Here is a 72089-nt window from a genome sequence, read left to right as displayed (position 1 = left end):
TATCTGTGTCTAACAGACCCAAAACAAAAAGAAATTGTACGTGGGGTTTATTTTTTCATTTTATAGAACCGTAACAAAATCTTCATTAGTAAGTGATGTAAAACACAACATAAATTTCAATACACAACAATTTACCTAAAAATTTTTTTAAACATTAACATAGCTTTAGCGAAGCCGATAACTAGTGAGGCTGTAAATGTCATTTCTGTCAGTCTGAATGTCTATCTATCTGTCTATCTGTATGGCTATCCCACAGCCAAGATGGGGTTGAAAACTTTGCAACGAGAAAAATAAGAACAAAACAAATAAATCTGTAAACAAACTGCATCCATCCATTTGTTATTTCAACATAGTTTAGTTCATAGATTAAAAATAAAATAGTGAAAAGTGAACGATGAAATTCTGTTGAAAAGATATATGCGTTCTTTAATTAGCTTGCGGGAAGCCTTATTATTATCACACCGGTATGAATTATTATGCAATACATTAAAAAGGGATGAATTATGTGGGAGGATATATCGAGAAAAAATATAATTTTTAAACTTAAACTGTTCAGGAGACTTCATTTCTACCGACACAAAAATGTTGTTTGTTTTTGTGACTGTACAACCATGGAAGTTAGCTGAGTGTCATTAAAGGCTATGACTCAATTTGCTGACACAATTTCTTTTCCTGTGGGGTTTATGTAAAAAATATTTTATAATTGAGAGTGAAATCTCGAGAATTAAATGAGCATTGCATGTTTGCATGAAACTTCAGATAAAACTGTTATGGGACTCTGAGTGTGGCTTACTCAAAGGTTGTTCATGTAGTAGAAGACATGCAACTTTGTATCGCAGAAAGATAACAAAGTGTGAAATTAAATATATGGAACATAATGATTACAATTTTTAATGGGCTTCGTGTTATACACCTGTTAGCTAATATTCAGTCTTTTTTTAATTAGTTTCGGTAGATTGTGTCTTTGTCGTTTGATGGAGATTACCTGACGGCAGTGTACTGTGGGTTGTAATGGCCTGACCTGGCCAATAGTATGCAAATGGACATTACTGAACATCCAGACATCCCCAGTTAATTCGAGTAAACTGCTGCTTTCGTGTTTTCTCACGAGTAAATGTTAGTGTCATTGTGTTTTAAAACTTCTTCTCTTATAATCGGGAGTTGTATGCTGAATTTAATTGAGTTATTAAAAACAAATCAAAAGAAATCCTAAAACTAAACCATTACAATAGCTCTATATTTCAAACAATAATTTCATCATTTGTTTATGTTGTTAAGTATTGTCGTATAAACTACAATTATACTACTAAACTATACTGAGTTTACTAATGCTGGAAATAGACAGGCATTATGTACATAATGTGTTACCATCCCTTATATACATTACATTAACCTTTTTGAGTTCTAAGACTAAATCATACATATATTGTTTAAAGTTTATTATTGGCAACGGATGATTTGGAAGGACAAAAGAATCTTTTACTTATTAGTAACATTAAAAATAGCACTTGACTTGCGATTCTGGAACTTTTATTTTGGCTTAGCAAACAGTTTATATCGTGATGTTTTGGGGTTAAAAGCCTTAAAACGGATTGAAGTACTATATTGTTGTATAGTTAAATGTACATTGGTATGTAACCAAAAGCAATTTTACCATAATGTACAACATTTGCGTACGTCAAAAAAGCTTCATATCTTCTACAAACATCGATAATACATTGAACGATATAAAATCAAAGGATAAGTGTATCCCTAGGGGTTCCATCGCGGAAGAAATAAAATACTTTCACTCCAGTATGAGGGAAAGTGTGTCCTCTTTAATTTAAATCGTACTAACAATATTTTAATGGTGCTTAGTATAGTATAGATATTCCTGATCACTTATCTGTGTAAATATTTGATCCCGTTAATCAAAATTTAATTATAACACAATTATTTATTAATAAATCTCTTCCGCTTTATAATAAACCATTTCAGATTTAAATAAGTGACGAAAAATATTTCTATTGGAACTGAAACCTGGATGGAAGGGAAAAATGACGAAGCGCTAAAAGGATTGGAAGCTTAGAAGGAGAAGGCTGCTGATAATTGGTTTTCGTTGTGAGTACGTGGATAGATTTATTGTAATTGAACGTTTTGTCGATGTCGATAAAACTCGATTAGCTTTTATTGTTCGGTGTTGTACTTTTCAAGCCTTTCCTCTTACGAGGTTCCTTTTTCACCAGACTCATGTAGCTCATCAATTAAGTATGGAAAGATAGATGAATCATAATTAATGTTATTTTATATTAATATTATAACATGTTTGGACATTCGATCTTTTACTAAGCACTTGCACTTATATTAAGCACTATTTATTCTTGTGTCAAATTAAAAATTTTCTATTAGCCGTTTGAATATAAAAGTAGATTCCAAACTTTCATTAGAACTAAACATTCTTTCAAATTGCAATTTTACACTAATACAACTATTTATCACGACCTGGGCATGGTTCCCGTTTTACTAAATGTATTATCTTTGAAATAGCATACATTTGGGGAAATTTTATAAGATATAGGATTAAATTATCTACTGTAAATTAAATGTGAAAACCCTATATTAATAACCGATTTTAAATATGTATTAAAAAAATCTGAGTTCATTGCATTTAGTAGAACAAATCTAACACTAAACAACTTAATGGCTCCTAATTTTCTTCCTATTTTCCTGTTACCTTACTGAATGTAACAATACTGAAGCAGTTTTGTTCTTTCGCTTCATAGCCATATCTCCCGACTTTAAATGATACAAAAGACTAATTCTTGCATTTGAAATACTTGCATTTTTTTAACACATCCTATAAATTTGAAACTGATAATGTTTCAAATTTATAATACCACCTATTCATTACCTCTTATTACATTGTGAAGATTGGATCATTGTTATTAGTTTTAAAAATAACATGTTTTATCCAAAACGCACGTCATAGATGTCATCTCACACTACGACATTTTTCGTAAACATTTTATTTAATCAATACATTACAAGGGGACTCACGGATAAAATGTTTTAAAATATCTTAAATATTTTGCGACAAACGTTTCATAATATATGAAGCATTTAATGTAGATAATTTAGGAGATTATATACCTTGATCCAAATACATCGTTTGAAATAAAAATTGTACTCTTTCCAATATGTATATGATTTTATAAACTTTATTTGAAATTATTTACGAGTGTAGGCATATTAATTTTTAAAGTTAATACTAGGATATCCGTTAATTAATTTAAAAATAAACGTAAAATGCAAACAAGATAAGTAAATTAATTATTATAAAAAATCAGGCAATGCTATGTTCATTGAGAATAACTGCCTGACATGTGTGTTTTAATTATCAACTGTTGTAAAATAATTTTTTGCCGTAGATAGTTATATACATTATTAACATTTTCTTTGATATTACGATGTGCATCTACATGTTATGAAATTTCCACTGGCACAAAAAATATCCGATACGCGTAAAAATTTGAATATGACACAATTTAAAATATGCATATTTTTACACTCATTGTAAATCTACAATGGAAGTTGAATGACCCAAATTCTAAATTTAGGTGCTATATTTCCACATGTTTTAGGAAATTAAACATTTTATTACATATAAAGGGTATAATACATTTCAGGACTAAAGAGACTCGTTAAAATTAAAAAAAATTGACGTTTTCTCAAATAATTAATTATGAGATGTTTAACTATCCTTCTTATTACTTTATTTCGGTAAAGAAAATAATTGAATAATCACGTTACATTACACAATACTTGCTTCTTGACTAGAGATTACTCAGCAACGTACCAGATACAAATAAGTATCAACAAACTGCAAACAAGTGTAAGTTTGTTACATAGAATTAAACAGATACGCGAAGGTAAACATCAGTGATGATGTGATGTTTGTCACAGAGGGGGGATCAGCGACAATATAAGTGAACCCAAGGGAATCCTCAGCATAAAGGAGCTGAGAGACAGTCAGTCTAAGTGAGGAGACGGATCTCACAGAGCCATGGACGCTGAGGGATAATTACCAATGGAAACAATCTTGCTCTTCTCTCTTTAGTGACACAATTGTGTACCAGCTAATTGAGCAAAGGTTCGAATCATTGTATTGTTTTTTACTTAAATTATTTATTGTACACGCATATGCATTGTGTCTCTTAACTATCTAATAATTTTCTTAAAATCGTAAAGCTTTTGTATTTAGTCAGATATTATAATCAAAGTTTCTTTTGTTTCATTGGAATTTGCTTATGTGACCAATGGAATGAATTACTTTATAACTTTAATCCTCTCACATTTCGTAGGTCCTGAAATAAAAGAGTTTTATTTGTACTTTAGTGCAACTGGTTTATGGCTGTGGTAATAAAACATTGTATAAAGAAGTGTATAAAGAGAGTATAAGTAGTATTTGATGGTGAAAGTACATGCTACTCTTTTATTCCTAGTAGATCTACACCTATACTAGATCAAAAATTAAATTTAAGTATAGGTTTGGCTATCAATTTACAACAAATCTTTCAAAATTATTTTAGATATAACTGTTTGTTTGATATAATTTATTAGTTTAAACACTTAGAGGGATAAATTTAATAAGATTACTAAAACATTTTTACGTACCTTTGAATAGCTTAAAATAAAATTCGAATACGAGTTAATACTATAAAAGCTTTAAAAACTTTTATAAATAAAGTACACTATTCAACAGACAAAGGATGAGGAGATTTAGGTTTTATGATCATTATTGTTTTGTATCTATGCCACATTTTTCGTTCATGCCATCCTATATAAAATATTCTAAATATAAATATGCATACTAAGCATAAAATTTACATTTTTATTTGATTGAAGATATGAAAATGTAGATTGCCTACCAAATTTCTTATTTGATGCCGGAAAGTAATCAAACCAAAAATGTTTAATGAAGATTTCGGAGTAATCATTATGTGAATTTGTTGCATTGTTGAATTAAACAAACGGATTATAATATTCTACAGAAACCATTACATGTCTAAGAAGAATGTAAAAAAAATCCAGCAATCGGTAACCTTTAGACTTTTGTATTGTATTCTATATACCTAAATAAGTTTTTAAAACACAATATAAATAAAGGTTAATATGGTTAAAACGCCAGATATGTTGAAAAAATATAAATTTTAACTATTTACTTTTAAAAAGAAAACAAATAATACGAAAATAAATATATGTGTTTAAAAACAGTACAGAGAGTTTATTTAATTTTTATAGATATGTTATGTTTGAAATATAAGTTTTGATTTCTGTCAATTTAATTTAAATTGTATTAAATATCCTATTAGCAAACAAATACTTTACTCTGCAACGTGAGATGACTTTTCTTATAAAGTCAAACCATGTTTTCTTGATTTATATATATATTATATATATATATATATATATATATATATATATATATATATATATACATGTTTATATATGTTTAACCCAAACTATTTCTCTTAAACTTTCTTCGTATTTTCCTCGTTATTAATAAATTATATCCATACCTGACGTAGAGCATAGAATTTATTCCTCGATACTTTTTCTAAACTTTAACAAAAACAAATATCCGTATTCCAATTATACTTTCTAACTTTCCATTATCATATTAACAAACTTTAAACGAATTGAAAAAACCGTTTCTGTCCCAGAGGTATATGTTATTCTACAGTAAGTATAAATATGGTGATATCGATTCATTACGTGAGACGGAGAGTGATTATACATACATCCATGTGTATTTTATATTATGTTTTATGTGATACATCGGAATCATGGAGGCGTACTCTATTAAATACTTATTAGGAACTTTTAAACTTTTCTGAAAAAAAAAATAGTTTTGAGGCAAAATGTACTATGCTTGAAAATTTGTTTATACGAGCATGTGTTAAATTGATTGCTCCCGTGTTATAACTTATATTAACAACTATAAAATTCGTACTTTACTAATTTTGTAATATTTCAGAAAATGCCCGGCAGTAATTATTACTAGTGTAATAGTCTTATTCGAAAAGTATAAGATTAATTAGTAGTTTAACCTTACTGCTTGATTTGTAGACAACTGTAAAACATACAATAGCAAGCTACGTTGTTCTCCGAACCAATACTGGTAAAACGAACATTGGCTTTTTACACGGGCATCAAACTGTAATTGTTCCTTCCCAGTTCCATTTCGCGTTCTATAAACAAAACAGTGAAATGTAATAGCCATTACAAGTAGAACTTTAACAAAATATAGGTCACCAAATATATAACTAGTATATAAACTGTACTGTCGCTAAGTAAATGCTAACCTTCCTCCTCATATTTTTGTAAATTTACTTTAGAAACATTAATTCTGCAACTTTTAGAAAAATATTAATACTGTATAGAAATGTTCATTATGTACAATATGAAATTTATGGAATAATAAGGTATTGTTAAAACCGTAAGTAAATAATATAATAATAGAAATATAAAATGGTTACAGAAATTTAGCCTGGGACTATAAAATACTACCGTATTTAACTTCTGTTCAAACAATTTTCCTAGCCCCGTCTGAGGGAGAAAGGTAGGAAAGGAGATAGAAAAAGAGATAGAGATGAAATAGATAGGGAAGAGAGTTAATGAGGCAAGATATATATAAAGAAAGGGCCATTGGAAATTTTTTTTTTTTTTATAAAGTAACCTATTTTCCAGTACAGGGTTTTAAAAATCAAGGTTACGTTTGTTATTGGCGAAAAGTATTTATGTACTGTCAAAGTGATAACTAAGGCTTTAAGATCTTCCGTATGTATTTTAAGTAGAATAATTAGTGAAAATTCTTTACCTCCTTGACAAAAAGCCCCTGATAGGTGTTTTAATAACTATTAGTTTACAGCTACATTTAACTAATCCTAATAATATTAATAATACGAAAGTGACTTTGTTTCTCTGTTTAGATTTCAAGCGTAATCGAACGTTTCTTCATTTTAAATTGCCTTCTTTCGCCATATTCTTATTACAAAAATAGCTTTAGGCCACGCCCCACTGGTCTTTAAATAAACGAAAGGTCCCATCTGGGTCTCGAAAGTTGTGAAATAATAACTGAAATAACCTGTTCTGTACAAACGTTATTTAATGACAACAAAACCATATGTTTAATACATATAACCACTTATTAAATTATTTTACATTCATTATGTGTGAAATCTTTATACAGTAACTATTAGTTCTCGTGTATTTCTTGGATTTCAGCTAATAAGCAAGTACTGATCTTATCTCGTAGCCTAATAGGACTAATAGAAAATGTTTTAAAATATAAGATGGTCAGAACTTGACACTGAAGACTCCCTTTGAAGTGGTCAGAAGAAACTATGCTGGATAAAAGTGCAGTACTGTTTTTTTAACAACTCTAAATAGTCTAAAATAAAATAAATATTAGTAAGTTCATTAATAAACACACACTTCAATAATGTCATTACTAATATAATTTTAGCTCTAAATTTTTAGCAAATATGAAGTATTATATGTAAACCACCAAATAACTATCTAAAGTTTATTATAAATTTTAAGATAAAACTCATCTTAGTTGTTATTTTACAGAAATAGACTTCTATAATCTCTGATATACATTTTTTGATCGTGAAAAAACAAAATAAACTATGAGACAAAGTACGTAATCAAATCTATAAATAGCTATAAATATAAATTTTTACGTGTTCCCTTAATAATGGCAACAAAACAAACAACAATGGCGTCGAAAATATAATTCATTCCAACCTAAAGTGCTCACATACGCGTAAAACGTACGAAGTTCCGTGAAAGGCTGCGGGTAACTATTATTATTTATTTATGAATAAATAATAATAGTTATATAATAATAAACTTTAACAGAACCTACAAATACAAAAATCTTTAAAATTCGAAAGCAATTGATGTTAAGCTTTTGTGATTATTTAGAAAAACCATTGTTGGTGAATTTAGGTCGTGACGTCTCACCTCTTTTAATTTTCAAAAAGGCAAAAAAGTTACTGCATGGACATTACTCAGTGTTACTTTTACTAGACATTGTCATAGTATCCAGTTTCCAAACTGAACTTTGCCTTTAAATGTCTCAGTAGCAATCGCTAAAAGCCTAAGTGTTAATGAACCTAAAGTTTTACTGTTACTTCAAAGAAGCACGCTAATTTAAAATTTCGATTTACTTAACCTTTTCTTGGACATTCATTTGTAAAGATAGAGATGGAAATATCTTTGAAGAGCTATAATATTGCCTTATTGATAGCGAAGCCTTTCTTTTACTCATAGGATAAAAGAATTTAATTACTGTCTGTCTATATGTCTATCTGTCCGCACGACATCGCGAAAAAGTAATGACGTACATACTTTAATATTGCATGAAAATCATTTATATATAGGCAAAACTAGGTTAGATCACTAGGTCAGGCAAGTCACTTAAACCTACGAACTTTCCTGAATAATAGCAAATATTTTTACATTAGTCTCATTAGTATCTATGACGAAAACGAGAAAATATGAGAATGGAATCATTTGTAAGCAATCTGTTTACAAGCATATAGGTTTTAAATTATTGTGTCAATTAACACTTGTGGGTTATACATACTGTGAAAGGAAAAAAGCTACTGGTAACCAATAGCTGTCTGTGTGTTTGGGTATTTTCTTAACTTTGCGCTTACATCTTGTTACTGTTTTACATCATTGCTATTACGATTATCTACACATAGACGTTTCATCTTTACAGAATATAGCTTCTGTGTTCTATTAAGTTTTCTGAAGAACGCTTAAAAATTATTTTATGTTACAGGTTAATTTCAAGTTTTATTTATGCCTTACATAACATCCACAATACAAGACTTGATTTCAATTATACATTTTTGAGTGATTATAACGTAGTTTGAATTAAAATTACAGTAAAAAATCCTGATAAATCAGTAAATAAAATATTTTTTTTAATTTTAACATTTTTGCAGGTAAATGAGATGCAGCTTCCAAACTTTAACCTAAAAAAGGGAAGATAAATGTATGATATAATGAAATGTATGGTGAAACATAATTCTAGAAAACAATCCAATTAATATAACTATGAGTAGTATTGAAAAAAGTGGAATGCTTATTAAAAACAATATGCGACGCTTTAGTGAAACGTAATTGTTCCTTATTTATTTAATTTCGTGTATAAAAGCAAAACAGTCGAAATGTAATGACAGCACAGTTGTGAAATTACTCTTGGCAGCGGATCGTTACTTCGAGGGTGAGTTAATGAAAGGGAAACAAACAATAAAACTAACAATTTGTCTGGTTGTACAGTTACATCACTATCAAATTGAGTAGTTTTATTTAAATGTTGTAATTTTTGCTTTTTTGCTATATTTATATGTCAAGTTCAAGTAGATAAAATTGTCTCTTAGAGTAAAAATCAAGCAAATACCTCGAAACTGTCTAATACATTTCCCAAATTAGTTATAACCAATTAATTACAATTCTTTATTCCAAGCACCGCATAAAACACAAGACGGCTCACATAAAATATTTATTGGACATAAGTTCTGGCGAATTTTCCTTAACAATATTTTCATTATTGCCTTCTGAATGACGGACAGAAATGACACTGCCCCACGCCAAGAAAGCGTACTTTGATGTTACCTCAAAGTAGGAAAATATGCAGTCCTGTATGTATCCACGGAGAACACTCGGACAGCCGCGTAAAGGCATACATCGAAGTTCTTAGACGTGTTGTAACAAGGTAAACGTGTGACATCAAACACAACCTTCTATCAATTATTGCACCTACATATTTATTCCGTTCTACCCACTAGATACTAGTTTAATGCTCAGAGGTAACCGCAGGAAGGTATCCATAAGCACGTGAACCAAGATCAATTCTAATGAAAACTAGAAAATTTTGAGACTACCAATTGACTCTTATTAAAGAAACCCTTTAACTTATGGTAAAACCCACTCTTTATTATAATTAGGCGATTAAAAAGACGCCTCTAATTACAAGCTGGACGCTGCAAATGAAAACTGCGCTTTAAGTTGATTTTTGCTAAGTTGTTTATATAAGCAATAAAAAGAAAGGGACCAAGATAAGCTACCCTCGACCATAATTTAAAGGTATAATATCGCGTTTAATATTGTTAGTTAAAACATATTGACATTAAAATATATATTTGGAACCAATATAGATCATGGTTTTTATTCACTATAATATATATATATATATGTTTTTAGATAGGCAATCTACTAAGTCATAAGCCTTAATCAGATCTAAAAACCAGATATTATAACTTGGGTATTTTAAATTACCTTAGATATGTAAATCGAAACGTGTTATGTATATTTTAATCCTGTCGCCGATATTATTACAAAAAAAGCTACGCACTCTGTAGCAAATTTTTTGTCTGTGGCCAAATATTTTTATTATGTTTCTTTATTTCATTTAATTTTATTTCATTATTTCATACAATAAACCAAAAATTTCCATAGACGTTACAGTAACATCTCAACATTGCAATAGCAATAAAACAGAACAAAGCTTCGAATGGATAGCAGTTGTGTATTTTATACCCTGCAAGTTATTGAGCGAAACACTTTGGCTTCAGTCCAGTTCTCGTGGTTTGTAGTTTTCACTTTAAATTCAGCTTATACTTGGCACGGATAATTTATGATGTCCATACGTAAAGGGACAATCAAAATCAAAAGTAACCTTTTGTCTAGTATATAACGTAATTGCCAAACAACTTTAATGTCTTTACTGATTATGGCAATTATATACTCAGTTTCAATACTTCCTTTAACATAACAATCTAATCTTGTAAATAATTATTGTTATACTTTTCAAGTAAGAGCACTTCTTTACAAAACCGCTATAAATATAACTAAATCAGATTTAAATTTGTCTCGATAATATACCAATTAATTTGGTTATATTGTTAGGATTTATTGCAGAATAAAACACTATTTTAAAACTATTATCTAACGTACTAGGATGGGTGTTTTAACGATTGCTCATTAAACAAATTACTAAATTATCTGGACTGAGCAAAGCACATATCACATTAAACCTCCAATATCCTAAACCAATACTTTCAAACCAAGATACAAAATAATTAGCCGATTGCACAGTTTTAAATTACAATTTTAAGAAAACCAAGAATTAAGGGTGTTTACCTATAGAATCCGGTTTAAGTTTTATTATGAAATTCTAGATAAGAAAAATCTACATTTTCTTTCAACAGATTAAAAAAACTAACCAACTGTAGTAGGGTTTTAATCCCCAGGACCAGTTAACTTTTTGATTTTCTAATTATACACCATAATGTCAATAACACCCTAATAGAGCTAATCATTGCCCACTGTACTATTGTGATACACTCCTATTTTTATGTAATATATTATTATTTCTGATTAACTGCTTTACTATGGATACTGTACTGCTACTGCTCCAAACCCAGCGTTTCAACACAATAGCAGACTGCATATACTTCTGTTAGACAGAATATGCTTTAATTAGGCTCAAATACTTTTTACCTGGTTACAGGAGCCATCAATCTTCTCTAGGAAAGATGACACAGTTTAAATGCAGGAATATATGCTAATTTTGTATATATATTAAATCTCTAGATGGTTGTTTCATTGCCATGAATTCATACTAAAGGAGTGACGTTTGTCTGATTGTTAGTAAGAACAAACATCATAACTAATTAGAAATAATATTGAATTTATAATTATGAAAAATAGTGAGATCGGTAAGTAAATGGAAACTTTGGATCACAAAATGTATTTTAATGGATACGACAGTGATAAACATATATTTTGAATGATGGAGCCCAATCAAAGTGAAGAATGATGAATACATTTTCTCATGAATACTTTTTATCAAAAGGTTTTCACTTACTAATACACTAAAGTATTTACACTCGGGCAGATAAAGTTGATGGATAGATTCCAACAAAAAAAGAGTAGTGTGTCACTTTGTACAAATTCTACGACACGTTAAAACTAAGGAATTATTTTAAAACACCATTATATGCTTTATATATCTGAAAAAAATTACAAAATGCATCTATAGCTGGTCAAACATATATTTAATTCCAGTTTAGTAATATGATAACTAATTACCTTTTTATAAAGCTATGTTTTTATTTCAAATGACTGAGATTTTAAAGGTCAGAAGGCACAGAAATGTAATAGATTGTATACGCACGTGTCGGTTGATTTAACACAGTCGGGTGTGCTACCACTGTGGCCAGTGTCCACCGCAGTGTTGTTCGTGCTTCAAACAAACATTTTCATGTAGTTCATATAAAAATTTTCAATGTATTATCCGGAACGAAACTTTAGTTAAAACTAAAACGTTACTACTATTTTGTTACTTTAAATGTAATTGCGTTATTATTGATATAGACAGCAATAAGGACAAAAACTCAAGATGTTCTTTATAACTCAGGGAATTAATGTATTATTTTATACCTCAACGCACACTCATATTTTAGCTAAATTTCAAGCTTTCTAATATAATGATAAACATTTTTTGATAAAATTTATTTTACAATAAAGTTTTACATATTACCTTTATTATTTAATCAAATACTTGTATTATATATTTAAATAATAACATTTTTCGCAAGTAAAGATGGCTTTAGTGTTGTGATAGTTTACCTACATGAGTTACTACGTCACATCATAAGATCTCATGTCTTTGTACTTAGTCTGTTTACAAATGATTTATTCTGCTATTTTTCGTTACCCATATAGATAATGTAAAAATAGTCGCTAACTTAAGTGTCCCAAATCTGATGCAGTGACATGAAAGATTATCCTATTCAATGCTGCCAATATAGAATTTAAGAATCATGCAATGTAACATTTATTATTATTTTTGTACTCGAGATGACTCTATATATGAGTCATAGATACATTTTTTTCAGCGCCTGGAGTAAGAGGTTTCGCTAATGCTCAGCAAATATCTAAAAATCGTAGTTGTAAAATAAAGGTTCTATTTCAAGACAGGAAAATTCTAAGAAAAATTAAACAGGGTAAACTCGAACTATGTTTTACATCAGTGTGAGAAATTTTCCCCATACTTGTCGCGTTTATAATTTTCTCAGTAATTGAACGATTTCCCTATTCAAAATTATCGTCCTTGCCTCATTAAAACATGTCAGATCACTGCATTCCACTGAGTGGAGGTTACTGAACAGATGGTACATATCATTTGTATTCAGGCTTTCATCTTCTAGTCACAGGAATCTATTAAATTAAAATATTCTTTTACCTGTCCTTAATACGTTGCTGTCGACCATATTTAAAGCGATCGGTTCCTATCTTATGAGTTGTATGATACGTTATTTACATATCGTTACATTTTAAAAGGGTAAACATGTTATCCTAATTAAATAAACACACACACATATCATTATCGTTAATGAGATAAATTGCAAGTATCACGTTTACTAATTATTATAATAACAATTATTAAATGCTATGATTACTTTAGTATAAGAACTGTATGGTTAATCTTACTGTAAATTTATATTAACACGTATTTATGGTCTTTTACTATACTACAGTGCTCAATATACGAAACTCGAATAGACGCCATTTCAACATTTGTTATCGAAAGGGTTTGGCTAACCGATCTAGTCAAGGTCTGTTGACTTATTACCTTATAACATGTTTCACTTTAATCAGTAAGGAATTATCTGTGTTAGATTTTATTGCTGTGATAACAATCCAACGTCATTTCTGCATAAATATACAGATATATTCGTTTGGAGCTAGCTTTACTTTTGGATTTTTATTAGAAAATGGCAAAGTTATAAAACTACTTCAACAAAATATCATCATGGACGTGAATGGAATAGACAGATAGCTATTATTTCTACCTATTAGCTGAAAAAGAGGACTAATAATGCAGGATAAAACAAAAAACTAAACAATTTGTATGATACATTTAATTTATAGATACTATTTGCTATGTAAACAGTAACGAATTCTTTTACTTTCCCGGAGCAGAGAAGATCCTTGTCTTTTTTATCAAAATCTTGAAAGGCACAAAGTGTTCCCTCGAGTGAAGGCTCGTCCAGGCTCTGTTTATCGTTTCCATTAGCATATATATATAAGCAGCTTACATCTCCTTCTGGTCCTACCTCACACTGAGAAAAGCTTTACTATGTGTTCACTGAGTTTTCTATTCTTTTTATGTTGCGCAGACTTTTTAAGAAAGATTTGTCTTTTTTTCATAGAAGCTAGACGAATGCTTATGCATTTTTTGCAAATACCTGCGGATTTATACTGCAGTTAAAAATTTATAATATTTGAGCATAACTACACAAAGGTATAAATTTATCGTGAAACAAATCTAAAATATGGATAGAGAAATGTGTCAAAGCTCGTTTAGTGCGAGCTTGCCCGCGTGTGCCTGCCTACCTGTAAGTCTGTTCCGTTGTGCTAGCACTTGTGTCTTTCTGTCTGTTTGTCTATATATCCGGTTACCAGTACCAGTATGTGGTTATTTTTTCCGTTTCTCTCTATCTTTATGTTTGCCTGCCTGTACCTGTCTGTGTACCTTTCCGTCCATCTGCCTAGCTGTGTGTCTGTATGTCTGGTTATCTTTTGCCTGTCTCTCTGTATATCTGTCCCACCGACTGTATAATTTACCGTCTGTCTATAATTTTGTAAATATGAGTGTGTATCACTTGTCTTGTCTCGTAAGCAATGAATTACTGAGGCAGAGTAGTCATTTTATAGCACATTATACTGTTACCAGTATCGAGCTTTGGATCCGTGATGTCAAACTTAACCTAATCTTCTTTCAATTTTGTGTCAATAATGATAATTAAATATTACTTCAAAATTATATACAGAATAGTATTAAACTACATTTTATATAACACTGCCTTTTTATATTTAACATTAAAAGTACCGATGATCAAGTAGTTTTTTAACGTGAACTGGAAGGCAAGTCTTGTACTTTTTAAACGTAACCCTAGCAAGTTGGATGTTGAATTTTCCTTCATCAGAAGGTTGCAAAACTGAAGATGAATAATGGATCTCAGGGGATGCTACATTCAACAAGATAGGAATATTATTATAGGTATTTAAAAATTCAAAAAGAGATTACCACTGCATCAATAGAATGCACTCACCTAATCTTCAAAGTGAATGTCTTGTTCAATAATAATACTTATTACTAATAACGTAGTTTAATTGTCTCGCCCAGTTAGTTAACATCTATTTGTAGGTCTATTTAAGTCTATATTAAATTATGAACAAAATTCTCGTATCCACTCACAATAACAATTTTAATTATTAAGTTTCCTAATTAGGTACGTTTGGAAGATTAAGATAAAGATTATTAAAATAATAGGTCTTATCAGAATCTGTTATACCTGTCCTGTTGACATCAGCCGGGGTGTTCTTCGTGGCTTCTAAACATTAATAACCTTACGCTACCTTCCACTAGGTTAATCACAACTGATAAACTTTTCTTACAAATAGTTTTAATGTTACAAAATAAACACATTTTATATACTCGTCCTTTAAAAAAGGAAACCGTAAATTTCGCTATTAACAATTAAAATACATACTAACTTTTGACAGTTTCTTAAAAATTACTTATTGATTTATGTACAAAATAAAAATAGTTGCTTCATATTAAGATATTATTACATTGGAAAATAATTATTTTAATTGTAGATCGAATTGCCATTATCATTCAATAATAGGGGAGTTCCTAAATATATACAAAATTCTGTAATCTTCATGAATACTTTTACTTTGTAAGACAACTCTTTGAAAAAGAATCTGTGCATTATAAGGAAATGGTTACTTTACATTTGATGTGACCAGCAGTTGCGCGTAAACATTTTGACCAACACGCACTTGGAGTCCCCCCCCCCGCAAATACGGTTGAGGAAGATACGGAACAAGCTGAGTGCTTCGCTCTGAACTACGCTGCCTCTATTTGTAGTAATAAAACACTGTGAACCACCAAATCGAAGGCCTTTTTTAAGTCTTTGAAGTAATCGCACATGTTTGACTTACATTTAAAATAAAACAAACAACACATGTAATATTAATAAGAGCAACATTTGTACATCTCAGATAAGATCACTTCGCTATCCATTTCCTCTCTGTCAGCAGATTTCTGAGAACTGGACCCACTTAAGTTATTTACGATTATCCACAATAGATATCAATCTCCCTTCGCTTTATTAAGTTTATTGGAGAAAAGTGTTTTGTTTCGTTAATATCCATTCTTAAATTACTACAGAGTATATTGTTATAAAGAGAAACATTCCTATCATAATATCCAATTTTATAAATGTTTTATAACTTGGATTCTTACCTTTTTTCATCTTATAATAATTCCAAGAGCTAATTCATCGAGCTGTAATAATTATATTATGTCTTAGAATTTCATGCTACTATCCATATTATTAGTTAATATTTTTTAAAGCAATCGATATGTTCACTAACGCTTTCTGAGGCTAAGCAAACAACCAGTCCAGTCCAGTATATTACTCATTTCCCACAAACCCTTTTCAAATGTTGCTGTAACTGTAATATTATTTGTATTCCTTACAATACAAGATTTATTTAGAAAATTTAGAATATATTTAAGCATAACATACAATGGCTAAAAAGGTCTGTGAAATTCTAAGTCAAATATTACAGCCAATGATGGAAATACTACCACGCCTAATAAAAATGTGGTTACAAACAATTTACGTTTATAAATTGACAGCGACTTTAGTAGGATGAACTGTGCAAGGCCAATACAATATTTAACATACTTAAACAACTATCCACGTAATCGTACTATTATGTATGTTTAGATACGCGTCTTAGAAAAAGGTTTTACTATTGCAAATTTAATTTAATGTATTGCTTAATTCCACAACAAAATCGTTTAAAGAATAACTGTGTATTCTTTAAATGTAACACATATAAACAATAAATAAAATGTCAAAATTTTACTATCACAAACAATTTGTCAGCCGTTATACGTACGATTCGAATGTAAAATATTAGCGGTTATATTTTTTTTAATATATCTAAAGATTTTACTGCAGTGAAATATACTACACCCAGAAATGTTGTAAAGTTTAACCGCGTTACTGCTAATCTAAATTTTACTATATTTCACAGATTTCAAAAGTTTGCTTACTTCAGCCTTAAAGGATTACATCTCAATAAAAACGTCACTTTTTGATCCTCCTATTATCTTGATAAAGAACTCCTTCGTCAGTGGCTAAAAACAAGACTAGTTTGATTTCACACACCCTTGTGTTAAAGATCTACTCCTACATAAGTTACAATTCCAGTCTTTGGTAGACAGCTTAATATTTTCTTCATTGTTAATTTTAGCGCATTTAAGAGTGTTTATAGATACAGATAGTTTGCGATACTCTGCTAGTATTTTAATACATTAAACATAATACTTACTGTAATTATGATAGGCTATCACTTTAATCTGTAAACATTAAAAAAATTCAAAAAGATTACCTGCTAACAAAAGATGAGTTGTAATCCGAATTCAATTATAAGCAGATAAAACTAATTCTACAGTTACAGACTTGAAACAATATTTAGAAATTGTGTAAATTACAAGGTAGTGACCATAGCGAACTATCTTTATGTCATACAAGATGCGCTAGAAGTACAATCAAAGTATTTCAGTGCCTTATAAATGTAAAATGAATAAGTAAATTAGTTGGCCTATACACTGCTGACCTAATGTGAATAGGAAGGAAGCTTTTGAATTGAAAAATATGCTACTAGTGTAAAATTAATTCAAAATTCCCAGTGAGGAAAAGAATGAATGCATTAGGTTTGTTAAAACCTAGATTATGTTATTGAAGGCATGATTGGAGTAGGCTATGACTCACAGATACTAAAAGCGGCTCCAAGTAAATTTAATGAAAGTACTAAAGAAGAAGGATTAATGCGAGATATTTTTTATTTAAAATTTAAAAGAGCGCAATAGTAGTGCAGTAGCTTCTTCATGTATTTATTACTACACAAAATAGGTAGGGGAGGAGCCCCAATGTAATCTAAATTTGTAATTTAAGTTGCGAAACGTAGTAGAAAACTATTTAACTAAAATCGTCAAGTGTAGTGGTTTAGGTTACACTAAACTTGTAATTGTTTTAGCTTTGTACGAATAAAAAAGGGAAAACTAATTTAAACTATCCAAAAAGTTATTTAACTGTCGGTACTATTACCATTAAGAAAATAATTTAGATAAATAAGTGTCATTGTTTAAGTACATGCCTAGTGTTATGTGGTTCCATAATTTCTATGAAGGAGAATAACCTTACATACAAGGATGATAAATTTCCTACTAACCTACAAAGAAGAAAGGCAGTATTCTACAGTAAAAATGAAGAAGTAACTCTGGTTTTAAGGGAAATAAGTACAAACAATGCAGAACAGCTAAGATATTTGTTATTGTGAAAGGGTAGGCTTAATGAAAAGGATTTACTTATAAAGACAAAATATTTCAGGAAAACCAAAAGATAGCCAGTAAAATAAATTATAGTGACAATTTTTTAAATATAAACAAGGTTAGTGTGTCAAAACTATATACTGTAACGGTAAACTTAACTAATGGCTTTGTATTATGTTTTAACACAGGTTCTAGTTTATATTGTATCAAAAAGTTATGCTAAATACGGTGATACAAAATGCATTGGTTACAAAATATTAAGGAGTCTACAAATGAATTGTTTTGGAGCTAGAGTTAGGAAAATAAAATTAAGTGTTCCCTTTATTACATTTTAAAATATATCCACTTAGTTAGTTTGTTAAGTTTAATGTAATGCCAGCTTCACAGTCGAATTTGTTATTGGGTAGTTGTATTTAAAAAAAGAATACAACAGATTTTTACAACTAAGTAACATAAACTTGTGGGCAAGTCAGGAAATAAAAGTGTATAGGTCTTGTGAACATTTATAATTACTATATTACATCAACAATAAGGAGGAAATTAAATTTACATGTAGCGGTATGGAAACTTAAGTAAAAAGATTTGTTAAAGATATATCCTAGTTTACAAGTTGATATAGCCATACATATTTTGGAAAAATATTTAATAAAAGGTTGATAAAGTTAATTATCACTAAAACAATCCTTGATACGCACTGAATGTTATGTATTGGAGTTAAAAAGCCAAATTCAAATATAGAAAGAGTGATTAAATATGCCTAAATAAACTGTACAATTGAAACAGTGTATCATTCTCTAGGTAAAATATGTTATATGCTTACTAGCTTAATGAAGATATAGTTTTAGAAATCATTTCTAAAAATACATGTAACAAAAACATGCAACGTAGGCCTACTCAAAACTACGTATAAATTGAAAACAGGACCGCATAAAGTACGAAATAAAGAAAACAACTTATAATATGTCATACAATATGCTCAAAATGGAATACCATACAGAAACAATTTAGAAAAACTTACTGAGTTATAGAAAATAGGACAGAGCAATCCCCTAATTAATACTGAAATAAAGTTTAAAATATTTATAATATATTTAATTAATTTCCGATAACAATAAAAAAAATCTTTGATAACTGTATATTTACTATTTTATAAATTTAAATCGATAACTAATTATTAATATATTTATTTCAATGAGAAATTGATGGTTGTCAGTACCTATTTAAACTTATTTAATTTATGTTTTGTAGATTTTAGTTATGTTTCTGGTTGATTTAAGTGTAAAAATTTAATACTTTCATTAATCTTAAGTCAAAGTTATAGTATGCATTTGAGAGAAATCAGTTTCTTTGTTTTGTTTGTTTGTAACCAGATATATAGGTAAGCAGGTGGGTACAAATATAAGCACTAAGCACAGGCAGTTAAAAAGACAGACAGACAGGAACAAGCAGAGAATTACAGGCATGGAAGTAGACAATATGGGCACTCATACACGCACGGCTACTTGCGTGTCGGACGAAGGTGCAAAGGTCATTGTAGACCAGGAGGCTGTTAATATAGAATAGTAGGACTATAAATTACATATACATATAGTGCTGGTTTACTTAATAAAGACATTTATGCCATTAATGCTGGAAATTTTTATTTTACTTAAGTGTCAGGCTCTCGGTGCTAAGACTTCATCAGCGTTACCCATACGCTGCGAAAAATTTACGATAAGTACGTTGGCAACGTTTTGTCCAGAAATCTGATAGTACAGGATTGAATTTTTCTTTAATTTTACATCATTGGCCTACTTATTGATAACAAAGATTTTTCATCCAAATTAGGTCATTTATCTGTGTAAGTTAATAAATACACCTATTATATGCAATATTGTAAGTATTATAGTATGAATATCCTTATAATTTTAATAAAACAAATACTACCAATTTACCACTCTTGAGATCCGTATTAAATTTTAGTATACTCAAATCACATAGTACTTGAGAAGGTTAGGATTGGTCTGGATCTTCAAACAGTGGCCTAAATTAATCCATTAAGTACTCTTGACTTGGCTAGACCAGACCAGACCACTGTGTATACTGTCTACTGTGTGCTTTTACCAGACAAACACTTACCGCATAATATAAAGTCTCTTGTCTCACTTAGCTAAGTGTTCCTTTCAGCTAACAACTTATATAACATAACAATCCATTGTATTCCTACGAATGCATTGCGTAAATGTGTCTTCTTATCATATAAGCCATTCCTTTAGAATTTGAACAATGATATACTATTTTTTCTTTTTGGAAAGTATAACTTTTCGTTGTAATAATTATAATACTTAGCAGTATATTAGCAGTGTATATTAGTATATTAGCAGTATTATATTGGAGTGCCCAGAAGAAAACTCCAGACACCTAAATTCTCTTTAAAGTAATATTTATTCTAAAGGTTTTACCACTTGGTGTTATTCGGCCTTCACTACAATTATCAATGATTTTTTTTCTGTGAATTGAAAATTTTTAACACTTAAATAAAGCTTATTAAACTAACTATCCGTTTTCACATATACGTATTTTATTAGATATTTCACTAAACACACATATATTTGGCCAACTACAAGAGATAACCAATTTAATTATCTAAGCTGCAGACCATAATAAAGAAACGCTTTCACTACACTGTGAGAAGTAATTAGGTCGGGTAGTAAATATTGGAACGAAACCAATCTAAGTTACGTGATGCCTGACCTCGGAATTAAATAGAATACTATCCCAGGTCCTAGTATAATTCGTCTATATGGTTAATCGGTACCATATATAACTAATACAATATAAGCTCATATGTAGCCAACTAAATAGTTAAAATTATATCAATCTTCAGAAACGTAATTTTTCACTTTAAATAAACAATATTATTTTATACATTATAATATTTTATTAGGACTTTTGAAGCGCTTTCACTACATTTTGATTATATTTTAACAAACTTACTTAATGTACATTTATTTGGACCAATGCAAATGTTTTTGCATGAACTAACTACCTGATAATCGATGTATCTGGGTAAAGATTTACGTCAGTACGTGTTCCAGTGATGGTTCAAATAGTGTTATATTCCCCCTCCCAGAAAAAAAACAGCCAATAAAATCAGACTCTTGTAAGCAAATTATTTACGTGACTTAAACGTATAATTAAAATAATGTATTTCTTAGTTGACCTACTTGTTAAATCAATTACCTCGTGTACCGGAAGGGACTCTAACAATCTGAAGGCTATCACTTTAAAACTGTTCACTTTAACACTTCCGAGACAATATATTAAGTGATATGAGCTCTCCCAGTTGTGCAAGGCCAGCGAGTCTCAGAAGGGTCCTTACAACCCAAGTACTCTCTGCGTCGTTGAAAGGGGCGACTTAATCATCCATCTTTAACTGACGGCATTACTTAATGCTGTTCTTTAATGCATCACACCTATATTACAAAAATTATTTGTTTAAACTCGATTGTACGTTAAGTAGTATCTGCAATGGTGGTATATTATGCGAGAAACGTTCACGTTACATATTACTTGCAACATAAGTCACGTTTAGCATACATTTTTGTATGTACTAATGTTACTTTATACTAGGCAACTGCAATTAAATTAAAATTGAGGATATAACATTTAATACACTTTCAAATATATTTATTGGTTGCACTGCATTAGCCAGTACTTAGTTATCTGTCCAAAGAAAAAATGTGTGGCTTTTAATATAGCAAAAATAGATTACAGTTATTTAAGTAAGTTTGTTATTATTGGTAACAACAATCTGATATCTTGACATAATGATAATGAGGATATCTAAACCCCCAAGCCTAAATTAATACGTATTAATCTTGAGAGTATTTTGACTAAATTATACTTACCAGTCGACCTATATTGCAATAAAAATACAATTTAATTGCGAAAGATATTACATAAAATAAATAATTATGATGGTTAGGTATGTTGCTAAAACCTGCACATATCAACTTTTGTTTGGAATATGTACGGTCTTAAAAATAAGTAAAAATTATGTACACTAATCAGCTCGTTATTTCTTAATTTTTTACATTGAAATATCACGACGCCTATGGAAGTGTCACTTTGACCAATTTATTCAGTGTAAAACTTCTAGACCTGTTGGAGCGAAACTTTATGGGACGTGAGGATAAGTTATTTACCTCAATTAGTATTCACCTAATACATTCTTTTCATTTATTCCAATACAGATAATGGTAATAAAATCCACAGGCTTTCTAACATCCAGGCCCCAGCAATGGCTGAGGTTTCGGAGTAATAAGACGTAAATTAATCTAGATTTGATTTTTACTGTATTTCTAGAAAGAGCTTTGATTTACCTTCTCAGAGTAGAAAAAGATCGTTACAGTTTCTAGGTAAAAAAGAAAAAGATGTATAAAACTCTCTCTTGAAGTTCCAAACCATAATTTACACATACAGGCATTTAAATTCAATAATTATAATGCGCTTGTAGTCATATCGTACTTTAATGTTATAGTATCATGCTGCCATTTTAGCAACAATGCTCGTCAACGTTTTACCAATGATGAGATGGTAAGAATGGCATCACTAATTTCTACAATATCAGATAGCAGCTTTGACTGATATATATCCCTGTAATTTTATTTTGTATTTCAAAAGGCTAGCAGAAATGTTAGTAATATTTTCATTTATAACAAAGAACATTAACAGAGTGTACGTAGCTACAACCTTAGTTTCACTAACGTGCAATAGATCTTACAGATTTGAGGTCACAGTAAAGAAATTAAATCAAAACTATGTACACTCTGTTAAGTTTATTTGCAAATAAATGAAATATTGCGAACAACCAATACCATTAGCTAAATATTATTTTAATATAATATGGATTAAATTACAATACAAGATGTGTAAAGAACACACTAACTCATCTACTTACAACTGTTCACAAATATTAGTATTAGGTCAGCACAAACAGTATGCACAGTATGAATGCACAGTATGGCGAAGAAAATACATACCGAAGAAAATACATATATTTAATAAAAGTTAAGAAATGCATTCAAATTGCACATACATGTAGAAATATATTAAATAAATTCTTTACTATCATATATATACATTGAATAATGTCTATTGGTGCTTTGTGCGTGATTATCTCGGAAAAAACTACTAATGGAATTTTACCTGGAATTTTTCTTAGAGTCCCTGCCTAACTTACAAACCCAATCCTATTTCAAAACTCCATCCGTGCAACACTTCACTGGTCACTAAATCTGTAAGAAATCCCATAGAAAATGCATTACAGCAAACGAATGTTATTCAAAGAGCAGGCTAAAAATTGCAATTAAAGGTTTTGTTTAACCATAATTGTGTGAGAGTACAACCGCATGTTAAATAAATTCTACTGTTATTATAAATGCTTTTACATTTATCAAATATGTAGTATGGTTGGTCAATACTGTAATGCAGATATCAAAAACTAAGTTACTATCTAACTTTTATCAAGCATTTAAATACTGTTATAAAAAAAATCTTAGTTGTCATTTTACAAAAGTACGCTCTAAGACCTGTGTATTTATAGGTGTTTATACACGAGAAGTGTTCATACACGTGCAAGGTTCAAAATAACAGCAATATTAACAGTTTCGCTGAACATCTGAACCTGTTAACAATGAACACTGAAAAATACGTACCTAAAATCTTCCTACCTGCGTTTCTAATTCACATAGAGCTCATAACTTATTACATCATGTGTTCGTTAATTGAAAACCTCTTCGACTTAAGATTAAGCCACACAGGCCTATAATAATGCAATTATTGCCAAGATCTCTGGAGCTGATCAATAAAATATTATGGAGTGTTTGAGAGAAATTTTAGTTCTTTCACATTTGCTTATATAAACTGTTTCACTCTACAGTTTGAGGGTTCCAAAACACTGCACCATGAAGACTTTAACGTGAAATTGATGAGGAGATTACAGTATATTTCAGTTAATATCATATAAGTATGCATGAAGTGTTTAAAATGTTACAATAAATATGCCTATGGTTTCCCCGTTTTATACACAAAGTTTCGGTGGATAAATGCTACTGTTTTAATCAATCACAGCGTGATTTCAATATACAGGGTGTTTTTTACGTTAGTTTACACAACGTTGTTAAGAGCGAGGGCATTAGATAAGAATTTATATCTTGAATGCACATAATGGGTGAACAGTAACAACTAGAAAGTACAGTCATGTGGAACACTATTTAAGTGGAGAGAAGAGAGGGAAACAGGAAGCTAAATGATCTACAGCTTGTTCTAATACGTTTGCACCACAGTTTTACATTCATGAAAGAAGTGGTAGTGCGTAGAACATCATGAGCAGGAGGCGGAGTTAAAGGAAGGCACGAGTACATATCTAAGGAGCAGTGTGGCGAGGTAGCAGTGCGATGGTACAATGGAACCTAACTGAATTTTATAGTATTGTGTACTAGTTTGATATTCATAGAAAGTGTTGCAGGAAGGAGAGCTGAATGAGAATAGTGGACGTAGGCGAAGGATCTAGAGGACGCATGTATGAATGAGGAGTGGTGTGAGGAGAGACCGGCGCTCCTCAAACCTCCTTTCACTCTTATAAATTGTGCATCCTAGCTTAATATTCTTGGAATATGTTATAGGTAGAATAACAGCATGAGCAAGAGGAGCCGGAGGGTACAGGTACGAGTTAAGGGCGTTGTGGGGATAGACTTGTACGATGCAACTGTGAGGCGCCTTATTCCTATCATAGAACCGTATACTAGTTTAATATTCATGGAACTTGTTGCAGGGAGCAGAGCAGCATGAGCAGGAAGTGCCGGAGGCGGAGAAGCCGTAGGGCACGAGTATGAGTTAGGGGCGGTGTGGGGAGGGAGCGGCGCGATGCTGCCATGAACCGCATCCTACTGGTCTTCCTCACGTTGCCGTTCTGTGCCGCCCTTGCCCTTAAGTACAGCACTCGGGTCGTACGAACCAAGTACGGCCCTCTCCGAGGAGTAATAGTGCAGCAACCGCCGGTTGAAGCGTTCCTAGGTAAGATTTGATTATACATATACAAACATATTAAGCCTCGTATGACTCGTATTAAGCCATAGTATTATCAAGCATTTTCCCGAATACAACATATTAATTATTGAAAACCATTTAATCATACACTTTGCATGTACAAAACTCAGTTCTACTCTTTTGTCATGGATGGGTAGTAAAACTTCTTTATAAATAATTTCAATAACAATGATATTAGTTTTTGTTTTATAAGAAAGGACTCTTTTTTATAATATACTATTACTTGTCTTAAACTGTAGCCCTTTGATTGGTTTGCATATAAAAAATACAAAACATTTACATTTTCCGTTTAATTCATATTCATATTGAAAGTACATCAAGTTAAATATTATTGATTCACTTCTCTATTAAGGACTGAAGGAAATGTAGTGGGAAAATACGAAAAATGTAATCCATTATTATATTATTTGTTTAGACAAATATTTCAGTTTTGTTTTAAATATATAGGGTGCAAATAATTTTCTAATACGACTGATATATTTCGAAGGGTTTGAGATAATAATGTAAAATCTTCATCATATTTAAAACAAATAGCTGTGTGGATTTCTTCGCTATAAAATCTGTTACAAACTTTTTAAAGGAGGGAAAAAACTTTACAAAGTAAATTAAATCCTTTTAATTTCAATTCCTATATTGCGACATGACTTTTCAAGTGTCGATTAAATATAAGCACAATCATCTGAAGAAAACATCTCTACAAAGTTCATAGCAAAGGTTTTGAGCAAACAACGCAAAATATAATAATATATTGTGGCAATATATCGTGCAACATAAAATAGGTCATCAATTTGAGGGCTTATTTCTTGCGCATATCAAAAAACACTACCCCTTCCTTGTTATCAATGAAACGAAACCACTATATTTATGGTTTACCCATCTGTTATCTACGTTCAAGGCTTTCACTTCCATCTTACTCCCCTCGGTTGCATTTAAGCAGTTGATGGCTTAAGTTTCCGACAATTCAATGGAATCAAGCTTACTTGGACATATTATTGTAGGTGTTATTTTATTTCTAGCAAAATCAAATTAACTGAATTTGATTTGTTGAATATTTTCATGATGAGAGGTTATAGCGATTGTTGAGATCATACAATGAGGTTGTGAACCTATTCAATGATGAGTTTCCAGACTGCATCAGTCCTATTACAAATTGCGCAGTGGTAAGGATAGTACAACGCTTCAATGAGACACCAAGGTGTTAAAAACAGGCAAAAGATAGGTAGCCCCCCCCCATAATTGATGAAGTTAAAACATTAGTTGTAATACAATATTTCTTAGAAAATCTCTATTTATATCTGAGAACAGCTGTCTTGCAGCATAACATTGCCCATAGCTCATTGCAAAAATATTCGTCCTGAATAAATACAAACCTTTTAACCCTTTCAGGGCCAGGACCAAATATGAGATGTTGCAAAATTTTTTCACATATCATATCCCCTTGTGACTAGTCAAAAGTGCCAGGCTAAAATTTGGCGATTTTGCAGTCTCTTAGATTAAAATTTATAACTTTTCATAAAAATTAGAGAATTAACTAAAAGTTGCACCAAATTACTCGTATAGATATATACTATCAAAAAAATATATAGATGTAGTTTTAAGTAATTTTAAAAATTTAAAAAAATAATGTTTTAATGGATTACATAAAAAAATTATTTTTTTATTTGTTTTGTAATTAACTAAAAAAGGAAAAATAATTTTACTGTGGGGAGCTATGTTATTATATTGTACATTTAGAAAGGAATAACCATACAAAATTTTGTGTTATTTCTCTCATAATAACATTTTTTATGACACATTTTGTATAAATACTCATAATTGTACTTCGCAACATTTTATAAATGATAAAACAACTGACTCTTACACTGCAAGAAACTTAAAATAAATATTCACATTATGGATGTACCGGTAAACAGATGATTGTAGGATCCATAAACAGTGTTTCAATACAGTTAAGAACACTATTTACCAAGAAATATTTACACAATTTTATTTGAAATTTATTTACACTTTTTTCTATTTACAAAATATGCTACTTACAATTTCACTCCCGTGAGATCGCAAATTGTCAGTCATTGTAACTACTACACACAATAGCTAAGCAGGTAATTACTAACACTACTAATATTTACAACCACAAAATAAAATAATGAAGAAGAATCCAGCATACAATAGTACGATTACACTAAAGCATAAAGAATTAACAACAATAGATCGAGTCAGCTGATAATGTCACATGACAATTACGAAATAAAAATGCATAGACCTCCAAAATAAAAATGATATTGATATTAATTATCTACAAATATACCAGGGAATAAAAAAACATAAAACTTTAATCATTTGACGTCGTATTTATTTAAGAAAACTACGAATATCAAGGCGGCAATATATTGCCGCCTGGCACTTTTCAGACGATCTATGGGGCAACATAACGTTGGCCCGGAAAGGGATTAACGTTGAATGAGCTTTGGCAGACGACTATGATCGTAGGGTTGGATTGTGTGACATTATGATAAGTAAACTAGACACGGAACCTGTGTTACTAAACAGAATACTGGTTTATTGATGAGAAATATTCATGACAACTGGCACCGTAAATAGGCATAACTGCCGGTATTGATCCAACGTAAATCCACATTGATATATTGAAGCATATAACAATTAGAAAAATTTTAATCCAAGAAACAAAGCCAATTTACGTCCACAGCTTACAAGAAACAATTCTAGAAAAGGTTGAATTTACTTCTCAAGAGTCAATTTCTAATAATGCCTCAACATTTTAGACAAGGCTAGCCTACTGCCAATCTGATGAAGGTCATCAATTTGAGGGCTTATTACACTGAAGCAGATAAATAGTGCCTAGCTTATCTCTTTACGTAGTAGGAAATTTTTATGTGCATATTTTAGGGAAACACTCTTGTCATTACAATGTAATGTGTTATTTGCCTATAAGTGTAGATAGTAGTGTCTGAGATATATGTTTTCTTCAGCACATTATGTTTCTATTGAGTAGGCCTTTTGAATTATATGTCACATGATGTAAGTTGCAAAATGACAATTTTAAGCTAACCCCTCCTAGCTCCCTTTTATAAAAAGATGAATGCTTTTTTTACCATCCAAAAAATCTAAAAACAACAATAATAATATTATAAAATTACAACTAATAGAGTCTTATAAATTTATAAACCTTTTAAAAGCTTATCAAAATATAATTATTAGCCATAAAAATTTCATATTGCAAAACACTTTGTATTACTTTATTTTAAAATTTTCTTTGGTTATATAAAATTTATTCGCAAAAAACACAATATTTTGCCATAATATAGGGATCTTTCATTATGATTTTGTTTCCACAAATTATCATATAAGTTTACGGTCCAATACAGACACATAGGGTAGTTAGATTTCTTTAAAAAACAGTAATAATAAAAGGAAACATATTTCCAAACAATTGAGTATTTCTACACTCTTCCAAAGTTCTTTACATAATTCTTTTTATATAAATAAAAATAACGATTAACTGAGAAAGGTTTCCAATGTTTAACCACAGTGTGCATCTATAACTATCTTTATTTTCAAACTTTTATTATAATTATTGAGATGTAATTCAAAGTCGTACTTATGTTGACCTCTCAAGCTAGCTTAAGTATTGGATGATTGCAGGAGTTCCGTACGCGACGCCTCCTCTCGGAGCTCTCCGCTACATGCCCCCTGTGACGCCATCCATGTGGCGCACTCCCCGTCTGGCAGACTCGTACTCTTCGGTCTGTCCCCAGAAAGCTCCGCACATAGGCAACCGCACGGAGGCACTACTGGAATACCCCAGAGGTCGCCTTGCCTACCTTGAGAAGTTACTGCCACTACTGGTTAACCAAAGTGAAGACTGCCTATACCTCAATATATTCGTACCTAGAAGTGGTAAGGCAATTTGAAATTTTAATTTTAATATTTAAATTTACAGAAAAAAATAATATTTATTTCAGGGCTTACATTTTCTTCTCATGAACATGAAGGCCTATCTGGGACATGATTCGGTATATTACGCTGTCGCGGTTGGTATCATGATTATCTTCCAGGATTATTTGTTTCAAATTGCTTTGAAAAGCTGCTAATGCAATTCAAATCATGAAATATTTCAGCCTCACTGTGGAGAGTCAGTTTCATTCTATAAATTTTTTAAATTGTTCTTACGCTGTTTAAAACTGAAAAACATGGATGACAGTCAATCTAGAAATTTCTCATTCTGAAGGGAATTTTTCCAAATCATTATAAGTTTTATTTATCGGAAAAATTTTTTAAATATTTTTCAAATGCACAAAAAGTTACATATAAAGCTAATTTAGAAGGACGATAATAACTGTTGCTAAAGAAGTGGCGTTTACTCATGCACACGTTAACAAAAATGTATATGGGAATCAATAAACTATGATTTGAACGTGTTACACAACGGTGTTATAGTCCTGAAATGGTGATCAAAATGTCAAAAATAAAATGTATTCATTAGGTATTTTTAATAGCAACTGATTAAGAACTAATATTTTACGAAGCTGTATGCATTAAGTTTTTTTTTCTTTTTGGAACCGAAAAAGTTTATTTGATTTGACTACACCAATAAAAATGTAAAAAATTCGTCTTATGCTTAAAATGGATGGGTTTTGACAATAAATAATATTTAAGAAGATTGAACTTTAAATATTCTATTTAAATAGGAACACCTCCATACTTATTATAAATAAGTTCAGCAACTATATTTATTTTGTAAGTAAAATATGATTGTGTTTTTCAGGTTAACTAACACAATTCGCCCTGTTTATTCTGATATGGTTTATTTCATAACAATTATTTTAGATTTTTCGGAGAAAACAAATACATATTCTGTGTTTTGTATAAGAAAAGAAAATTCAATGGCACGCGTTAAAGGAGCCACACACGTGATAACTGATAAGTACAGATTAACAGGACCGAGACTTTCGTAACATTTTATCCCATGTATTTTCCATCATTACTAGATTAGGATGGCATAATTTTCCGACCATTGCGTAAGATCCAGTTGAACGTATAAAATATACATGAAAATCGTTACACATGTTTACCTTGTGCACTAGAGGAACAATAAGGAAAGATTTGATACCAAATTTACGGGTCCGTCCGACTGGCCTCTATAGCTTAACAATTTCCCATAAGAAATGCATTGCAACAAACATGTGTTATTCATAAAAAGCGCCCATTATACGTTTATCAGCTTTTCTTTATAAACATTACAATGTGAAAACAAAATCACATGTTTGTTTATTTTAAATACCACTTACCTTTTTTTACATATATATAGATTGAAAGTGTAAGATTGGCAGTAAAATCACTTTTTATTTCTGAATTTTCAGCAAAATTTGATTAGCACAGAGTTCATCTAGAGAACAAAAGTAACAGTTTCCAAAAATGTATAATTTTAACTGTAAATTTGAGCCAACACTAAGCATGCAGTGTTTGTTCAGTGCCCTAATTCATATGTAAGAGACTACGTTACTATCTGGCTATTACTACAGATCAAAAGACAGAAGGAGACTGCACAGACCTGCGTGTGTATTATATCTTCTAGATCGGGGAAAAAAATTCAAATTAAACTGTGGTTCCAGAAATATCTCATAATAGATGTAAATTACATTTGCCGTATGTAGACGTTATTTGACCGAAGTAAGTTTTTCAGACATTCGTATACATGTATGCTTTCATATTTGGGGCAACAAAGCATAAATAAACTTGTCATGAACAATACGTGATCATGCACGCGCATAACCTTAAATAACAGCCATTAACAATCCTACATGTACCTTATAACTATGAAAACTAAGAAGATACAGTTACCTAAAGAACTCTACTTTTATTTCTAGGCTAAGAAAAACCCCATCAGTTATTATTGAATGTCTAAGAACTTTAGGATACCTTCCCATTAGCCTAAAGTTTAACTGCTACTGAAAACGTTGGAGCTGTTCAATGGAATGTCATCGAATGTTACAGAGATATTCGAGTTATTTCAGGTGCACTTCTAGAAACGGTTTCACACTCCGATACCAGGATCCCAAAACACTGTTTTTCAAACTTAAATCACGCGTATCAGAATATTAAAATGAACACAAGTGACTACATCTTATAACAGGAGTTTTAGAATTCCAAATAGACATAGTTTCCTTTATTTCAACAGGACACTACGCACGAAGCTGCGGATAACTGCTACTTTATTATTTAATTTGCAAATTCCGTAACTTAATTCACTTAGTAAAATGTTTCAGTCATCTATACATTACTAAATGAACAAAATGGCTACCAAAAACCATTTGCATAAAAACATTGTTTTGGGTGTAACAGACAAAACAGAAATGAGGGCGAGAATTATTTATGTGGCCACCCCAACTGGCCTGTAGCGACAAATCAGGGGAGTCCCATCCTTCCACTTGCCTGCTCTCTGGTAAATTGCTGCTAGCCGGTAATATCTCAGCTGCCAGCAGCCCCGAGGCTCGGCCCAACAAATATAAAATAAGAGAAAGCGGCTGAGTGCTATATAAGATGTGTACTTCAGTGAATATGTAACAGTTGCCAGCTACATCTTTTCGATTACTTCCATTACTGGGATTACAAATTCGAATTCGCTCCTAGTTTTTCTTTTATCAAACCAGTTTTATAAATTGCCATAGTTTTAATGCACTACTAAATATTCAAATGTGTGTTTATTTGGTTTTTTAACCTAAAATAAATGCACATAGTGTGTGCTGTACTACTTACAAATAAACATCACCACTTTTATTTTCAGAGTAGCTCAGAATTCAAGACAATGAAAGTTTTTACATTTGTTTAAGGAGTATTTATTACGTATTTTTGAATTTTAGGTTAATATTTAATTCATCTATTGCACTTTTTCATACAAACCAATCTCCCTTATCCTCTTACTATATTTTCACTCACGGGTCTTAATACATTTTCGTGGAGTAGCACTATATCTTGATGACTTTACAATGAATATTATTTAATGGATTTTATCAAAAAATTTGTAAATTTGTATTTATAAGCACAATACTGGATAAATTAAACCTAACATAACTTATCAGTACATACTGAGTATATAATGGTACACAAAATCTATAGTGAATAACTATACTACACTTTGTATAAATGCATGAATATTGTCCATAATAGGTATGTATTATAATGATTTGGAGATTACATTTGGAAATAGTGTATTTATTTAAATATTTTGTGCTAAAAAAATAATGCTATTGAACAATATCGGTGCAGGAAGTATCTGTCTTTCCAGGATAGAAACCCTTTATGAAGCAAATGTTCTATATATGTTATGTGTACATTAATCACAAGTATATTCAAAAAGAACAATATGTGAAAAAGGACATCTAAATAATTCTAGGAGACTGTAATTTTTTTTAAATATTGACACGTCTATAGGCATGGTGTTCTGAATGGTGAAAGAACCAGAGTGTACAACGTATCATTGAACTAATTATTATCGTCGGCCAGGATATCCCAAGACTGAAGCTCCTTCCAAGGACGGAGCAATCCAGTAGCCAGAACCTGCCAGATTACAGAAAAACATTTGGGTGGTACAGACGCAGAGGAGTTAATAGTCATTACCTCCTATGTATCAAAATCATATAGAAGGAAAAGTCCTGTAGGTTTCTGATACTTACAAGGCTGATAGTTCCAGGAAACGTCAGTTCGCAATGTCTTAAATCGCCAGGATGACAGAAGATATTTCTAAATATCTACAACTAGGGAAAAGAAAGTCTACAGGCTGTGTAGAGACGATATATTAGTATTGACGTTCTGTTACTTCCGCCAAAAGTAAATATTATTATATAAAATTCATATTGGGGATCAGCTGATTATATCTTAAGAATATAAACGGATTAATAGGCCGTTTGAACCAGAAGTGATCTTTGGAGATGTATTGAAATAGTAATAAAATAGTTTTTTGGAACAAGTATAAAAGACCCAAAAGTTTCAAAGTCCACGGTGTGAAACGAAAAATCTCCTCCTCGAGTCAAAACTTTCTGTATTCTGCATGTATAATAAGATTTCAACCTAGTTAAAAGTAAAAGTTATCCTAGATCTTTATTGTAATATTCAAATTACTTTCAGAGCCTTACAACTTTTGACCTAAGAAATATCTATAAACAATCTCCTAAACTAGGGAATTATTAAATTTTTATCGTTTTCTGCAACACTATAATATTGAAGATGTATTTTGTATTAGACAGTACAAATTTGTATGGTAATGAACAAAATACCTGAAGTTACAATGTTGGAAAAAGTAACTTTTTCACGCTCAACTTTAAAACTAATATTTAAAGCTGGATGGATAAATGGAGTAGTTTACATCAATTTGTGTTCATGAATTTTGTATTTAAAATCATACTTCTCAAATTTAAAACATGATTCTAATGAAATTTATATCATTAATAAATATACATATTTCCATACATTTAAACTGGTTTCTAAAACATATGTTTAACTTACTACAAATATATTATACATGTGTGTGTAAAATAAAGAATACTCTGTTTTGTTTGAATAATATCACTCTAGTTAGTATTTTATAACTAATAGTTAAAGCAGCAATATAAAAGTTATAAGGAATAAATATTTGTTTTGTAGAGAGCTAGTTCTAGTAAAAATTTAAAACTGTACATACTTAAAATTTTTAATTGTAAAGAAGATTGTTGTATTTTTATGTTTTACTAATTTAATATATACCGTAAACACGACTTTAAAATCCACGTATCGAATTAGCGTTTATGGTGTCTTAGATACTTGACTAACACTTACCCAAATCCCATAAGTGACATGTGTCATCCTCAAACATAGCCTTGTTTTTATATAAATGAAGCTTCTTGTGAAATAAATAGTTCATAGATTTGTTGGGGAGAAACAAGCAAATAGCCAGATTGACAGAGAGATAGGCAGACAGATAGATATTAAGTATTCCAGGCACTCAAGATACTAGCTTCGTAAAAGCTGTGCAAGGAAAAAACCATTATTAATTATCTGGTGAATTATGAATTCAATACAGGCAACTTCATTCAATAAATATCCCTGAAGAAATTTATTCATAAAACATTTTGTCTTTCTTAAACCGCGATAATCTATAATATTCCTACGTTATTGTTGGAGCGTAGTAGGAATTTGGGTACATAATAATAAACTTAAAAATATAAAAATCTTATTTTAAATTTTATTTTCCTTACAGAAGTTTGAATAAAAACACATTTAACCTCGTGGAAAGGGAAAATATCATATATGTGGTGATTAAAGGTTTTAATGACATATAGTCTTAACAGAGGGAAAGTTACCTATGCCTAAATTGCTAATTAATAGTTAGGGAGTGTGATATAATAGAATAAAATCTAACTGTAAATTGAGGTATACATTAGATGGCTGTGATTAAATATTTATTGAAGTGCATGATGATTGGTTTGAAGTATTTAAAACAAAAGTAAAAATAAAAAAAATAACTTTTATTAACCTTGTTCATACCCTCTCAAATCAAGCTACAGAAAAACTGGCGTGAACGACAAACATTTTTATTAGGAGAAGTTCTTTTATACATTTAACAAAAAACATGATTGTAAGTGTACACAAAGGGAAGAAGTTCTCGGCTCCGTAGGGAAGCAGTTATATTAATAACTTAAGTACACCTTTAAAACACAATTGTAAATAATTACATGATTATACACAGATACTTATTGGAGACGAAAGAATCTTATTAGAGACTCCTAAGTCGTCTATAATTAAAAGACCTTTAGTATAACCCCGTTAGATAGAGATTAATCTCAAGCACTTTTACGCCCTAATTATTTCTCGTAGCGTTAGAATAGATGTCTCGTTGTAGGGGTATAATTAATACAATCCAAACCTTTTTATTTGCTTAAGTTCTATTGTTTTAAGCATTTCAACAATAAAGTACAATACATCTTAAGACTTCTTTTAGTACCATTTAATAAAGTCATTTAAGAATTTATAAATGTTTAGACGCGAACTAAATGTACTCTTAAAATGAGGAATTGCTTATAATTCTGCGACTAAAATAAGGTCGTAAATGTACATGAGGCTTAGCATCTTCCTTATAAGGCTTTAACTCAGATGGCCGAGTGTAAAGCTGGATTGGAAGCGATATGAAATCTTTTCTGCATGGTTCAAAATCTTTAAGGACACGATATATAAATTAATGTATAGTATCTAGCATGGATAATATAACAAGAACCAAGCTTTTCCAGTAATAGTTATTGTTAATATTAATTATAAAATATTATACAATCAGACCTGTAAATTTGATACTTAAATATAAATTTGTTGAAGATGTATATATTCTTAGTGCAATACACTGTATTTACTGCCCTTTAAACTTTACGTACATACTGTACGGATATCGTAAATACATCAACTATTAACGTCCAAGTTAGGAAAAATGCGGACGTGTGCCTTTAATTTTCTTTACTGGCAACATATACTTTGAAATTCTTAAGTTGTGTGTACAATGATGCAAATAATTAAAGTAAGTATAATTTGTTGATCATACATCTTTATGTTTGTCATTCTGTAACTGGGCAATTGCAATTAGAGCTGGCTGACTACTCATTATATGTTGCAGTTAACTGTTGTGTATCACTTCTGTCTTATTTAAAATTACCTAGTTTCAAATTAAAATTTCTAAAACTGTATAAAGATGTTACCTAGTGTGTTTATGATTCATCTTCTTTGAGAAATATATACTAATCAATTAAATACAAGTGTTTATGAAAATACCCCAATAAGTGCCTTTGTTTCATAATAGTAAGCAACATTTTGTTTACATTTTATTGTAATTGAGTTTAATTATTGTAGTTAAATGATTTTGCAATTATGGCTTAGGGACATTTTTATTAGTTATTCAAAACTATATCTATTTTTAATTTAATTATTAGTGTTTCAAATGTAAAGTAAGTATTTTATTTTATTGTTTAGTAATTTTTAGATATTTTTGGAAAACTAAAATGTTTGAGTCCAGTCACAATTAGAGCAAAGTTTTACTTTTTGTATATAAAAAATTTACGAACAATAAATTATATCAAACGCATTCATGAAAGTGATTAAGCTAATATTGGTAACAATCACAAACTATCATTCTATCATTAAACTGAACTGCAAAGTGGACTGGAGCACAGTAATGACCCCATACCATACATTCCCCTACCCAAATAAGTTATATTACTGAAAATAGTTTAAAGTGTGATGAAGCAGTGGTGGAATGGTGCAATAGCGCTTTGGCACCGTAATCTCGTGGCTCTGTGCCAATTTTGAACCCCTGACAGCCCCACCCTCGCCGTGCTACACCACCACCCATCACTTTTTACCCAGTGTCAATAAATTACGGTGGAGGACTATTTTCGATAAGATCATTTCGATTTCATCTCCAGTTCTCAATAGATTATTGTGAAAGTTTCCATTTGCTGTATATCAACCCACATAATATCTATGTCCCTAGAGCTTGTGTAAAAATATATTAATTTAGATCTAACAAATGTACGTTTAGTAAGAATACATAGTAGAAAACGTCAATCAAATTAAAAATTCCTGTTTGAATGTTGTAAAACCAGTTTTGAATTAAGTCACGAAGACATGTACTAAGTGTTATGTTCCTTTCTTACCACCTTTTTGTCAATAAATAATGAAAAATGTTTACGTGTGTTGGGAGTATATTTTATGCATTAGTGTTTGTACATTTTAAATAGGTGCTAAAGTTACCGAAACAGGTGTTTTATATATATATATATATATATATATATATATATATTATATATATATATATATATATATATATATATATATATATATATATAACAGTAGTATATATATATATATATATATTATATAAAATCCAGTGTCTTTAATAGTTTCAACACCTAAAAATTGCGTTTATAATTTAAATTACCCGTACAAATGTAAATTAAATATGCATTAATAAATAGACATTTATCACTTACAATTTCCTCATACATTTAGCTTTAGTATCTAGTAAGTAAATTGTTTAACTGAAACTGTATGTCTCTTTTTATGTCAATAAACTGTTTGTAAATTTTTATTGCTACTCTATTTCCATAAAAATATTCATTATTAATAAAGATTTATGAAATAATTCCAATTGTAAACTATCTAAAAAGTATTATAGCTGCAATACTGTTTTTATTTTTTAATATATATTTAATCAATAGTTTTAATTCATTGCATTTATTTGATAGCGTACATTAAGGATACGTCTCAGTATTATCATATTGTAACTTATAAGTATCTAATTTTTATAAAAAAGATAATTCTAGTAAATATTAACACGAGATAATTCCGACTAGATGTGTGGAACTACAAATAACAGGAAGACTGCAACATAAGTCACAGGAGCAGTAAAAGGAAGAAACAAAGCGAACTGAGCGCCAACTGGTGGAGTCTGGGAGCGGAAGAAGGGTTTCCGGTCCTTCGGCTTCAATTCCGTAGTGCATTGCAGTGTTTTGTGTAAGCTGCAAGCAGTGCGGAAGTGAGGCTGAGGGCCCACAGTGCTCCACAACCTGTCCTGGAACATCAATCAAGGCGTCACCGAATGTTCATTTGGCTATGTGATTATCTACATAATTACCGTAATTCGGGTTCCAATATAGTATACCTTATTCGAACATCCGTTTTTGAATAAACGTTTCATAACTCTAATTTTATTCTGCAATTCTAAAACCTGTAATGTCTTATAAGTCTACAGAAGTTGTAATAGCCCGTTGTTAATAAAAATTTTATTTATAAAACAAGATTTTTCTAATATATGTGATATAGTTTATGCTAAGTAACTTCAGTTGCAACCTACGTATATTCAGACATTTCTCATTCATGCGATTCTTAAGATGTCTTGTGATCAAACAGACAAACATTAATTATAAATAAATTATTTTTCCTACCGCCGGCAAACAAACAAAGAATTAGGTGAAACTAAGACAAATTCCCTGGTAAGACCTGCACCATCATATCATGGTTCTGTCTCACCACAGACTCATTTCTTTCTATTTACAAATGTAATTTCATACAAAATTTAAAGCCTACCAATGAATCCATTCTTGAGATACCTTTTACACGATACATTCACTTATACTCAACTTTACTGTGTATGTCTTCGAGTTTTGTTTTCTCTTTTCGTCCCGACCACACTGATATAACTAAAAAAATATCCGGGTTGCCAAATTAAAATATATCAAGCTAATAAGTATGGTATCTACAGAATGACATTAATGTTTTAACCCTTTCAAACCCCCTTCAATTTAGACAGGCCGTAAACCACCGAGGCTAACGATTGTTAAGATAAATTACTCTTTCGATTTTGCATAAAACTAGGTTTTTGTAATTATAGTTAGCAAATAGGATCTCAGCCCATATACCATCATGATAAGATATAGTGTCCTGATTTCAGAACGATAGTTAGTCATAATTTAGATTTTTTTTATTTTTTGGCCTATAACGAAATTTTAAGAGAGTGAAATCACATCTTGGTCAAGTTACGTAACCTATTAAAAATTAAAAATGCTCTATGATGAGAAATGTAATTGTCTGTTACATCTAAATTTAATATACAGATCATTCAGAAAACCCACCTGAGCTAGGTAATTTATTAAAATACATTTTAAAACACCATAACATTCTACAGGTATGTGTGATTAAAAACGTACAGACATATCGGTAAAACACCAGACCATTGTAGTTTTGTGTTATATTTACAGGTTCATAACTCGTAAAAAAGTTGCTTTTGAAGAAAGGTTTATATATAATACAGGAAACAGTAAAAGGTGTACTTAAAATTAGGATAGAAATCAAGTCCCCATAATTTTGCTTTATGTAATAATACAGGCTTCTGACATACAGTTTCCTAACAATAAGCACCATCAAGGCTACATTCTGGTAGTTCAGTTGATGTTCATCTATATCTATATTCACAATACGTTAATAGGCTAAAAGTGCCAGTTTACATTCTTTGTACATAAAATGGGTTAGAGGCTAATTTACTATAAAAAATACTTCTTATTATCGTTATGTTATTTTTTGTTATATTGTGTTTTGTTTTAATCTTTTTTTCTCTATGAAATAATCTTTTCTTGCAAGTGTCCACAGATAGCGATTTTTTTCTAAGTTGACTAGACTCTTGTTTTTTTAAGTGAACTTTGTTTTTAGTAGTTTTTTAGGTTAGAGTTGGCACACATACTTGTAATTGTGGTCAGCTAATATTCCTTTTTGTTAATTTTTCTCATTATACTGTACTGTATGTTGTGAATTTAAAGGAAATAAATTTCATTTTTATTTCATTATTTCAGTTTTGGAACGCGTTCAGATGAATTGTATTTATACATTTATCGTTCGATAAAAGCTTTCAAAAGTCTGTATTTGTACCAATGTCAAAAAAAGTAAGTGTGTCTACTGGAATACAACGTGATGCGGTAAAAGACATTATAGTTGTGTTTAACTTTGGATATTGTAATCTCTTCAGATGTACCATATACAATTTACTAACGTAATTGCATGTCACGTTAGCTTAATATATTTAGAGAGATAGCGCCTTCATCAAATTAATAATACATCATAACTACATAACTGTTCTGATAATTTTTTGACGCTTATACTTAGTTTGTCACGTTTACTAGTTGTAAGGTAATAACCGTGTAATTTTGGTTAATAGGGGTTGTGAGTGATCATCATCAAGGGCCTCTACCGGCTCTTCTATACGTTCACGGGGAAAGCTACGAGTGGAATTCTGGGAACCCTTACGATGGAAGTGTCCTAGCCAGCTATGGCCACATAATCGTCGTAACTATCAACTATCGTTTAGGAATATTAGGTGAGTGATGCTAATATTTTTAGTATAATGTACATAACATTTTCACAAGTAATAATTTAGAAATTTAATTTTAACTGAAGTATATTAGTAATAGTAAATTTAAATTGAAACTACTATGAGTTGTGTGATATTATGAAATACACTTTTAATAATCCCCCCGTAAAATTAAGATTGTTTATACAATTTACATAAATGATTTATAAATTAGTTGAAGTATACTCCAGGATTAGGAGCTAAGTGTAAACCATCTTGAGTTTTATTTCATAGGAACAATTTTAATATGCAAACACTTGCATGGCCTTATGTTTATCGCAAATGTATGTCAGATGTACGAAGTTAAACACATGACCAATACTTTATAATGTTTCCCAGAAGTAATGTTTCCTTTCATAACTTTGAGCTTTTACAAATTAAAAAGCAAAGAATTTCATATTTGTTCATAAAAATTTATTCTAATTAATAAAATCTGAAACAAATATGGTTATGTATTAATTCTATTCTCAAAGTAAAATTCTTTTCATAACGTTAATTTAAAAATAAAGCAGTTACATGATTTTAAGTTTAATATTGTTATTACGATGGTCTAAAACCATATTATGACAACCAGTAAAAATTACTCTTCGGAAAGTTCGATGAAAATATAATGGATTACCTATAGTTTAATCACGTAGCACACGTAACAATATGTCTTTTTGTTACTAGTGTGTAGGCAGCAGTGTTTGTATTGAAACTGACGCTACGTGCAAAGACATTATTTTTATATTTATAATTTATTTATGTTTTAAAATTTCAATAATAGTTTTTATTTTTTTATGCATGGATTATGGTTAAAAACATACTGAATGAGCTGGTTACGGTTAAAGAATATACTGAAGTATATTTTTCAGTATGGATAAAATTATACTGGACACTAGATTTTTACAGCAGTAACAATATTATAGTTTATATCCATGATAGATCACTGACATGTCTAATAGAGCAATAATAGGAGGAGACGTCGTACTAGATGTCCTGATAAGGACGGAACATCCAATTAGTAGATGCTGGAAGTAATTGTAGCAATATATTTCTTAATGGAATAAAAGTCAGATTGATGATAAAACTAAAGCTTTATAAGTCTTAAGATAGAGCTTAATTAACAGTGACAAAGCTAAATGATAAAAAAGAAACTTAAATTTTATTTGCGAGGATTAATCAATTATCTTTATTCATTACATAATGTTGCTATGTTTAATTGTTTTTATCTTTACGTATTAATAAAAATTGACTTATAAAAACGCCGATGGTTATGAGTTTATCTTTGGTATTTTTATTAAAATGGAAAAAGTGTTCATAGGCTGCATTCATAATTTATACATAAACACCTAATGTCATCAAAATAAACTGTTCAACTTTGCTACCTCTGAAAAGTTGACGGGGCATATGTTTGAATAATCATATTTACACTCATTACGCTAAACATTCATTTACGCATATTTACCTTTTCAAAATAATTCAACTGTTCAATTCTGGGTAAAAAGCAACTAGAAAACAAGAAGTAGTGAAGCCAATTTTACTGTGGCCTTCCAATGAAAATGCGGATTAATTCATAACTAATTAATAATATTTTTACAGGTTCAGAAAACCATTCATGTAATTTTATAAAATTTTAAAAATATTATAGTTACATGTATTTTTTTTATACAAGTATAATTGGTCTGATGACGTCATAATAGCATAACGGAATAATACTATTACAAAATTACACAATCTTGTAAATATAGTTTTTTTTACAAAATAAATAGCTGCAGTATATAAAATACCTAATTGATATATGTAAACAATATTGTTAAATTTTTTTCCTACAAACCTAACTGTCATATCCATTAATTTAGTTAGTTAGTTGGTAAAAATATAGATAATATAGTTCTAATCAATGGCTTTCTTTTAGGATTTTTGAAGACTGGTGCCAGGGGGAGTGCCCAGGGAAACTTTGGCTTGATGGACCTAGTGGCAGGCCTACACTGGTTGAGGGAAAATCTCCCGTCGTTCGGTGGAGATCCAGAAAGTATCACTGTTATGGGACATGGAACAGGAGCTGCACTGGCTAACTATATTGCCGTCTCACCTGTAGCCAAAGGTTTGCATGTTTTTAGTTTTAATTATGTGAACTCGAACAAAGGTACGTTATAAGTCGTTAGAGGTTACTTTGGTCATGATGATAATGAGCAATTAGTTGCGGTGAACGCTTGATATGAAATATCATGTGATACACAGACAATTTAAAAATTCAACTACACTTTAAAAAATTATTTCTTGGGACATAAGAAACATACAATATTTTACTTGTTTTATAGTAATATGTTTGGTAACTGTCTGTTTGTGTTTTTTTAAACATAATTCATAACTTCGAAACAGCTTTAAAGAATTCAATAAAACTTTACTAATTCTAATTCATTGATTAATACACTATTGAGGAAGAATAGTGTAAAACCTTTTCAGCTGAAATTACTGCTATATGAAAATTACAACCCGTTAAAACGATGAACTTAACAGACAACACCATTAAATATTGTTCTGTGTAGCGCTCTATTACTAATCCTTAACCAATTAACTTTTTCAAATCACGGAAAAAAGTAATAATTTTTTAATAATAAATCACAATATATGTTTTACTATATATCTTTGTAAAAACATATATTATGATTTATTATAAAACAATATTTATTATTATTATAATACATGTATATATCATTTCTTAAGAGCCGGCTGAACGTCTTGTTCAAATATTATTAAAGTGCATCGAAAAACTTTTCGTTTTTAGATTTTTTCTACTTTCATTATAAAATTTCTCTTCATTTATATTTTATTGCTACAGTTATAAAAATGAAAATCATAATATTGATAAAATACCTCAAAACCATAATCATGTGACTTAGCCATAACATGTATAAATAAAATGAGAAACTTTCTATAGTCCTACCACTATAAATGTGGACACAGATGAGTTTAAGAATAGATATTGTTTTAATATTAAGGGGTAAAAGTCTAGTTCATTTTACTAATTGTGGCTTATTAAAAAAATATCACTATCGATCTATGTGATCAACTAAAACATACTGTACAGCATTTGTCAGAAGATTAATATTACAAGTTGTATAATTGGTTTAAAATTCTTGAATATGGCATGAAGCAATAACTTTTAATTTTTGGGGAGAAGATAATCCCTCTTAAACAAAGTTTTTTGATAATATCAGTGTTATAAACTTAAAGGAGTTATTTTTTCATTACAAACTCTACATTGCAGCCTCTTCGCTACGAAACATCAAAACACAGAGTGATAAAGTCGGTATACAACCTTGAAACATCAAGTTCCCATCAGAAGGTGTTAAAGTAACGACTACCACTCACATAACAGTATGTAATACTATAAAATAGACAAAATACCCTGTCAGCTTTCCATTGCAGTTTTCCGGAGCCTGCTTTTCTTAACATATTTCTAGGATAAAGCGCTATCCACATACGTTATGTAATTTACAACTAGTAACTTGTAATATAAATAATTAACGAAAAATTTAAATATTATTTTGGTTTTGAGCTTTGGGGTCGTGTATATGGTATAAATTCATACTTAGGCCTCAAAAAGAGCAATTATTAGGAAACCGCGTTTTTCTTGCTGTAAGTTTCTTTTCAAACCAGTTAGGTACTTAATAAATGTCTAGGCTTATTCGGCCAGAAATAAATCATTGCTAAAAACTTCTTAGTAGAAGCTTAGAACTCAAATATATTTATTATTATATTATATTATATTAATTCTGCATAATAGTAGAAATAACATAACCTTTGGCTAAAATTAATTATTTATGACACTAAATATTCATAAAACCACTTGTCGATAGGGTTAAAAATAACTTTTGGAAAGATAATTTAAAAAGTTTTTTAAGCGGTATCAGGCGTCGGAGACTTTTTACCAAGATCTGAAGTATGAATAAATTATTACAACATTTAATTTGTTAAATGTTTAATTGATTTTAATGTAAGTATGAGCTTAGATATGAAGGATAAATAGTCATATTTAACCTTAAGGCTACTATGCAGTATCCTCCTATTTAGCGTGCTGTACAGTTCGCCGGCATTACTGACTTTTGTGTATTATTCCATAAATTTTTAACACATTTCATTCATTATTTCAGTTACGGAAAAATACAAAAATTTTATAAAACTTTATATTATCTAATAAAACAATGTTGAAGGCTCTATGCTGTTTAAAGTTTCATTTATTATGCCACGTCTCGTTGCAGAGTTGCTGCACAGGGTGGTACTACTGAGTGGGTCGGGGATGAGCCCATGGGCTCTCCAGCGAGAGCCGTTGGCAATCAAGCGGAAGGTTGCCGAGCAGACGGGCTGTCACGGGGACCTGGTGGAGGACGACCTAGCACCGTGTCTGCGGGGCAAGTCTCTCCCAGAGCTGCTGCAAGTGCAGGTGGACCAGCCAAGGTTTCTACCAGGGTTCGCACCCTTCGTGGACGGCGCGGTCCTTGTGAGTGGGGCAGGGGGGAGTGCGGCACTCTCGGACCTGAGTCTAGACAAGCGGGGGCCAGGATACGAACTGGCGGACTTCCCCGACAGGGAGCTACTGTTCGGGCTCACCACCACCGAGTCATACTTGGACCTCAGTGCGCAGGACTTGGAGTTCGGTTTCAACGAGACGCGCCGGGATCGGATTCTAAGAACGTATGTGAGAAACGCTTACTTTTTTCATTTGAATGAGATCTTTTCTACGCTAAAAAACGAATATACGGACTGGGAGAGACCTGTGCAGAACCCTCTGAATGTGAGGGACGCTACTTTGGAAGTGCTGAGTGATGGACACACTGTAGCCCCTCTCATTAGGGTCGGCTATTTGCACACAGTTCGTGGCGGTAAGACCTTCTTTCTGCACTTCTGCCACCAGTCCACCGAGCGAGACTTCCCCCAGGTGATGTACTTCAAATACTTACTTTATTAATCAGTAATCTTTAAATTCTTGATTATGTAGTTCCACTATTGATATATATTTATTTTTCAGCTCTTTTCTTTGAAACAGCGTTGTTTTTACTTATTTTCACTTGAAAAATCCGTAGTATATTACCTAACTACAAAATACTATTCTATTTGTAGTTAAGGATTAAACTGCTAAAAATGAATTACACTTTTCTATAATCGTTAGTGGAATAATTTTTGAGATGTCCACTGATAATTAATGTAATAACTACTCATTTTAGTTATAAAAATAAAATTTGTTGGTCTAGTTGAAGGTCAGGAAGATATCAAGAATCAGAATTCGTTGTAAATCTACATAAGAATGCATTATGTAAAGGCTATAGTAGCTAATTAATGTGTAATAAAACTAGTAAACTCTATAATGAATATCATAATTTACAATCATATAAAGCCAAATTAAAGGCTTTCCGTATAATGCTCAAAGTAACTAAGTGGGTTTTTGAGTGACACCAAAACAATAGCCGGCGATGTAGGAGGATTAGAGGATATTAAGTTTTTGGACAGAGAGAAGACAGGCAAAAATATATTGGCTGATATATTTTTCGCCACTAAACCTATTCTGCTTAGCACATCTAGTGTTAAAAGTTATATTTGGGGAAATTGTAATATATTGTTCCGTGTGTTGTAACAGAGAGCAGGAAGCGTGCGGGGGGAGGATGTGCCTTACGTTCTAGGCCTGCCTCTTGTGGGGGGAGAACCATTCTTCCCTCACAACTATTCCAGTCAAGACAGCGCCGTTTCCAAGAAGCTCATACATTATCTTTCCAATTTTGTTAGGAGAGGGTGAGTAGAAACTTTAATTTCAACTTTTTTATATATAAATACAGTTACAATATTAATAAATAAATGTGCTAATATTTCCTTATGTTTGTCGTAATATAAGTTTTAAAATGTTTTATGAAATGCATACAAAACTATCCTCTTTAATAGTTATAGGATTCCATAATACAAAAATATCTAGAAAACATAGGCTATAAAATGTTTGTTATGGTGAAATATATTGCAATTCTTAGTAAATATGTTAAGAACTAAGTTAATCATAAACTAATCTCCAAATAAGTACTGTTTATTTTATTTCTATAAGACTTGTTTCCACGCTGCTATTTAAATATGCAAAACAAAACAACTAATGTAGTAATGTACAAGTAAATTTTAATAAACTATTATATCTGGAAACAACCAATACATCAATTAAATATTGCTGTAATATAAAAATTGTACTGTTATATTTTCAGCGATCCCAATGGTGCCGAGGGTAACAACAAACATTTAGATGAAGAAACCCCTTTCTGGGACACGTACGACTCAATCAATCAACTGTATTTAGAGTTAGGTAAGTTTTTATACCAAAGGGTTTTGTCGAATTTGGCTATATTAAGGTATTTTTACGTGCAGTTTCTTAATCACTTTCATGATTATTTAATTACCATCGTAAATAAGTTTTTATGGATTATACTGATCTCGCGCTTTAAAATGATGTTTGTGATCCATTTAAAAATATAAAAAATAACGAAACTGTACCATGTATTATACTACCATAACCAAATATAACCCATCGCATGTAACTTGTAATACCCGTATCTTATAACTAACATACACAGGAAAATGTATTGATTTTCACACAAAAATCTAAAACTTACATTGTACCGATTGTGTTTAACATGGTCTTGGAGATATCTGAGGTCGTAGCAATAAATAGTGATATTTCGAACACCTCTTTGAAATAAATATAAAAATATGACTTTACCACGTTTCTGCCGAAATGTATGGAGTGATAATAAACTAAAATTCTTTCTGGCGGAGAGCCTAGTGGATCTAATGTTCTTTGGAATTTTGCCTACGAACCGAATTATGACATGAAACTTTAAAATTAACTTCCCACTTGTGACTTATTATCCACTCACACGCGTGTCAGCATCTTTGTTCGACATTGCAGAAGTAGTCGCAAAACGGAAGTTAGAATCAAAGTAGTAGAAGAGTATTCTAGTAGAACTCAATATTGAACTGGAGTAGCCTATTCGGCATACACAAAATCGTGGCCGGATTAGTATTTTATCTAAACAACTTATAATCACAATATGGTTTCGTCAAGACAACACACAAGTTATATTAATATGTGAAATATACAACATCAAAACAGTTAATTTAATTAACTATTTAAGAATTTACATCTAATACATTTAAGAGAGGTCATGCATGAAAAGGATAATTAATAATACGATAAATTTAAAGTTTACTTACAAACAAAGCTCGCAAGATGGTAACTGTAGAACGGGTACAAAGTTCAAGATAGAATAGAGTACTTCGCGAGCTAATTAGGTTATTATTCCGCCAAGAATTTAGTTCCAAAGAAAGAATGAAATACAAATTAATACTATCTAATAACGTGTAACTGGGTTTCGAAATGATTACATTTAATACTACCAAATGACGGTAAAACATAACCTCTAATATCTGAATGCTTTTTAATGTCAACAACCCTACACGAAAGGAAAATCGACTATCGTACAGACCAAACGCAATGCGGATGTCATCTAACTGACTCGTAGATACAACTACCTGCCAATATATGTTTCCTTCAACATCGACTGACAAATTAAATTACATTAAAAACATAAAACCAATATTTAATACATTTTATTGTTTTGTGAGGCCTTTCGATATCCAAGATATCTTCTTCAGACACATCAAAAAAATTTTTTTTTCTTTTTTTTGTGATGTGTCGGAAGAAGATATCTTGGATATCGAAAGGCCTCACAAAACAATAAAATGTATTACATATTGGTTTTATGTTTTTAATGTAATTTAACAGTGACCAATATAAGCTCCATCTACAGCATATCGACTGACAAGTTTTTATAATTTGTAATATTGAAACATTCGACAAGTAATGTTGTCTGTATAATATATTTTACGTACCTAATGATTTAGAAGCCTTGCATTTAAAATCTAATAATAAATAAAGCATTTAAACGGCGTAATTTTATTCGTAACGTAACATGTAAAAAGCATAGTTTTTTTTGTGCACAGTGATGTCGAATGCGTAATTATTGAAGGAACACGTGCATAGCCCAATAAAAGCATAAAACTATAACAAACTATACGCCGCAAGGAATTGCAGCGTATTGAAATGACACACAATACACGTAGTATTTTGTTCATGGTCACGTAATGCTAGTGATATTTTAAATATTTACACGAACATTACTCTGCGAGAAGAATGCTTAATCTGCGGCAGGCTCTACGGACAATAACCCCCTCCCCCCACCACTGAAAATAAAATGAAGTGATTTAAACGAAAAGTGGTGTAACGTAACGTTAAGCCAGTGTTCAAAGATTTAATTCTGTGGCTTGATTTAATCCATCAACGGTGCTTTCAATAAAATGTCGATACCATGAGAAGTTTTAAAGCTATATTACTTTCCAAATTATCAAAGTGTGAGCGGATATATAACAACAACTTAATGTAATTCGGTAGGAATAATTTAACTTAAACATATATTTAGGGGAGTTTCTCCTGAGTTTCTTTCAGCAAGAAATTCAAACATAAAGTTCCCTGTGTGTACAATGCATTAGAAGATTTTCATAAACTACTTTGAAAGAAATATCAAACATAGTCTTTGAAAAGTTCAAAGAACTGCTCTGTAACAGCTTCATTGTATATAAATACGTTAGGTAATAATCTCTCTGATTAACTTATAGGGTAATGGTACACATTTCACGTTACAGGCTAATCGGAGCTCCAATACAATACTTCACGTCTATAGCTCATGACATTATTGGTAGCTAGAAAAACATAAGTTCGTACGGAAAATAGTTGTTTATATCCCCTGGCATACAAAATACAAATGGTTTCGAGCAATTGAGAGAAAGACTTCAACGGTGCTTAGCCAGATTCCATGATGAACATGGACCATTAAAGTTCTCATTCTTGTGTATGTAAAAATAAGTTTCATGCAACATTGAAAGTCTACAGAAGCAATATTTCTCAATATATACTCTCACATGATATATTCACGTTTTACATTAAGTGTTGTTCCAAATCAGGTTTTATATTATAAACGTTTACATACCAAGTCACACTAAAATAAGTGTTGTATGTTTAGGAATATTTGGGCTACAAGTGCTATTAAATCAAATGTTAAAATTTATTCCGAGTGTACTGAGCTTGTTTCAAATTTATTCGTTCTGTTATCACCTCATTGCCATCATAGTAACCCATAAGACCATTACAAAAATATTCTCTAACACTTAGGCAAATACCATGAAGCGATATACACCATCACTGAAATTCTAATGTCCACATAGAGAATAACTACATGCAAACATTTAATTCTATAGGTATTTAGTTTTTGAAATATCGTGCGGAATGGTACGATGAATTATGTAGTAGACAGTAATGAATTTGTTCAATATCTAGAGTAACAAGCTTAGCTAACGCATAGCCAATAAAAGCCTAAAAGTATATATTATCTAATAAAAATTCACACGAATGTTTACAGGCAATTAAGTAATACCCAAGTCCAAAACCAGGTGTTTAATTTACAACTGCCTTTATAGCACAGTTAAAATTAACTATTAAAATATCTACGAGAATAAATACTAATAATTTTGAACCCTGGTATATTTATACGTTAAACAGTCCTAATAAACAAACTAAAGCTTTCCGTTTGTGATGTAAGGTGGTGTCCAAAGCAGAGGGAGTGTTTTTTGTATACTGGTTTTCCTTAAATGTTTAATAACTATTAAGGTTAACTCCAAAAAACTTATTTATTTAATAATAAACTTAAAATAAATCTCAATTAGTTTTCAATGAACATGTATATGCATTTCAATGCACAAAATGTAGGAATTATATTTTAAGTTTTTGGTTTTTAACCACTACTACACAATGAGTAGGATAAGATACATAGAAAACCTTGCCATGTGACATTGACTAGGCCACAGCATTAAATTAGCTCTGCTCCACCGACTATCCCTTGTATCCTGATCCGAGCTATTTCGCCTCCTTCCGTGTCCTCTCCCAGCCAGTCGCTATTCTAGCTTGGCCATTTACCTAGGTCAGTGGTATTAAAGTACATTAATTTATACATTTTAACATTTTTTTATTTAAAAGTAAATACTGAGGAGTGTTTATACTAACTAAACTTTACAGAATATCTTTAAAAGCTGATTTACTATATACTTGATATTTCTTCTCGTCCTTTGTTCATTCCACCACCCCCCCCCCAAATTGGAGTATATAATTTACCTATTATTATCATCCTTCAAATCACGAATGTACCAGTTTAAAAAACCAGGCTAGTAAAATTAGTTCTAAAATGTAATTAGGTTAACAAATTTTACATTTTGTACAACGTGAGATCATAATAATCACAATTAGTGATTTTACGATTTTAAGGCAGCTATCCTAACATATATCAGGAATAATGTTACAGTAATTCTAAGAAAAATAGGCATAAGTTTATTTTGTACACAGTTCCCTCTATTTTTATACTGACTGATTTTTGTCTTAGCTTTTGGTGGATTTTTTAAATATTTGTGAAAAATTTACCTTTAAACCTCCTCTCCTCTTAGCTCAATACCTACAACAGAGACTTTAATTTATTTGCAAAATGCAAAATTTTCCGATCATTGAACAGAAAATATGGACTCTGTAATATAAACAGACGTTTGAATGACAGGAAGACTTCGATATGTTTGTTTCATATAAATGTAAGACTTCAATAAATGCAGTCAATTACTGAGAGAAAGATAAACAATATAGTCGAAATGACATATTAATATTAAAACGTATGTCTCATGTCGAATTGGCGGCATCACTTTATTTACTAACGTTATATCAATCAGTTTTGATTATTCATAACCTTACAGCCATATTCTATTGATTATATTATATGGATTCTATTGCATTACGGTACAAGTACGGATAAACAGAAATGTACTTACCATTTACAACTTATTATATAACTCAATACGTTATAACCTATAGTATGTATGAAATATCAAGTCAGTAGTACGAAGCCACATTTTGAAATTTAAAGCCATTTACAAGTTTATCCATCAAGGATATAATAAATTGAAGAATATAATTAATACAAGCTATTCAATTTTTAACACGTAAACATTACTTTTACAATTATTTCACCAGCCTGGTCAGCAAATATGTCCAAAATGACAAAAAACTTATTAATAATGAGAGAAATATAGGGTATTCAAATATTATATCGCTTTTATTTTAGTTCAGGCGCCAAGCAGAGGCCGCCCGTCTGACCTCTTGACAAGATTTACTTTGTGTGTTATACTATAATTGTGTCCCAGAGCTGAAAAAATATGTTTATATTGTTAAAAAAATTAGTGTGTGGTAAAAAATATACTTACCATACTTCATTAACACCAAACTATGCATTTTTTACCTATCAATAGAATCAATATACAATGTTGAAATAAACTGTTGGGCTACTATATTTTTAGCTACTTAATTGAGAAGTAAACCTTTACAGTTTTCACGACAACAGAGACACAAACTGTACTAAACACAAATTATTGTACGTACTTCACCTATGTGCACGCTAGTAAGGTTTGTGTTGAAAGTCAATTGTAATAGTCAGCAGTTTTAAATATTTTTCTTTGGTAAGTTTAGTTGTGTAACCATTTTTGCTTGAGAAACCATCAGTGTTCACAAACCATCATCTGCACTTTTAGAAAAGTGTGCCAAAGATATTATTACAATTTGACGTTACGTGCATGATTCCATAAGTTTTGAACCTGACACATTTTTTAGTCTATACTTATTACGTTTTCAATTTTAAAAGTTCATCACTATGTTGTATTTTTCATAACTTTTAAAGGATACTGTAAATGACCTTGAGTGTTATATTATAACAACAATGTCAAATCTTAAAATATCATGCCTTTATTTTGAACATTAAATTAATTGTGATGTTTAGTTAGTTTAAAAAATATAATAGAAGCGCATCTTTTTCTCGTTAAATAAAAACGTTTTTGAATACTACAGGTTATATTCAAAATTTATCTGAATGATTATTCACGATATTGGGAATTTTAAGCTTAGTTTAAAAAATATTATAGAAGTGCATCTTTTTCTCGTTAAATTAAAACGTTTTGAATATTACAGATTATATTCAAAATTTATATGAACGATTATTCACGATATTGGGAATTTTAAGCGCATTACATTTAATATTAATAACATATTTAAATGATTTATCTTGCTAGTTATTCAATCAAAAGTAGCAATGTTGGTTTCATCTCGATGAGACAAAAACTCATATTTTCAGGTAGTAAGACCGAGGTGCGGAGCCACTACCGCGGACATAAGATGTCGTTGTGGCTGAATCTTATACCACAGCTGCACCAGCCCGGGCTCGAGGACCTCAGCATGCGTCACCATCACTTCCAAGAAGAGGGCGCCCAATACTATGATGGTAAATTGCTTTCTGCGATAGTCCTGACTAGTTATAAAGTTTGTTGGTTATGTACTTTGTAAATTACTATGCTGTATAAGCATATATTAGTAATAACCTAATTTTCAATTTATTATTTTCCTTAAAGATTAATATTTGATAAATTACACGAAATAGGTTTGAATAGAACAAAACAACGGATTATCTAAGAACCCAATCACTTGTTACGAACGATGTTGCGCACGAACGGACAAACACACGGGAGTATCTCCCTTTTACATTTTGTCCACAAAATCAATATAATTTTTCCTTGACTCAAGAAGAGCCTACGTACTATGTTTTATTTCGTATATTGTGTAAAACCGCAATTATTGCACAACCTGACAAAGAGAATCCAAGTGCACCGTATATGTATAGACTAACAGGCGGATGAACGACATGATCTAGAAGTCTCTGTCGGCTTATTAACTGCGGTATTCTCAGATCCTAACTATGGTTGTTTTCACTAACTGTTCATGTCTTTTGCCTTCTGCCCTACTAAGCCTTTCATAATGCGGCTGATAACTTTATTTTTCGTCTAAACCTAATGCTTTAGACGAAAAAAGTTTACGTAAGTTTTACAAGTTTACGAGAAATTAAATAGCTGCTATAAATAAACAATGATTTAAGAAGATCAGCAAATAAAACAAATAGTATATTTTCACGAATTAATTCACTATAAAATTATTCATGCAATAAAAATATTGCAAATAATACTTGAAATAAAGTTGTAACTATGTAAGGAAAAACAATTATATTCGTTGTATTTTAAAATATTTATAGTGAATGTTTCTTTTTTATTACATTACAATTAATGTTTTCAATAATTATCCTGGTTTTTTCCTAAATGTTTATAGCCACTTACTTCAAAGCTGCTTCATTTATACGTAATAAATGATTAACCGTTAAGTGATAATATCTCTATTATGAAGGGCAAAAGATCTTAATATTCATTGTGAGCAAATATCTTGGAATTTCTTTTTATGCACTGTTGGAATTTAATCGTCATAATACACTTCACTCTATATTGCAAGGATTTTTATAGTATTTTTCCTGGAATCCGCTCTTCAGAGTTGACGTCAGCACTGTTGAAACACATTTGCTTTTAGCACATTAGGAGTCTGAATCTTATGCGTATTGGCTCAGTAAAATATTGATGTTAATTGTTAATTACGAAATAAATTCTTAAAGGTTTATTTAAATAAAATAAGCCTTTTCTACGTTATTCTTCCAAAGCACAATCAAATGAGTTTCGTTTCATCGAAGGCCTAAAATGAAAGTAAATACTTATTTTATATAGAAATTATTATATTTGTGTTATGTACATTTTGAATAATAAAAATCAAAGAATAATATTGAAAAATGTATATATTTTATATTTTAATTTTAGAATAAGTAATACTTTTATCGAATTACTTTATCGCACTACATACTTGTACTTAGTTAGTTAGTAATCATTGAAGATATTAAGCAACTGATGCTTGTTTAATTTATTGGTGTCTTACACTTTAACACAATTTTTCAATACAAATGTAAATAACCAATGTATAACAAAAGTATTAATTCTATAAACATGAAAAATTTTATAAATGAAGTAAAACGTACTATATATTTATTATTAATGTTTTACTTTTTAGAAATATTCATAGTCCATTTAAAATATTGAACCTAACTCATAGGAAAATTCAGTAAAAACTACCTCTCAATAATATAATTTAGTTTTAGAGTATAACTTTATATAATATTAGATTAATAACAGTTGAATACTTGAACATTTAAAACTATTTAGAATATTTTTAGTGGTAAATTTCTTTATGGATTTTGATAGTTTCAATTATAAATAATAAATTCTTGCGAGTTCAGTCTTGAATTAATTGTCATCAAAACACTTTTAAATTTAAAATTATGATTGTTGAATTAAAGGACTTACCATTTCAGGAAGGGTATTGTTTTAAATTTGTATGTACTCAAAGTTAGCAAAATTGTAATCTCTTTACTGTCGAACTCATTTGACAAAGACTCATATGTATATATACAATAATAAACCACTAAGAAACAAACAACTTGACAATAATCCAAAACTTTTCATTGTAAATAATATCGGAATATTTAGGTCAACTTTGATTTTGTCAGTGAATAAATAACCATCTCATGCAGCTTCGACATTAAACCGAAATAAATGGGGAGTAAACATTATTATTTGAATAAAGCCATTACATTGTAACATGCATTGCTATTAAAACCACCATATTCAAAATAGAAATAATGCTAAAAGATAAAAGTGATTCAAGTAATTGGCTGCAATAATTTTTTTTTTTTCATTTGGTGAACACAAATTTTTCACAATATTAGTGACAGATATTAAATTTGAAATACAGTAAGATAATATATTACTCTGAATACTAAATGTAATTAAATTTCAGGATCTGTTAGACCCCAGTCTCTTCAGAGGCCAAGCATTCCGACGACCACGACAACGACAAGCACGACCCCACCACCACAGGTAACCACGCGCACCCCGGCGACCACCCGTCGGACTGATGTGACCACCACGGAGTGTCCGCCCAACGCCACTTCCACCACCCTCGAGTCGCGGCCCAACAGCAACAACCTGCTCCGGAAACTGGCGTCCAACCATTACCAGAGCTACACTACGGCACTCACTGTGACCATCGCTGTTGGTTGTTTCCTGCTCCTGCTCAACGTCCTTATCTTCGCGGGCATCTACCACCAGCGAGACAGGTCCTCTGGCGAGAAGAAGAAAAAGAAGAAGGAAGAGCTGGCCGAGGTGAACAGTTGTTCCAGCAGCTCGGGGGACGCAGAGGCAAAGCAAGCTCTGGTGGAGTCGATGTCCAGTCACCACATGACTTCTTCCAGTACCATGGTTGACCTCCCTCTGCAAGAGTTCAAGTCGTCTCCTCCGTCCGGGGCGAGACGTGGCTCCAATTGTCCTCCCATATACTGTGATCCTCCGGAGGTGACGAGTCCCTCCATTCCAGAACCGCCCCCACCCCCGAAAGCTCAACCTCCTCAGTGCAATCAGTCCGGCATCTTGAGACAACAAGGCTGCCCACAGACTCCTAGTACAATGAAGAAACGTGTTCAAATACAGGAGATTTCCGTGTGACGCTCACGCGAGTGTATAAGCCATGGGACTATTATTTATGAAATGTTTCTAATTTTTAACTACTGTTTGTTAACAATGAGGTATTTTATTCGTGTTATCATGCAAATTATGCTTCGACGATTTCTAGACATAACTCAGTGCATAGGAATTGAATTATACTAAATCTAGGCATATCGTAAGGAAATCAAACGGAGGCTTCAGGTTTATACAGTAGAGGTTTAGGTGAATTTCGTCAGGTCTGGGATAGAAGGAGAAAACGAGTGAGGCACGACAATGTTATTGTATTTACCTTCACATGTTATTGTTGGTAATCCAATATGTAAATACTTGTAAATTTTTACCATTTTAATTTTAAAAGCTAAGTTGTATCGTGCCTCACGCGTTTTAACATAAAAAATTGTTTACGGACTATTGTTTAAATATTTACAAAGGGTATATTTCAAAGTTAATTTATTGTAATGAAACTAAATAAAACGACTGTAAGTATTATTCATGTTGAAAATATGTCAAAATTGTTGCTGTTACTGTGATCACTTTCAGTTGCCCTCAATTTTACGTTTTAATACGGGAATGTGTTCAAACGACGCAGCATTCCGCTGCCCCTCCATTTCGATGTCTCGGTTATTATCGTTCACACAATATTAATAAATCGTATATTTATGAATGTTGCTTTTTATTTACAATACCATTTTCTTATCAGATGCGTTTTATAAATATTTTGTTCCTGTACATGTCTTATTAAAAGTTTTTATATTTTTATATAATCTATGTACAGCTTTATGTGTTGGTGAATTTCTGATGTTTTGAACCGGACAGCAGACAATTCTATGAGTTTGGATTTTCTAGTTACTAACATTAAAACTTACGATGGCACACAATTAGCGCACCTTGTTGTCCATAAACAAAAAACTTCATAGGCGCTTTCTTATATAAATGTATTTGTGAAGACTAGTAATATTGATATAATATATTGAAAAGAAGTCAAAAAAGTTTAAATGTGTATTTTAAATAGCCAAAAAGTCAAAAATTAAATGAAATACTTGTAACAAATTTTAAATTTTGTTAAAACTGCATAGGAAGTATTGTTTCATAGCAAGTTATAATAAAATTTTAAATCGTTATATTAATACTACCACGAAAAGAAACCTATGTCTGTTTTTTCTCTCAGGAATCCATTTTATAACATCTATTTCACGTTATAATTACAATAATACAAAATTTAACTTACTATACATGTTATCTCTCTTTTCTTATTATGATTACAGTCCATTATTTGAATGATATTGAATTAAGTGTCAAGAGCGTCAATAAAAATTATATAACATATTTCTACTTTAAACATAGCGGCTGATTGATTTTAGTAGGATTAGATACTATGCATTTTTGTAGAACAGGGAGGACACACAAAATATCCAATAATATATCTGTTCATTGGCATCTCTCACCAAATGTAGGCCTATTTTAATAATGCTATCAACTCTAAATTTTTGTTCTAATGGGACAAAAATCTATTTAATATTAGGCATTTCTCATCTGATAGCTTTCAGTAGGGTCAGCAACTCCCACTTTTTTGTAGAGGGAGGGCACACAAAAAATACCCAATAGTATATTTCTTACTTGGCCTTTCTCATTTGATTACTGTGAGTACGGTTAGCGACCCCCCAGTTTTTGGTAGAGGGGAAACATAAAAAATATTTAATGTACCGTTTCTAAATTGGCTTGTCTAATCTGCTGAATAATTCATTCTGGCTTGTTCGATTGATTTAAATCTCCTGATGTTGGGAATCACGATCAAATTTATAACATAAATTACTTTCCTTTATAGTAAACGTTAAAATACCAACACCTTCTAGGTATATTTTTAGAAAATTGGGTACTACCATACATAAAAGAAGCAGTATAATATTTAAACTCTAAGGAAACTTATAAAATAAATTGTAAACATACAAATATCTTTTTATTTCATGTTAAGATGATAACGGCCAAAATGCATTATAATTGTCTAGTTTTATTATGTATTGAATAATGTATAATCGATTAATGAAGATGTAACTACATAGCCGAAAGAATCGTTTGAAAGTAGGAAGGAATATTTATATTTTATCCCTAATTAACTTCAATTAGGTTACATCGTGGAGCGGTGTAACAATGATAGTTAATTCATGATTTAAATATATACTTGTCTATTAAGAAACATGTTTCGTTTAAAAAAGATATATAGGGTAAATTTTGGTAGGAAGCCTGGAAAATGTAACGACTTCGTTTGAGTGATTTCTCAATAAGATATTTAAACTACGATTAAAACGTTTATGTATTGCTTAAACATGATAAGCATTTCCAAAATTATTCTGGTTGTCTTTAATTATTGCATATTAGTTTAGAGTATGATTTCTTTGATTAGAAATTTTTTTAGCAATAAAACATATGTTTGTATATTACCGTCCCACAACATTTGCTGAAGTTTACATTTTGGAATCTTAAGTCTCCATCATCACAGCTTTCTATGATTATTTTTTCCCCAAATATTATTTGCTGCTTCTTCATACTTTTACTATTTTGTGCCCATTATACGTAACATTCTTGACGTTAAATTATAAATTTTTGTCACCGATAGTATCGGAAAATTTATAAGACAAATATTTAGACTGTTTGAACCCTTACAGTATCAAAAGAATATTTTAACAGGCAAAATAAATTTGACCAAATGCGTCATAAAAGTCAAGGAAGTTATTCGGAAAAGTGAAATTGTTGTAAAAAGTTATAAGTGGCTGAAATATCACGTCACAGTTTTAAAAGCTGATATTGAACGTATATTTGTACTCAAATTCAAAAACTGCAAAAATTTGAAAACCATTTATTCATAAATATTGCCTTTATTCTTTTGTAGGTATTCATCGGATTACATAGAACACTTTAAAACTGTTACCTCTTCATTGGTTAAAAATTACTTATGTAAATGAAATTGAAGAAAATACAAGCAATCGTAAACAAATACAATAAGAGTAGGACAAATCAAGCATAAACACACCTAGTAAATTTGCATAGTTTTTTGATTACTTTAATTATTTATTTTTTTTTTTCAATCGAAGTGTTACAAGAGGGTTGCAATATTCCTTTGCATAATTCAAACACATTAAACACTTCCTACACAAGAACATACCTAAAATAAATGTATGCAGGCACAAGAATTGTATGGCCCAAAATCAGTGTCACAAAGATAAGTTAGTTATAAAATACAAATTTTTGGGGGAAAAGTAATGAAAGAGGAAAAAAATCTAAATTATTTTGAAAGAAAATATTACAATCCTTATTAATGTTGTCATTTCAATAAAGTGTAGCACGATTTCAGTATATTTTACATATTATTAAGTTTGTTTCAATATGATTATACACAATAATTGTAACTGTTTAAAATAAAATTAATAATACATTCACTTATTACAAAACGTAATAAACTATAAACTGAAATAACAATTTAATTAATTTTTTATAATTATTATTTTTAATAAAAACATGATATATATTTTAAGATATTTTTCAAGATATTTTATGGAAATAACAAAAACTTTCTTCTATGTAACGTAAAAGATTTCTTACGTATAAAGCATAGTAGAAAACATGCTGATTCAAGTTTGCCAAGATTCACCTGCTTACACAAAAGGCACAAAGTAAGCTCGGCTTTGAACCGGGTTCTTATTGCATTGCACCTTCTGAACTCTTTACAGCTTCCCCAGGCGAGGAGGTATCTATTGGGTATCTTATATTAAGGGATAGTACACTATATCTTTATCTAGAAACTAAAAAATAAAATACTCGTTTACCCTGGTATAAATAATACTTAGTCTTATTTTCTCATGTTTTAGGCTAATGAATAAACAGTTACTAAGTATACTTTTCGTGAAAACTTAAGTAATTATTTAACATTATTCAACTTTGAAACATGTGTATACAATATTAAAATCTCAATCAAGTAATTTTGTAAATATTCATTTCATTATAAAATACCAGCACCTGTTTGCTAAGAGTTAGCGAGGTTTACAGCTTTAAGGGATAGAATAATGTCATTTCTATCGTATTTATTTTTACGACTTTCGGCACAATCGAGAAAGAATTAGTGTATACACTTCAAATTTAGCATGGATATTATAGAAATTTGGTATGGATATTACAAGACAATTAGAGATATCCAATGATCGATGTTACTCGTTGCGGTTTGGCTGAGCCTTAGTAAACATTTCTATATTTGTCATATTGATAACTAAGAGGGCACCGAGAAATCCACAAAAATTATTTTTATAGAAAATTAAGTGCCATTATATGACATTTTAACATGCCAGTAAGACATTTATCCTAATTAGTTGAGTTATATACTTAAAATTAACATATCAACTCAGCAAAGCCTGCTGCGGGACATTTAGTGTAGAGTAGGACTGCTTCAAAATTATATTTAGATAGGTAAATTAAGTGCTGAAAGTTTTGAAACAAATATTTTAAATAACAGTTTGAACAAATTTAAATTGATTTTCTTGCATATTAATGTTTGTGTTTGGATCAAGTTCTTCTTTATTTCATATTTCTAATTCTAAATATTTCCGACATTAAGCAATTTAAAATAATTGAAACGTTAACAAGACGTACAATGAAACTTTGTAGTAAAGAATTTTGTTAGGTTGTTTCCATGTTATCATAACTTAGATAAATGCATTTAATAATAAAAAAGTAACAGAATTAACACATATGACTGACATAAATCTTATCATTTCGATACAATGCTTTTTGGTATTAATTTCCTTCACAAGGCATTGAATGTAACAATTTACACAAATATAAATTTATGTTTGTGTCCAATTGTAAAATGTAAATTATTACAATATACATCTTTTGTAACCTGTTTAAAGGAAAATTTAAGATGTTGTATTTCTAATTTTTTACACAATAATAAATAAATTTTAGTTCTCGTGGATGAAAAACTGCTAACCGAATTGCTCAATTAGCAAAAAAATTACTTAGATGTGTCTATCGATTGTGAGGAATGTAAAACTTACACCATCGTGATATCTGAACATTGATATACAGTAGATAAGATATTTTTTTTATTCCAAAATACGAATTGGCTGAATTCTTTATCCTCAAAAATTATTTAGGATGGTGTTTGAAATTTAAAAAAAAAACGTTAAAAGTCGTTATATTGAAATACCCTATAATATCGATCCGCAAGTTCCCGGAACCTGCTTCGGTACATACGGTAACCTGATAGTTTTTGCTTTTACAAATCATCAACAAAGATTCAAATCATTATTATTTTCTGTTTCTAATGTTCTTCTGATTTAAAAAAAATTCAAATTAAATTTTTTGGCGATTTTAACAATGTTCACGAGGCGGGGCGGGAGTAATTCCAATCAAAATTCAATGAAACCTGTCTTCAATAGGAAATTCCAGCCATATTTACAATTTTCCGGCTCTCGAAAATGTGTCTAAGAAGATTTACATTGAAAGATTGTTAAATTGAGAGATTGATTCAAATACTTTCTCGGCAGCAATATGTGTTCCTATTGCTCTAAAAGTCTTGGATTAGAATTGTAATTTTGTCACCTGATTTTTGCCCTGGTCAGAGAAACTTAAATGTATAAACAAACAGTTAGTAGTCCACAAGAATTAATTAGAGGACTGTTTACAGTGTGGGTGCATTTATCAAAACAAGCTGTTATGAATTCTAGATTAACATTACACATTCAGTACCTAGAAAGATTCCACCACTTGTCTTACTACTGGTTGTTATGGGTATTAATAGTAAACCATTACTAGAGCGACTTGTTAAAAAAAGAAATGGATAATAACCATTAGCTTACAGTTAAACGTCTGGGAATTCGATACTATAATATTTTTGTTTTGTTAGCTGGCTGTTGGGATGAGCAATACATAATACTGTTTGTAACAACAAAAGAGAAATAGTTAGGTTCCAATATGTAGGATGAGATTAGTATCAGAATAGGATCAGATCGTCAAACAGATGATTGACGATTCAAATCGTCAAACATCGAGCACGACAGGTGATAGTGGAGTGGTTGGTGAATTGGAGTATATTATCTACTTACCAACTGAGATGCAATAATCATTATCATATCTAAACTATTGTTTATAAACTGGAATTAAATTACACTGATTATATTTCATTCACGATAAAATATGTATTCATTAATATTGACATACAAAATAATGTTTTACTTTATAAAAGTTGTTATGCAATTCAAATCCTAGCGCTTGCAGTTTTCTAATTAAATTATACAAAATTAGAACTGAAATTATATCAGGAAATATACATGAATATGTTCTGCGAAATATTTGTGTACTATTTAAATTATGGAAGTGCTATGAGAATCACGATTATGATTACTTTACATAATGTTCTTTTTCAGTTAATTTATTTCGTACATTTCAGTGTTTACTGTAAGAATTGAGTATTTGTATGTGAGTCATATATAATTTAAACTACGAAATATAGCTTTGTGGTGATATGAATGTCCTTTTAGCGGTTGTGGGTGTTAACTACCATTTATTTTAACGATCAGCCTTTATCTGATTCTGCTGAATGTTTGACTGAAACTGATTAAAAGCCTATGAAATTTAAAATAGGTGACAGTTATTATTAAAAAGAATGCTTAATTCTTTTATGGGAAAGGAGTACAAAGCATAAAGAGCAAAATAACATTTCTTCATCCTCTTACAGATTAAAAGTATATTATCACCGAGACAAAAACCTTATAGTTTAATAAGTATAAAGCAATTTTAACATAATGCGTTCAGAATCCATTTTTAGTATGCTATTATTGTTTATTTTAAAAACAGAGAATTCATAAATATAGCAATCGAGGAAGTAAAATATTTACAGAGGAACTTTCGCTTGTAGATTTAATTTACGACTCACGGATTTTGGATCACTTGGTTGTTTGTGTGCTTTTTCTAAAGGAATTTCTTATTGGAGTTGTTAATTTTATAAATTGTAGCGTAAACTTTGTAGATAAAATATTACATTTTAATACACACACTACATAATTTATAACGCTACACTGTTATTATGCAATGCTTTTGTAAGATACATTTAGCCTAATGAAGGTACATATAAAGGGCCTTTACAATAGACCTAGAAATATATTTTTATGTAGGTTGTTAGTAAAATGTATTAATTGAAAAGAATTAAGAAAAGTTAAAATAAAATTTTATCCAAGCTAAAACCATATTATTGGGATATATATTCAAATTAATTTTCGGTTTTAGGAATAGCACAATTCCTGGATAAAATAAAAATACTATACTTATAAAACCTGAATGAATTAAAATAATCTATTAAAAAACTTTTTGGTCAATGCCGTAAAGGCATTCTAGTGGAAATAATTGCAATGATATAATACAACACTGTGAAGACCTTCTCATCGATATTGTATTGTCGATGTATAGCTTATAAATAATGCTTAGTTAACGTGTTACAATTACATAAATACATCTAAAGATGGCAAGACCTGTTATGTTAAATCGCAATGCCGTAGCCAACACGAAGCCGCAGCGTAGAACCGCTTAACCGCAGTGTACACGGTCACCTGAGCGTGTAATGCCCTCAGCCTAGTCAGGACGCTGCTCACCACCGTGAAATTTAATATCCACTCCAAATTTATTACAAAAATCCTTAACTGTACCTTTTCAACAATTTCTTTTATTTAAATCTTAATATAATAAAAAAAAACAAGTAAAAAACAAAACAGTTTACTTGCAAATCATTTATACCACACCTTTATGTTGGTGATATACGAATCATATTGGAAACTAAATTAAGAGTTCATTTTAATAAACAAGAACATTACATTTTTATGAAATTACATATATAAGTCATAAATCACTGCAGTACACGTGAATGTGTATATTTCTTGGTCGTATCATTTAATTTTTTTTCACGCTATGATATGTTGCCAAGGGATGATTAAAAAGTTTAGGTAGACGTCCATTTAATATGTTTTAGAAACCCTGAATACATGAGAGTTTTGATATATAGAGTGTACTATTGATATATTTATCAATATCATAAAAATAAATTGAAGTATAAATAAATAGATCAAAATGAAAAACTATTGCACAGTTTAACAGTAGATGTATTGACTGCCCTTTAAATTTATAACAAAAAACCAGTAGAGTTTATCTTTGGACAAACTGAAACCTGTACACCAGATTTAAAGTCTTTAGGATTTTTTTACAAACACTTACCTAACAGACGGGCCTACAGTCAGACAGGTAGTAAGACAGGTTTCTAATATTTTAGTCAAAAATCTAAATAGTTCTTCCTTACATTAAAAGGAACCTATGTATCGAGTTTACGTCCTGGAGGTTTTTATGAAGAGCTGTAATACAAAACGAGTAGACTAATAGATGACGGACGGACAGACAGACGCAATTATAATAATTTATTTATTTTTTTTCAATTTTACATGACAGCTACAGGACATGATATAGCACAAACAAAGTACAAAACCTTTCAATTATTCCCAAAACAGCCATCCTAACTAAAATTAATGTGCTCTAAATATGAACTTTACATAACAAACTAAACTAAACTAAACTGCTGGCAGTTACACAAATTAATATTTAAATTTCTTTACACAACATAAATAAATGAACTCTATACAATTTAAATAAAAATAACAACTTGATACATTGTACACATACACTTCTACAATGAACAATAAAATAAATCAAAATAAAAGGTTGCTGCATATCTTTAAAATATATTCCAAATTATCATTAAAAATATCAAAGTTTAATTGGTTTAAATTAAGAAACCGTAGAGTCTTGTACAAAGTAAAATTATAATGAGAAACTGTTCTACATCTAGGTAAAGCAAATAAATTAAATTCTCTAAATATATGATGTGGTATATGCAAACCTATGTGACTTAACAAATACGAACTATCAACTGAATTATTAAGTAACTTACATAAAAAACTTATTGAGGCTAGTTTCCTTCTTATGGACAATTTTTTAATCTAAAACATTTCCCTTAAATTAGAAGTGGGCATGTCGTAAGGACATACATAATTATGTTGTTTGTAAAATAAAAATTTAAGAAATTTGTTTTGTGTTATCTCTAAATTGCTACACTCTAACACATTTATTGAATTCCAGATAACAGAACAATACTCTAATTTACTTCTTATCATAGTTTTATACAAAGTCATAATTGTCTCAGTATTGTGAAAATATCTTGAATTTCTCTTGACAAAGCCCAGAAGTTTGTATGTAATCGACACCAGCATGTGGCCATGATCATTAAAACAGAATGAAGAACTAAAAATTACACCTAAATTTTTAATTTTAGAAACATTCTTTAAAGCTTTATTATTTATGAAGTAAGTGTTAAAATCAGGAATCCTCCTCCGTGAGTATCACATGGCAAAACACTTGTTTACATTTAATTCCAACTTATTAGTCGAACACCAAACATACAATAATGATCTCTAAGTCCTTATATAAATATTCTACGTTACCTTTGACCGATTTTAAATGAACTTTGTGTCGTTATTATGATTTTCAAGTTAATATTTAAACAATCCTATTTGTGTATATAAATTCATCCAAACGAAGAAATTATGGGAAGCTAAAGAGTTTAATTATTTAGTTTAATTAATGCCAATTATATTGTATGCTAAGATATGGATAATGACATTCAATTTTACTAATATTAAAAATTGTAATATTATATTTATAATATATTGTGTTTTAATCATCATAATTTCAAATAAATGCAATGGAAGTTTGTTTTGTATATAAAACAAGTATTGATACGTTGACTTATGATTTGGAATAGAATGGGATTCATAAATTATTTAGATTTGATTAAAATTCCAATATTTTTATTTTCCTGATATATTTTTTCATATGTAGATAAATATAACTATACGCTCTAATAAAATTTTCTGAATTGGATCTAGTATTAAATAAATGTAATATTAAAATAATTACATTTTTATTACGGTAATTTTAAATTGAGACCTTGGGATTCAGATAGAATATTAGTTTTCCAAATACGGATTATAATACATATATTAAAATGCTAAGAATATTTTGTACATTTTCCATCGTTACAAATGTTACAAAAAAATATAACCCTCAATTTTAAACGCTTAAACATAACCTTTTCGTGAGTGGCTAATCAACTTACCCAAGGATATAAAGCATGTATATAAATGTAAATTACAAATCAACATCGAGTGATAAAGTCAATAAAGGAGGGAAGAGGATAAACAATTTCTAACTCACGATTACGTTCTAGATTTTAATCCATAGCTTGTTCAACAAATTCTCTTTTTGGAGTTTTATCCTTTTCCAATGACTCTCATTGCTTTATAATATTATCTGTACAAACTTTTTAAGTTTATTGAATTTCTATTGAACCAACCCATGTATGTTTATCATATAATTGTTTTGTTTCACTTTTAACTTACTCAAAAAGCCTTCTTTTTAAAAGGGAGTCCGATGGTAAAAATCACAAGATATCAGCATATTTATTTTTAATTAAACTGTCTGATTATAGATACTTTAAAGTATATTTAGACATAAAGAATATTCTATTCCGCTACTTATAAAAGAAGTTACGACGTAAACCGTACATGAGTGCAAAATACATCAAAACACACACACACACACACACATATATATATATAATATATATATATATATATATATATATATATATATATATATATATATATATAAGTATATACTTTTGTAAATGTCATTGAATTTTATTTATCGTATATTACCATTTTAGTCTTTATTATAATTTTGTTTGTGTAATTTTTAATTATTAGTTAGCTATTAATTTAATTAATAAGATTAATTATTATTTACTAATTTGGTCCCATATTTGTTTTTAATCTTTTTAATCAAGAATATATGAATCTTACACAAGTTGTGAGGAGCCTACTTCAAAAAAACAATAAAACTAAAAAAACAAATAAAAGACAATAAAGATAGGTTACATAAAAATAATTTAATGTATAGATAAAGTCGTAATTCTGTTATATCTGCACTATTAGCAGTTATCCACTACTTTACACCCAACTTATTAGGCGTTGCACGTGTATGAATACTTCTGGTTCCAGTGAATTATATTTCTGGCGCTTATGTTATGTTTGTAATTTACTTCGGTCATAGTACTTTTTGTTCCGTAGTTGACGTAGCCTTGTTTCTTGATCTGTAAAATCTATATCTTAAGTCAGAAAAGCCTTCTTTCAAACTGGGTTTATAACAGACTTTACATAAGCAGTAAAAGTTAGATAGCAACTTTCTCTTTTATTTCTAATTATTGGTATTTTCTAGACATGTATAATTAAAAGCATATTAACAATGGTACTAATAACGTATTTATTTTAAAACCGAACAATATTGACGTGACAACGTCTTTAAATTAGGTTGCGGCTCGGAGTCACTCATGAAAAAGTGTAACGCCCGGTAACGTTACGATGCCCGTCCAGTGGGTCCGCCGCACGGGATAAAGCAGATAACTGTGGGTCCGCCGCACGGGATAAAGCAGATAACTATGTTTATTCGTGAAAATGTGGAGTGCTTAGATTCGTCATTTACAACACAACTACAACAATAAAGGTAAATAATTGTACACTGATATTTCATTATCGTAAACTATTATTGATTGATTAATTATTAGATTGACACAAAAGTTGAGAAACTGAGTTTATAGGTTATGTCATACTATTGACAAATGTTGATAGTGTTAAGTAAATTATTACTTTAAATCACTCTGCAATCAATCGTAATTCAGTCGATTGAGAAGAAACAGCGCGTATTGCTAGTCAAACATTTAAAATAACAAATTATAACCTCTAACCTGTCATAACAGTGCGACCAAACAAACGAACTAAACCGACCAATCACCACGCGTGGAGTTAGAATTTAACTGTGTTTAGCAAGAATTTCAAATTCCAATTTTAGTAAATGTTTTATTCAACTTTTACCATTTACAATAACAAATTTTAATTAATTTCAAATTATGTACAATGTTTTAGTAAACAAAATATATTTCTATAGTTAAAATTTGTGCAATTCTTATTTTCATTCAATTCCTTGTTCCTATTGTGCAATTTAATAATATTCATATCAATAAATATTCTACCGAGAAAAAGACTTTGTCACGTAAAATCTTCGCCCGTAAAAGCGACTTTACAGGCAACCATAATTTTTTTTTAATATTTTAGAACATTTAGAGCTAAATTCGTCACTTAGTTAATAAGCTCAATCTAGTCACTTTTATGTAGCGTACCTCTTGCAGACTGCTTCAAATGGAGTCTTCGTATATACCATATTCAATTTGAGGACATTTTATACGGTAGGTTTATAAAGTAGACTACTTAAATAAACAGTAAAATACCAAAAAAACTAATGGTTATTTATTAGAGAGTTTACACTCTATTGAAATTTACAAATTCAAATTTTTAGGTGAATTAATTAATGATTTTCATAAAACAATGTTTACACAAATTAGTAGATTAAATTTTACGGGTTCTTAATAATAATACATTACAATTTGAAAGACTAAGATGTGTTTTCGCTTCTATAAAAACCAATAGCAACCGTATAATTTGTAAGGAATTATAATAAATATAGTAGGCCTACATTAATCTCGGGAACTGTGAGATTGCCCTTATAAAATTCAGTACATTCAGTTGAATTATTTACGCGTGAAAACAAACAAACAAACAAAGACTCTTTAGCATTCATAATATTATTAGAATTAAATGTGCTATATTATAACAACGCCCTTAAGTGATAAGAAAATAGGAACCCATTTTTAGTATCAATGAAATCCATACTAATAATTTATTTCACTACAAAATGATGGAAAGTCTTTCTCAATATCTTTGTTACTTTTATTTAAAAATCTCTGGTTCAATAAACCATGGTAAATACAATAAAATATTTGATAAAAGAGATCTCTATTTTAAAGTAACAAAACATATAAAACAGTTCAGTTGTAAAATAGCTTTGTAAAACTAAAATATGTAAACTTTTTTGACAATACGTTTTATTGAATTATCTTACTGTCATTACAAATACCTAACTTTATAGAATTTTTGCAAAATCATAATAATAAAAGCTAGCTTATAGCAACCAGTTCATTTTAACGATTCTACTACCCGTCATCTCTAGAATAGGTTATCAACATCAATCAAGTCTACAATTTATTCCTTTTATTATCTTTATATCAATTGGTAACTACATAATATACAACCACAACAATCAATAAAAACCCTACAGAAAAAAGCAGACAACATTTATTGGAATTGGTAAAAAACCGTTAAACAGTTTCTTCGTTTTGATAGTAATATCTACCTAAAATTGAGTGAAATAATTTTAAATCTGTTCCCCTTTAGGTGTAAGTAGTACCTTCAAGCTAAAAGCATATGTGTAGTTATACACTTACTTATACCTGACATGTTTGTATAGTATGAGTGTTAATATTGCTAACTGAACATCAAATGCCATAAGGGTTACTAGAAAAAGTCGATTTCGTAGAAATCAGGGTTATTTAAATTGAATTACTTTTATATATTTGGATGAGCTAGGATTTAGAAGCAAATTTTGGGTGCAAATAGCACTTAATCTCGGTTGACGGGAAAATTCGAAGAACAGGGGCAGATAATGGAAAAATAATCGATTTATTTTCATGATTTGTAATAGGAATAAATATTCGTGTGTATTTAATAAATGTTATACAAATATTCCGTACATTTATGTAATAACATATTTTATATTCACTTCATACGACTACACTTTAATTTTTGTAATAGATTTTAATAATATAAAACATTTATCTATTATGTAATCATCATAATATATAAAATTTGTTACCACATTACGTAAGTTTACGAGTTAAATTGATTTTTAATAATTTATTAAACCTATAATATGGGTGTAAATAAGAGATAAGAGATATATATCAAACTCTTTGATGGAAATAACGCAAACTTTCAACATTGTAACTTAAAAGATTTATTACATATCAAGTATGGTAGGAAACATGCTGAGTCGAGTTTGCCAAGATTCAACTGCTTACACAAAAGACACAAAGTAAGCCAGGCTTTGAACATGTTCCTTATTGCATTGCACCTTCTGAACTCCTAACAACTCCATCAGAGCGGCTAGGAGGTACATCTCTTTTCTTTCATATCTCGTCAAATAATAAACTCAGATATATCTTGTAAATTAGACCTGAACAAATTATTGTAAGTGAAATAATAAATGAACATATATTCATATTTAAGGCAACTGAAACTATGGTTAAAAAGTAAATTTAAATATGCAGAAAGTATATTTAATAAAACATTTAATAATAAATATCTACGAGAAATATGTATGCAAAAATGGAGTACCATTACAATAGTTTTGAAATTGTTATACTATATTATAATACGGCAACTAATTGTAGGCGAAACCTGTCAATTAAGGGCATGGAAGATTTATATATATGTTTTTGATATAAGATATATATATATATATATATATATATATATATGTATATATATATATACACGTCTGTCTACATAACTGCCTGTATTGCTGTCAGTCTTTATGTCTTTCCGCTCGAGACCTCAAGAAAAAGATAACCTAAATACTTAAAAAACGACATTTCAATATTCTCTATCTTGTTTGATTATTGTGCTTGAACTCACTCCATGAATTTAGGATGAGCGTTAGAGAATATTTTATATTGGACTTATGTGCAATCATAAAGGTAATGAAAAATTGTGGAAGATATATTTTTATAAGAACTGAGTCCAAGAGAGTGAAATGTTAACACTACTATAAAGTGGCTTAAATAAATGGCCTATAAACTTAAAATTGAACGTTTAGCCTAAAAAAGCCCGTTACGAGACATATTGTTCTTTAGGCTTACGTATAAAATTTAGTTTTGAAATCGCTTCACAAAAATTATAACAGTAAAAAAAAAATTGAAGTAAACAGTTTGACGAATACTGTTGTTGTAAATTTGTGCTTTACGTATGTGTAAAATTACTTTATTAAATACTTTTATTGCACTTAATTTAATTCTGAATAGGATCGAATGTTCAAACAAATCGAAGTGAACACGGCAACTGATAGTGGAGTGGTTGGTGAGTTGGTGTTTAGTGAAAACTAGCAATTGAGATGAAGAGATCAGTTTCAAACCTATCTGTTTCTAAACCATAGTTATATTGCATACAAATCCCAGCAGTTTTTTTTATTTGATATCAACCCACATCCATGCTTAAACATTAATTTACTGTATATCATACCTTTACAGTAAATTTTGAATTCTGTTGTTGATTTACAAAGAAAAATCACTAAATAATTAGGTAAATCCTAAAAGATACCTTAAACTTTTACCTCGGTTAAAACCAGTTTGTAATGAAATATCAGATGAAGTAAATCTGTATTATTTTATAAATATCATGTTAACACCATAAAATCGTTTTAATTCAATTACTGTACTTTATAAGTTGCTGTATGAATGAAAAGAAAATATAGCCAAAGAACCTTAATTAGAATTGTTAATTTGACATCTATACATGAATTCCAACTTTCTTCTGAATGTACCGAAAGAGCAAAATACTTTCAGTACGGATTGTATCAATTAAACCTAACACTTTAGTGAACTTTGTACCCGTCTAGTATAGTTTAGGTGCTCATAATTTCATACAATTACAGGCTGCAATAACTTTAATGTTGAATTACAAGCCGCACCCGACACGAAGCCACCGCTAAACCGCAGTGTACACGGTCACCTGAGCGTGTAATGCCCTCAGCCTTGTCAGGACGCTGCTCACCACTGTGAAATTTAATATCCACAGCAAATTAATTAATTTATTTGATACCCTTTGATTTCTTTACACATTTTTTAAATAAAAAAAATATTGTGTTAATTTTTTTTCTCTTATCATTAGGAGCTCCTAA

At 30.2% G+C, this 72089-nt stretch overlaps 1 protein-coding gene across 1 annotated transcript; it reads left to right on the top strand.

The window, feature by feature from the left end:
* Nucleotides 1–25312: 25312 nt before the first annotated feature.
* LOC124364948 (neuroligin-1-like) lies at nucleotides 25313–56777 on the top strand. Its single transcript, XM_046820796.1, has 9 exons — nucleotides 25313–25546; nucleotides 29243–29497; nucleotides 40323–40481; nucleotides 42412–42600; nucleotides 44762–45438; nucleotides 46135–46286; nucleotides 46739–46836; nucleotides 52805–52951; nucleotides 55393–56777. The coding sequence occupies exons 1-9, from the start codon at nucleotides 25405–25407 to the stop codon at nucleotides 56094–56096; spliced, it is 2523 nt and encodes an 840-aa protein (XP_046676752.1). The 5' UTR covers nucleotides 25313–25404; the 3' UTR covers nucleotides 56097–56777.
* Nucleotides 56778–72089: the final 15312 nt, after the last annotated feature.

This window comes from Homalodisca vitripennis, chromosome 6, assembly GCF_021130785.1.
Source record: "Homalodisca vitripennis isolate AUS2020 chromosome 6, UT_GWSS_2.1, whole genome shotgun sequence".
NCBI lineage: Eukaryota > Metazoa > Arthropoda > Insecta > Hemiptera > Cicadellidae > Homalodisca > Homalodisca vitripennis.
Note: the sequence above shows the minus strand (reverse complement) of the source record. Positions and strands in the feature narration are given on the sequence as shown.

Coding starts and splice junctions, on each gene's coding strand:
- LOC124364948 (XM_046820796.1), top strand. CDS start 25,405: ATGAACCGCATCCTACTGGTCTTCCTCACGTTGCCGTTCTGTGCCGCC. Junction 25,547..29,242: donor GCCGGTTGAAGCGTTCCTAG/GTAAGATTTGAT, acceptor GGATGATTGCAG/GAGTTCCGTACGCGACGCCT. Junction 45,439..46,134: donor CCGAGCGAGACTTCCCCCAG/GTGATGTACTTC, acceptor GTGTTGTAACAG/AGAGCAGGAAGCGTGCGGGG.